Raw genomic sequence first — 63189 nt, 5'->3', positions numbered from 1 at the left:
AGAGAATATACAAATTACTAATATCAGGAATAAGAGAAGGAATATCATTATAGAATATATAGATAATAAAAGTTTACCAGTAATACTGTGGACAGTATTTACTAATAAATTTGAAAACTGACATGAAATGGACCAATTCCTTGAAAGATACAAACTAGCAAAGCTCACTCAAAAAAAATAAATATAAAAGCTACCTGAATAACCCTATATCTACTAAAGAAATTAAAATTTTGTTTAAAAAACCTTCCCTCACTGTAAACTCCAGGCCCAGATGGCTTAATTGGTGAATTCTACCAAACATTTAAAGGAGAAACGATACAAATTCTACACAAACACTTCCAGAAAAATGAAGAGACTAAAAGGTTTCTTCATTGTGAGATGTATGGATGGCATCACTGACTCAATGGACATGAGTTTGAATAAACTCCAGGAGCTGGTGATAGACAGGGAGGCCTGGCGTGCTGCAGTCCATGGGGTCTCAAAGAGTCAGACACAACTGAGCAACTGAACTGAACTGAAAAGGTTTCTCAACTCATTCTAGGCAGCTAGCATTACTCTCACACTAATACTAAAATCAGACAAACACTTCAAGAAAAGGTAACAATGGACTCCTATCTTCATGAACATAAACTAAAAATTGTTAAAGTTTTATTAAATCAATCCAACAATATTTATGGAAGTATGGTACATTCTTATCAAATGGGTTTATTCCAGGAATACAGGGTTGGTTTAACATACAAAAATCAATCAGTGTAATTCACTGTATTAAACTATATAAATAAAGTCCCATGATCATCTCAACAGGTTTGAAAAAAATTTATAGGAGTCCAGTATTCATTCCTGAAATAAATTTCCAGCTGCCTGGAAATAGAAGAGAATTTCTACAAACTGACAAAGGACATATATGAAAAACTACTGCTACCATCACACTTAATATAAAAGATAGAATGCTTCCCCTCGAAGATCAATGGAATGAGATAAGGATGTTAGCTCTCGCTACTGATATTTGACATCGTACTAGTGGTTCTAGCAAGTGCAATCAAGTAAGAAAAGGGAAAAATGGCCTCCAGATTGTAAAAGAAGAATTAAAGCTATCTTTATTTACAGACAATGTAAAGCACCTGATGGAATTTACAGACAACCTAGTAGAACTAAAAAAGTGAGTTGAGCAGGTTTTCAGGATATTATATACAAAAATCAATAGTATCTCTATAGACTAGCAACACTGACAAATCAAAATGAAAATAACATTTATAAATAACATCAAATATATAAACCCTAAGGATATGTCTAATGCTATATTTTAGCAATCCTTATGCTATATTTTAAAAATTAACCCAAAATGGGCCATAGACCTAAACATGAAATATAAAACTATGAACCTTCTAAAAGAAAACATTGTGACCTTGGGTTAGTCAAAGCATAACCCATAAAAGAACACAGTGATAAATTTAAAATTTCTCTTTACAAGATATTGTTAAAGGCAAGCCACAAAGTGGGAGAAAATATTTGCAAACATTTTAAATATAGGACTCGTATCAAGAATATATAAGAATTCCTGAAATTCAGTAAGGAAACAAATAACCCAACTTTAAAAATAGGCATAAGATTTGAATAGACAAATTATCAAAAAAGATACATGAATAGCAAATATGCACATTAACATACAGACACTACTATATATGGGCTTCCCAGGTGACTCAGTGGTAAAGAATCCACCTGCTAATACAGGAGATGCAGGTTTGATCCCTGGGTTGGGAAGATCCCCTGGAGAAGGAAATGGCAACCCACTCCAGTATTCTTGCCTGGGAAATCCCATGGAAAAAGGAGTCTGGCTGGTTACAGTCCATGGGGTCACAAAGAGTCAGACATGACTTAGCAACTATACAACAACTACTACTATATATAAGATAATCAACAAGGTACTACTGCATAGCACAGCGAACTCTATCCAATATTCTACATAAGAGTTCATAGGCATTTTATTTGTAATAATCAGAGAAAAACACCCCCAAAGTTCCTCAACAGGTGAATGGATAGCAAATTGTGGTACATCCATATAATGGAATATTATTCAACAATAAAAAGGAATATGCTGACATGATAACATGTATGAAGCTTAAAATAATTATGCTGAATGCAAAAATCCAAAAAAAGAATTCGTGCTTATGATTATAATCTGGAGCTTATAGAACTCTAAAAAATGCAAACCAGTCTGTAGAGAAAGAAATCTTGGTTGCCTGGGGGAAGGTGTTGTACAGGAAGAATGGGAGGAAGAAATGGGCTGATGGACATGTTCATTATCTTGAATGTGGTGATGGTTATGTGGCATGTACATACATAGGTGAAAACTTATCAGATCATAAGCTTATTTGTGTGTAGTTTCAGTTCAGTTCAGTCACTCAGTCGTGTCCGACTCTTTGTGACCCCATGAATCACAGCACGCCAGGCCTCCCTGTCTATCACCAACTCCTGGAGTTCACTCAAACTCATGTCCATTGAGTCAGTGATGCCATCCAGCCATCTCATCCTCTGTCATCCCCTTCTCCTCCTGCCCCCAATCCCTCCCAGCCTCAGGGTCTTTTCCAATGAGTCGACTCTTCACATGAAGTGGCCAAAGTATTGGAGTTTCAGCTTAAACATCAGTCCTTCCAATGAACACCCAGGACTGATCTCCTTTAGGATGGACTGATTGGATCTCCTTGCAGTCCAAGGGACTCTCAAGAGTCTTCTCCAACACCACAGTTCAAAAGCATCAATTCTTTGGTGCTCAGATTTCTTCAGAGTCCAACTCTCACATCCATACATGATCAATGGAAAAACCATAGCCTTGACTAGACGGACCTTTGTTGGCAAAGTAATATCTCTGCTTTTGAATATGCTATCTAGGTTGGTCATAACTTTCCTTCCAAGGAGTAAGCATCTTTTAATTTCATGGCTGCAATCACCATCTGCGGTGGTTTTGGAGCCCCCAAAAATAAAGTCTGACACTGTTTCCACTGTTTCCCCATCTATTTCCCATGAAGTGATGGGACCAGATGCCATGATCTTCGTTTTCTGAATGTTGAGCTTTAAGCCAACTTTTTCACTTTCCTCTTTCACTTTCATCAAGTGGCTTTTTAGTTCCTCTTCACTGTCTGCCATAAGTGTGGTGTCATCTGCATATCTGAAGTGATTGATATTTCTCCCAGAAATCTTGATTCCAGCTTGTGCTTCTTCCAACCCAGCCTTTCTCATGATGTACTCTGCATAGAAGTTAAATAAGCAGGGTGACAATATACAGCCTTGATGTACTCCTTTTCCTACTGGGAACCAGTCTGTTGTTTCATGTCCAGTTCTAACTGTTGCTTCCTGACCTGCATACAGGTTTCTCAAGAGGCAGGTCAGGTGGTCTGGTATTCCCATCTCTTTGAGAATTTTCCACAGTTTGTTGTGATCCACACAGTCAAAGGCTTTGGCATAGTCAATAAAGCAGAACTAGATGTTTTTCTGGAACTCTCTTGCTTTTTCCATGATCCAGCAGATGTTGGCAATTTGATCTCTGGTTTCTCTGCCTTTTCTAAAACCAGCTTGAACATCTGGAAGTTCATGGTTCAGGTACTGTTGAAGCCTGGCTTGGAGAATTTTGAGCATTACTTTACTAGCGTGTGAGATGACTGCAATTGTGTGGTAGTTTGAGCATTCTTTGGCATTGCCTTTCTTTGGGATTGGAATAAAAACTGACCTTTTCCAGTCCTGTGGCCACTGCTAAGTTTTTCAAATTTGCTGGCATATTGAGTGTAGCACTTTCACAGCATCATCTTTCAGGATTTGAAATAGCTCAACTGTGTGTAGTTTATTGTACACCAATTATTCCTGAATAAGCCTATTTAATTGTTTATTTTTTAAAAACAACAGGGCACGTGTATACCTGTGGCAGATTCATGTTGATATATGGCAAAACCAATACAATATTGTAAAGTTAAAAATAAAAAATAAAAACAAAACAAAGAAATTACAGAGATAATAATAAGGGGAATAGTGAAAAATAGCTACATTAATTTTTTAATTTATTATTATTTTTTTGGCCACACCATGTGGCTTGTGGAATGTTAGTTCCCTGACCAGGGATTGAACCCAGGTCCATGGCAATGAAAGCACCAAGTCCTAACCACTGGACTGCCAGGGAATCTCTATATTAAAAATTTTAATAATAATTTAAACAGTATTTGCATTGTCAAAGGTAATATTTTGAAAACTTTGACTTTTAATTTTATTGAATAGTGAATTGCTATCTTTTCTTCGTATTTACAAAACATTTAAAATTTTAGATTTATGAACACCAATTAGAATGACTGTTTGAGTGAATATTTTGGCTTATATATTATGTATTTTCTTCCAATTATCTTTGAGTACAGAGCTGCTCTAGTGTGTTCTTCATTTATGAATCATATCAAGTAAATTTTCATGCACAAACATTCCTAAAAACAAAACAAAACAACAGGGCAAGTCCACTGGAAATTGTTAAGGTCAAAGATATGTGTATTCTTTTCTCATATGTTCCATGGAACCCTATGCCAGGCCTGGGTGTGCAGAAAGCCGTTGACAATCACTTAATTACCTTCATCTCTGCAACATGTACCAGCACAGAAAAAAAAACTCATTGAATGGGGATTGTTACTTGTGCCACTTGGCTGAGTGGAAATTGTGATTTACTGACGTAGCCAAAGTCACGGTGGATGAGGGGAATTGGTGTGGTCACTCATTTCTCTGGACTTCTAGTTCAAGTCCGTTCATTTACATCTGAGATGTTTGCAGCCCTGGGTGGGTTTTAAAGAGACAAAACACATGCCACACAGCCAGGGAACAAAATGGCAAGAGGCAAGAATGATGATGATGGTGGAGGAGATGATAGTCATAGCAGTAATATTATCTACCACTTGCTGGGCACTGACTATGTGCCAGGGCTGTATTGTTCCATGGCTGTTAACCCTCTCCCTGGGCCTATGAGGAAGCTGTTCTCCTCCCAGCTTGGAGAGGAGGAAGCCAAGGTGGTGAATAGCAAGGGCTCATATAGCTAGTAAATTGTAGGGTTAGAATTTGAACCCATATCTGTCTGATTCCAAATCTCTAATCGTTAAACTGCCCCATTCCAGGCCAGCATAGGTGTTTGAACCCATGTATGAATTCCAGTTGAGCTGTTTAAAATCCTAAAAGATGATGCTGTGAAAGTGCTGCACTCAATATGCTAGCAAATTTGGAAAACTCAGCAGTGGCCGCAGGACTGGAAAAGGTCAGTTTTCATTCCAATCCCAAAGAAAGGCAATGCCAAAGAATGTTCAAACTACCACACCTTGCAGTCATCTCACATGCTAGCAAGGCAATGCTCAAAATTCTCCACGCCAGGCTTCAACAGTACGTGAACTTTCAGATGTTCAAGCTGGGTTTAGAAAAGCCAGAGGAACCAGAGATCAAATTGCCAACATCCATTGGATCATCAAAAAAGCAAGAGAGTTCCAGGAAAAAAACATCTACTTTTGCTTTATTAACTATTCCAAAGCCTTTCACTATGTGGATCACAACAAACTATGGAAAATTCTTAAAGAGATGGGAATACCAGACCAACTGACCTGACGCCTGAGAAATCTGTATGCAGGTCAAGAAGCAACAGTTACAACCAGACATGGAACAACAGACTGGTTCCAAACTGGGAAAGGAATACGTCACGGCTGTATATTGTCACCCTGCTTATTTGACTTATATGCAGAGTACGTCATGTGAAATGCTGGGCTGGATGAAGTACAAGCTGGAATCAAAATTTCCAGGAGAAATATCAATAACTTCAGATACACAGAGGACACCACCCTTATGGCAAAAAGTGAAGAGGAACTAAAGAGCCTCTTGATGAAAGAGAAAGAGGAGAGTGAAAAAGTTGGCTTAAAACACAACATTCAGAAAACTAAGATCATGGCATCCAGCCCCATCACTTCATGGCAAATAGATGGGAAAACAATGGAAACAGTGACAGACTTTACTGGGGGGGGGGAACCTCCAAAATCACTGCAGATGATGACTGCAGCCATGAAAGTAAAAGACACTTGCTCCTTGGAAGAAAAGCTATGACCAACCTAGATAGCGTATTAAAAAGCAGAGGCATTACTTTGCCAACAAAGGTCTGTCTAGTCAAAGCTATGGTTTTTCCAGTAGTCATGTATGGATGTGAGAGTTGTACTATAAAGAAAGCTGAGCGCCAAAAAAATGATGCTTTTGAACTGTGGTGTTGGAGAAGACTCTTGAGAGTCTCTTGGACTGCAAGGAGATCCAACCAGTCAATCCTAAAGGAAATCAGTTGTAAATATTCATTGGAAGGACTGATGCTGAAGTTGAAACTCCAATACTTTGTCCACCTGATGTGAAGAACTGATTCATTGGAAAAGACCCCGGTGCTGGGAAAGATTGAAGGCAGGAGAAGGGGATGACGGACGATGACGTGGTTGGATGGCATCACCGACTCGAGGGACATGAGTTTGAGTAAGCTCCAGGAGTTGGTGATGGACAGGGAAGCCTGGTGTGCTACAGTCAATGGGGTTGGAAAAAGTTGGACAGGGCTGAGCAACTGAACTGAACTGAACCGAATGTGCATCAGTGCATACACAAGACCACCCAAATGCACGCACGTTCAAAATAACATATACATACATGCATGTATACACATATTTGAACACGCACTTTCACACCAATTGGCCACCCTGACATACACATATGCACAAACACATGCCCCCTGAAGACAGACAAACATGCACATAAACATTTGTGTGACACATATAGCCAAACACACACACACACTGCATGTGCACATACACACAGGCACACACTAAGGCCGTCCTAAGACCATACATTCTGCCCTATCTGGCTTTCCATTAGTAGCAGCCAATGCTTCTCCCATTCTGGGCCCCAAGCATCTTGAGGACACTGCAGTCCTGAGCCTGAAGTGAAATAATGCTCAGGTCCTGATCTGGGAACTGCATGCAAGTCAGGACAATCAGATGCATCACATTTTCCCATGAAAGAAATCTCTGATGGGCTTATTAACCTTTGAAAATATCAGCTCTCAGTCCGAAAGACTTCCTGAGTCCAGATCGAACTGAAAAATAACCTTGTGACAGACCACCCGGTTCTGAGCTGATGGGAATTACTTTCAACCCAGGCCAGCATATCCCTCAGACAAAATGTTCCACATACCAAACCTGACAGCAGCCAGCTCTCGCGAGTAGGAGAGCCAAGTGTCTGCTATCATAGATCATATCCACTGTGGCTGTGACAGGCGGTGATCCTCTGGGCCTGCATCATGATGGGGCTCCAGAATGGCAGGAAGGAGCTGGCCTAAGTGCCTTTGATATCCATGTCCTTGTGCCATAGGACAGAGAGTCTGCCTGTCATCACAGACAGATGTAGCCTTGGCTTTGGGCAATCATTTTCTGTTTTGAGTGTTCAGTTTGGGGTATAATTGTAGTTCAGTAGGTGCTGTCGGAAGAAAAGAGACAGAGTGTCATGTGGAAAATTGAGGATCAACAGATAATTCCAGGGTTGGAAGAACTGACTCATCCACCCCATCATCTTGTGGGGGAGGACAGTCTCCCCGCCTGCTCTCTTTTGGGCCATGTCAGTCTTTATTATTTCTGCAACTATCAGTGTTTTTTCCTCACCCTACTAAACACACGTGAAGCAGAGCTTTTCTATTGTAACGGCTGCCAGGGACCACAAAGTTTATAGCCTTGTCTCTAAATCGGGTGGCCCTAGGCAAGACCCTTAACTCTGCAGAATCTCAGCTTATGTATAGAAGATGGGAATATCAGTATCTGCCTTGTCTACTTCATCAGTCTGCTATGAGGACACACAGGACTAATGAGAAATCTGTGCTCTGAGTGAGTGGGAAGGTGGTCTGAGTGAGTGCTCTGAGTGAGTGGGAAGGTGCTTTGTCAGGTCTGATAACATCCTTACCATTGCTTATGGTTCTTCTGCTCAGGTACAGCCTTGCACAGGCTTCCAGGCACATCTTAAGTATTTTCCGTTTTCCTCCGGAACTAGCAGAAATAGTTTCCTGGCTTCCAGATCTTGATTCCTTTCTAGCACTGCTTCAGACCCTCCCACTACTTGGTGGACTGGGTGGATTCAAGTTCTAGCATCAGAGCCTTGTGCACAGCCCCCACCAGCTCCTCAGACTTTTCACTCCTGCAGCTCCCAATACAACCCTGCCTTTTCTCAGCCAATGACTTTGCTTTCCACTGCTCAGAGAAGAGAGGCTGAGAATCAGGAAGGCCCTCTGATTCTCCACTCAAAACCTATCCACACTCCACCATCTTTACCTCCCTGCCTCCTGGTACAAAGGCCCCATCCCATCAATGGCCATTGTCCCCACTTAGACCTTATTTGCTGCAGCTTCTTTGGGAACCTCCCATCATCATGTACCTCTTCTCACTTTACTCTTTTCCTTGCTAATGGTTCCTTCTCAGTGCACAGAGGGGCTTTGGCCTTGGAATTTGTGTGTGGGGGAAACTTTTGGAGATTTGGACCTTGAACAGGAGCAGGGGAAAACATTCTGGGTGAGGATAAAAATGGGGGCACATGTGGCCCTTAGGGACAACTTCAAAGATAGGGTTTTGAAGATTATGTGTGAGTTGCAAGGGTGTTGCTGAAGATTGAAAGGGTTCTTGGATTGTCCAAACTGTTACCCTTCTCCCTCAGTCTCTGTCATCCATCTCTCTGACATCTATCCTCACACCCTTATCTTGAAGAATTCTAAAAGACCAGGGCAAAATCCTAGTCCCTTTAGAGAAATAATGAAAAGTTCAGACCTTGTAAAATCACAATTCAATAATTGAAACATCACTACATTTTTGCTTGACAAATAATAGGACTCATTCTTGCTCCACAGAGCTGGTGATCCCTCTCCCATATTTTACCTGATGAATCCTACTGCTAGATGCAGCCACGTTGTCTTGGAACTGTCAGAGGATCAACTTCCCGTTTCCAGGTAAACAGAGCCCCATCAGGGCAATCCACTTCTCTCACCAGGAACTTAAATTTGGTGGGAAGCATGTAGAGTCATCCCTCAAGATCCACAGAGGGCTGGTTCTGGGACTCTCTCAGACACCAAAATACAAGGATGCTCTAGTCTCTTACATAAAATGGCATACTGTTTGCTTATAATATACACACACTCTCACAGTTTAAATCATCTCTATATTACTTACAATACCCAATACAATGTAAATCCTATATTGTTGTTGTTGTGTATTGTGCTAAGTTGTGTCCAACTCTTTGTGACCCCATGGACTGCAGCACACCAGGCTTCCCTGTCCTTCACTATCTTCCAGAGTTTGCTCAAATTCATGTCCACTGAATTGGTAGTGCCATCCAACCGTCTCATCTTCTGTCACCCCCTTCTCCTTCTGCCCTCAATCTTTTCCAGCATCAGAGTCTTTTCCAATGAGTTGACTCTTCGCATCAGGTGGCCAAAGTATTGGGGTTTCAGCTTCAGCATCAGTCCTTCCAATGAATATTCAGGGTTGATTTCCTGTAGAATTGACTGGTTGGATCTCCTTGCTGTCCAAAGCTATATAAATAGTTGTAAATACAATGTAAATGATATGTAAATATTTGCTGACATATGGCAGATTCAAGCTTTGCTTTATGGAACTTTTAAAAACGTTGTTTCTTTTAATATTTTCGACATACAGTTGGTTGAACCTGTGGATTTGTAATTCAGAGGGCCAACTGAGTTGGAATCAAGTAATTCTGACATCCTGAAGCAGTTTCTCTTAAGTTCTTGCCTTTGGGGACGTTGGAGCCTCCATCCTTCAAGTCTTTCTTGAGGCTTGGCTGTTCGGCTTTCTCTTTAACTCTGTGAGATATTAAGCATCCTTCCCATCACTTCTGTCTCTGTTTTGTAAGAAAGATTTCTGTCACTTGTAACCAGAGAATCTTAACTGATAACCATATAATGCTGTAAAGCTTTCCCTGTGAAGATCTTCAGAAAGCCACCAACTTGCTGCCACATGACCTTCTTGCTTCTTGCGTCCCCTTTGGAAAAACTAGGCATTAGATCCTGAATGTACTTTGTCCTCAGAGTCTGTAAGAAAAGTACTATCATCATACCCAGTTTTCAGGTGAGAGACTGAGGCTCTGAAAGATGTGGGCATCTGCCCAAGGTTACAGCTGAAATTAAGAATCTTGGTAATCCATCAGTAATTTAGTGTAGCCCAAGAAAAGGAGGTTAATACAGGAAGGTGGGAGCATCTCTGGGCAAGATAGCACACCCCTCCCTTCCTCTCTTTCTCAAGCACCCTAGTTTGCCATTTATGTTCCTGATCCCTTTTCCTGCCTTTCTCTGTAGACTGGCATTCTCTCTGCTTGTTGATTAGTGAGCATATTGCTGGAAAAGTCTGCTCCAAACCTTTCTGAACAGTTACCCATTTTAAGCTTCTGCCATCAACTATGTTTCCGAGTTTGAAATATTGAGATAAAATCTGCTTGGTGCCTGCACAGCTGGGGTCAGCTGAAAATGTTCTTCCTCCTGAAAGGATATTTATTTCCCAGTTCCTGTAACCTATGAATGTTATATGGAAACAGGATCTTTGCAAAAATGATTAAGCATTTGAAGATGGAGAGATTATCCTGGATTATCTGGGTGGGCCCTAAATGCAATCATATGTATAACCTTACAGAGTGAGGTAAAATTCAGTTGGACACAGAACAGAAGGTGCAGTGAAGCAGAGATTATAGTGATGCAGCCATAAACCAAGGAGTGTTTGCAGTCACAAGAATCTGGGAGACAGGTTTTCCCTTGGAGCCTCTGAAAGGGGCACAGCTCTGCTAATACTTTGACCTAGCTGAGTGATACTGATTTTAGATGACTGGTATCCAGAACTGTGAGAGGATTTCTGTTGTTATAAGTAACCAAATTTGTCATAATTTGCTACAGAAGCTATAGGGAACTAATGCAACATCCAATGAGTCATTTCTCCTGCATTAGGTGTCCACTCATTGTCCAATCAGTTTTATCTAGGAGGATGTTAATAAGACAAACACAACCACAGAAGCCTATCTTCTGGGAAAGTAGGTGGTATATTCTCAGAGAAAGGACACGGCTGGGAGACACTTGTGTGCATCCCACTAGCACTCCCTGACACCTTTTATCTTGTAGGTGTGAGAGGAAGTGTTGGGACATATTGGGCAGCAGTCATGCCTGAATGCAGCACCAAGCCTAGGGCTCTCTCTTTCCCTGCCCAAATAGGGTATGAGTTCATAAACAGAGCTCTTAACTGGGCAATGATGAGGTCAGGTTAGAAGATGAGTTTATTTGTCTAGCGAATTCAAATAGTCGTTTACTTAATGCCTCTTTTTAGTCAGATGTTGGGAATAAGTTAGCACGGGCACCAGGCTAGGGGAGGATAAAACCTGCACATCCTGGACAACTGGGAAGAACATAACAGGATCCTCTAATCGTTCATTTAGTCATTTATTCAACAAATGTTTCCTGTGTGCATATGTACCAGGCTGGGTGATCTTATAACACAATATATAATGTCATTGATTTCATGGCATGAGAAAAATAAGCAAGCAGATAAATGAGCAAAATAATTGAGCACAAATTGAGAAAAGAGCTGCAAAAGAGACTTAAGATTCTGAGACAGAAAAAGGTGTGTGAGTTGAAGGGGAATGATAGGTGCCATGGCAATCGGGGTCTGGAATCAGGTGTTATTTGGCAACCCATTCCAGTGTTCTTGCCTGGAGAATCCCAGCGGCGGGGAAGTCTGGTGGGCTGCCGTCTATGGGGTCGCACAGAGTCGGACACGACTGAAGCGACTTAGCAGTAGCAGTAGCAGCAGTGGGGCGGGGTGGGGGCGGGGGTTGGGGGCGTGAGACTTTTGAATGGAAAAGTAGGATGCTGAGGCAGTTGGATTTAAACCTGGGGCTGGGAGAAAAGGTTTGGGCAGGAAGTGGGAATTTGTTATTTAGAGCCATGGAAACGAAGGCAAGGTCCAGAAAAAAGGTCATATAAACACCTTTTACGTGTGAACGAGCTGTTTACAAGAAACAATCTATTGTTTTATAAACAAGTTTATTGTTTTATAAATAGGAATTGCGTCGCTTCCTCCTTCTCCTTCATCCAGACTACATTTCCCAGGGTGCCGCGCGAACCGCGTGAGACCCAGAATCTTTCTCAGCCGTTTCCGGCGTAAGTGGCCCGGATAATGATGGCGACCCTCAGAGTGTCTTTATCGCTGTGGAATCTCCATGCAGGTTCTCGGGGTGCCGGGCGAGTCTATTTCCGGGCCCGCGCTCGGCCCCGGCCCGGCGACCTGTTCCAGCCTCTGCCCGGGGTCTGCGGGGCGGGAACGCCATGCCGTGGGCTCTGTTCCGAGGCCGGTGAGTGACCTGCTAGGCGTCCCCTGGAGCGTTCTTCTGGGAGATCTAGAGCCTTTCAGATGACGAGACCCACGCGGGGGCCCCAGTTCTTCCCTTGGCGCGCCCTTAGACCCAGGCGGCTGTATCCTGTCGGACGTCACCCGCGTTTGTTGATTCGTTCCCTTGCCTAAGCAGCACTGCTTGAGCTCCGCTCTTCGTAGAGCACCAAGCTAAGTTTAGGGGTTAAGGGGGACTAAGACTGACATCGGTTTTTGCTTGAGGGAAGTCGTGGTCCAGTGGGAAGAGGCAGTGCAGTGTGACCTGGACTGTGATTGGGGATGGAGAGGAGTGAGTGAATAATAGTCGCTCAGTCGTGTCCGACTATATCCGCCCGAATGGACTGTAGCCTGCCAGGCTCCTATGTCCGTGGAATTATCCAGGCAAGGATACTGGAGTGGGTTGCCATTTCCTTCTCCAATGGAGAGAAGAGTGGCGCTTAAACTAGGCTGGAAGGGCAGGGGAGGTTTCCTAGAAAATGTGACCACAGTTGAAACTTGGTTAATCGTGTTGAGAAAACCAAGAAACATTTCAAGTGCAGGAAACAGCGTAAGCAAAAGTCCAGAAATGAGACTGAACCCAGGTAGTTTGGGAACCCATTGTGGAGGCAGGAGAAATGAGATGGGAGAGGGAGTGGAATTAAATATCTGTTTTGGATGCATTACATTTGAAATTTGAAATGCCTTTGAAATTCCAGTGGAGTTGTCAGATATGCAGTTACATATAAGGTGAGAAACATTGGAGTAAAAATGTTAACAGAAGCTGGGGGGAATGGGTGAGGTGGTCTGAGGTGAGAGGTGGTGCTGAGCGCTATTGTGTGTCAGTCACTGTAAGAGACCTTGGGTGCCAGAGACCAGTACAAGACAGGGCTGTTGCCTTGGGAGAGCACAAAGTCTACTGGGGACACAGTTTCAATTATTAGTTGGCTGTATATACATGAGTTTATTTCTGCACTCTATTCTCTTGGTCTGTGTGTCTTTTTTTATGCCAGGACCATACTGTTTTGATTTCATGTTAATGGCTTGAAGTCTGGAAGTGTGATGCCTCCTGCTTTGTTCTTCTTAGGATTGGTTTGGCAATCACATGGTCTCTTGTGATTTCGATTCCATAAAGATTTGTCAATTGTTTTTTTCCACTTCTGTAAAAAATGCTGTTGAACTCTCAGTAGGGGTTGCATTGAATCTGTAGATAGCTTTGGGTAGTATGGACATTTTAATGATATTAATTCTCTAATCCATGAACACAGAGTACCTGCCCACTTATTATACGTTTGATTTCTTTCATCAACGTTTTGTGGTTTTCAGCAACGCAATCTTTCACCTCCTTGGTTAAATTTAGTACTAAATATTATAATGTTTTTGATACTTTATTACTTTTTCAGGTAATTTGTTGTTAGTGTATAGAAATGGTATTGGTTTTGGGATATTCATTTTGTATCTTGCAACTTTGCTGAATTTGTTGATCTCATAGTTTATTGATGGAGTCTTTAGGATTTTTATAGATAACATCATTTTGTCTGCAGAGAGAGACAATTTTACTCCATTTCAATTCTGATGCCTTTTATTTCTTTTTCTTGGCTGAGTACTCAGACTAGAACTTCCAGTACTGGGTTGTATAAGGAGTGGTGAGAGTGGGCAACCCTGTCTTGTTTCTGTTCTTAGAGAAAAGACTTTCAACCTTTCCTGACTGAGTATGTTAGCAGTGTGTTTGTCATTTATGGTCTTTATTGTGTTGAGGTGTGTTCCTTTTTACCTGATTTGTTAGAAATTTAAAATCATTAATTTTGTCACGTGCTTGTTTGCATCTATCAAAGAAATCTTTTTCCTTCTTTCTATGAATATGTTTCATAATGATTGGTTTGAGTATGTTGAGCCGTATTTGCATCCCAAATCTTCTTTGATCATGGTGAACGATCTTTTTAACGTTCTGCTGAATCAGTTTGCTAGTATTTTATTGAGAATTTTTGCATCTGTATTCATCAGGGATATTGGCCTGTAGATTTCTGTTAGTATCCTTTATTGATTTCAGTATCAGGATAATGCTGGCCTTATAAAATGAGTTTGGGAGTGCTTCCTGCTCTTCAGTTTTTTGGAAGAGTTTGAGAAGGATTGGCATTAATTTGTCTTTAAATGTTTGATAAGTCTCCTGTGAAACCATCTGGTCCTGAGCCTGTTTTCACTGGAGGATTTTTTATTATGGATTCAGTCTTCTTGGTAGTAATTGGTCTGCTTTGATTTTCTATTACTTCCTGATTTAGTCTTGGTAGATTCTATGTTTCTAAGAATTTTTCCACTTCTTCTAGGTTGTCCAATTTGCTGGCATATTGTTACTCATAGTAGCCCTTTATGATCCTTTGTAATTTTGTAGTATCAGTTGTAATGTCTTTTTTAGTTATAATTTTGTTAGTTTGGGTCCTCTTTTTCCCTTGGTCTAGCTAAAAGTTTGTCAGTTTTGTTTATGTTTTCAAAGAACCACCTCTTTATTTTGTTACTCTTTTCTGTTGTTTGGATTACATATTTAATAAATGACTGTGATTGATCTGTGGAGAATGGTCAGAATGGAGGCAAGGAGACAGGTTAGAAGGCTGAGGCAAGAGATAGGATGGCCTTGACTAGGGTAGTGGCAGTGGGAAATAGAGAGTTAAAGAATGATTTATAAGATGTAACAGGCAATTGATTTGTGTCAGTGTCCTCTTGTAAAAATGGGACTAATCATAGTATTTACGGGGTTGTTATGAGGATTAAATGTACCAAGTATGTAAAAGTATTAGTCAGTACTGGCACATAGTAAATATATAACAGATGTTAGCTGTTAACATTACCATTTTTATTATTGATGCTGTTGGCTAGATGTGGAGGGTAGTGGGGAAGTCAAGAATGACTGTAGGTTTCTGGCCCACGTGACCTATTGGATGGTGCTAAGGATAGGAGGAAAAGCAGGTTTGTGATAGAAGAGAAGTTACGAGTTCTGCTTTGGCAGTATGACGTACATGCGAGATGTCCGTTGGGTAGTTGGATGGAAGATGATCTGGCTGGAGATTCAGCTTTTAGAGTTTCTAGGTAGTTAATAGTTACAGAAGGTTAGGAGATAATCCATCAAGAATGTGAGAAGGGAGAGAAAAATGTAGTTCAGAATCCTGTGGGACACCAGCATTTATAGGGCCAGCAGAGGACGAGGTGGTTGGGACGAATGGCTTCCCCCACTCCAATGGCAGTGGAGGCTGGGCAAAGGGATAGGCATACTAGGGCGGGCAGAGCTGAGATCTGCGTCTCCGCTCCTGTCCAGCTTTCTTCCATAACATCACATGGCCTTTTCAGTATCGTGTCCAGTGATCCAGGCCTCTCTTTCCTATGGAACCCCTCAGCCTAGAATTTCCTTCCCTTTTTTTCTCTGCCCTATTCAGGGTCCCCGGGAAGCATTCTTTGACTCTACCATGCCTTTCTCTGCTCCCAGGCTAAGTTTAGTTTCAGTCTCTGTTATCATACAACCCCCTGTACCTCCCTTGTATGTAGCACTTACTCTGAGGAACATGATGGTAAATTGAAATTGATCTAGGTTCTAGAATCAGATAAACTTTGGTTTAAATCCTGGGTATATCATTTAATAGCTAATTGTCTTTGGCAAGCCTCCAGTATCCTCATATACAAAACTGGGATATCAGTACATACTTTGTGGCTTGGTGTAAGCCTTCCTGAAAATGTGTGTAACTCCTGTCAAGTAGGAAACAATTCTTTGGTTGGCAGTAACCGTTATTGTCATTAATATTGCATTAACTACTTTTATCCTGTTGCTTCCTTCACTAGACTTTGAGTGCCTTTTTGGCAGAAACTGTATCTTGATCATCGTGAATGCCCAGTAAATTTTAAATGAATGAATGAGTCTTGTAGGTATTAGCATTGTGCATACTGAGGTAGACATGGTGTTAATCATTTTTATCATTGACTTTTTCCATTTAGATGTCTTGTTGTCTTGTCATTTTTGCCATCTTATTTACTAAAATTTATTTAACAGAATCTGGTAGCCCAAAGATCAAGAAACCTACTTTTATGGATGAGGAAGTCCAAAGCATACTCATCAAGATGACAGGCTTGGATTTACTGAAGATTTTTAAGCCAGCAGTACAAGAAACGAAACCACCAACTTACAAGCTAATGACCCAGGCACAGTTGGAAGAGGTATGTGAATGTAGGAATATTGGTAGAATATCTTTCTTTAAAAGATTAAACAAAATTTTCAGGGTCCCTCCAGATTTGAGGGGGAGTTCCAGGCACAGAACTGAGAAAAGAAACTTGTGCAGTCTGGCAGAGAGGAGTAGGGAAGATTGCCACAATTAGACAGACTGCACATATGGGTCAGGTCTGGCTATCAGGCGGAACCACCTCTGCTCCAAAACCAGCCTAGCATCCTTCCTCTGTTCTCCTTGCTCCAGCCTCCTTCCTGCAGAAACATTGGTTGTGAGCTGCTTTAAGGCTGAGGCTTGGTGAGATTGTGAGATCCTTCTGAACAGTATTCTGTTCCAGGCAGGTGTCCTCCTGCAGTCATGGGTATTGAGTGCTTTGTGGAAAACCCTTTCATGTATGAATATGTGAAATATTGTTGCTTTTCTTTCAACTCAAAAATCATTGAGAGCCATAGCAGAGTTCAAATACCCCAAAGTATATAGCACATGAAGAGTGAAAGGCCCCTTTCATCTCTCAGAGAACCACTGTTAGCAGTATGGCATGGAGCACTGTGCTCAGTGGTTAAGGGCATGGGCTCTGGAGTTAAATTGCCTGGGTTCAAATTGTAGTGCTGCAGCTTGTTAGCAATTTACTTAACATTTGTGTGCCTCTATTTTCTTTCTCATAAAATGACCTCTATAAATAGTAACGCTTGGCTCATATGGGTAGTTGTGGCATTAAAGGAGCCAGATGCACTCAGAGTATTTGAGCAACATCTGGAACATAGTAAGCACCCAGTAAGTGAAATCCTCTGTCCTGTTTTGGGTGGCTCTTGTGGCCTGGCTCTGTCTCAGAGCTTCCCTTTTCTGTTTTTGAGAGTGGTTGAGCCTGTGACGGATGTTCTCATCACAGAGACAAAGGCCAGGGCCCAGGAGCCCAAGTTTGGCTTTTCACTCACTTATTTGTACCTACAGGTTCTGTCTGAAGTCTTTAGCACTTTTCTTTATTAGTATCTGCTTTTGTCAGATGATCCTTTTGGTCTGTAACTTTGTGGCTTTCCCTAAGATATATTTTATTTCATTAGGCTACAAGACAGGCGATTGAGGCAGCTAAAGTCAGATTAAAAATGCCACCAGTTCTGGAAGAGCGAACACCAATAAATGATGTGTTAGCTGAAGATAAGATTTTGGAAGGAACCGAAACAGCCAAATATGTGTTTACTGATATATCGTACAGCATACCACATCGGGTAAGTATATGTCTAATCACAAAATGATTCTGCCCAAGCTAGATTGACTTCAAAAAGCTCAAGCTTTTTGAGAAGATGGAATGCTTGCTGATGCTCCCAAAGCTCAGACTTCTCAAAGGATTTTCACTTTTCAGAATTTGCAGTAAAAATACCCCACTTGCCCAGATAATTTTTAGGTACCACTTCATCTGCTGTAGTTTTTATTGTCTAGCTCCTCTTCACTTGATTGGCAGTTCCAAAAGAACACTCTAGCACTTATAGAATAAAATACATTAGTTTTGTGTTTGAGCCTTTTCAAGTAATGAGTGAAAAGAGTAATTTGCATTTTAGCCCACAAACTGCAGTAGAATATTTAATAGTGATAGGGTTGAAAAAAGGGCCACCCCATGCTAATCTTTTTATCATATTGATTATGGTTAGAAGACGCGATGTGAGCAGTGTCCATGTCTGTATGTCAGTCACCTGTATATCTGACATAATGAATGGGATCAGAGTTTCATTTTATTAGAATTTTTGCTTTGAAGTATTTTAATATACGTTTGCAGTGCTGTAAAGGCTGGTTATGGGAGCATTCTATAACCTGAAAGGGAGAAAGGAACTTGGAATTCAAATTGCCAAAATCCGTTTGAGGAACAATTGTGTTACTTTACCATCTATTTTATTTTTTTCTGTTTGCAGTGCTTGATGAAAGGTTTAATTATATTATGCTTAAAACACATTCAGAGACTTATTAAAGTTCTGAAGAGTTGAGAGTCACTACCATCTGGTTAAACATTAATCAGATGTGTAGCATTTATCAGCTGTGTGCAAAACTCTGTGTAAGTCCTTCTGGGTTTTGTAAAGAATTATAATCCAGTTCCTGACCTTTTCTAGTTCTGAAACAAAGTTAACAGTATCTATGAGGTGTCAAGAATGCTGCCTGTGCTAAATTAGATTGCCAGTTGAGTGGTACAGACAGTGAGTGGAATTCACCCAGTAGGTGAAGGAAGCATCGTTTGGCCTGGGATGATCTTTAATTTTGCCCTCAACACCTTGGTTGCGGTCACCGTACTTGTTTATCCAAACATTCATCAGAGCAATAGTTCTTTAATTTTTCTTCTGAGATGAGCTCTCGGAGCTTATTTGTCGCAGAAATGCTACAGTTTAAAATTTTAGATGTTAAGTTGAAACTCTGTAGTTTGAAACCTATGCTTTAGCTGGATCATCTTGCTAGAGTAGCTGTAGAAATTCTCTCTGTGGGGTGGGGTGGGGTGGGCTCCCCTAGTTTTCCCTCGGCGTTGGAACTACCCGACAACCTGGATGAATCTTGAGTCCGAGACGTCTGTTGTACGTGCTGAGCCCCAGAGTCAAAGACTTTCCAATGCTTTTCTCTTCACTCCCTTTCTCTTTTGAACGTGTATAATCAAGTCAAAATTAGACAATGCTTTTCCCTGGCCATTCCAATTTATAGAAGAAACCCTTAGGAGAACAGGAATGTTATTTGTGTAAGGAGTCCATGTAAATACATAAATAAAACAAGAATTTCCTTAGGAAAAAAAAAAAAAGAGACCAGAGGCAGGTGCACCAGTCTCTCTGACACATTTGTCTCTTGCCAGAATGAGGACTCGCAGAGGTGTGGAAGTAAGATTCCACATTCTTGGGTTTGTTCCATTTATCCTTGTCACTTTAAATATGGACCATAAAATAGTCAAGTCTTATCTGGGTGAGACTTTAGGATAAGAAAACAATTTAAAAAGGTTTATAGCACTTCTTTTTTCTGAAATGGATTTAGATGAATCTCAAATCAACTTTTTTTAGTTGAATCATTTTATGCATTCAACTCACTTTACCACTGTAGTTCATATTTAGTAAATACTTTCATTAGATTTTTGATCGTCAGAGGCACTGCAGTGATAAGTGAACTGAACTGAACTGAAAGTTTCTTAGTTGTGTCTGACTCTTTGCGACCCCATGGACTATACAGTTCATGGAATTCTCTAGGACAGAATACTGGAGTGGGTAGCCTATCCCTTCTCCAGGGGATCTTCTCAACCCAGGAATCAAACCGGGGTCTCCTGCATTGCAGGCGGATTCTTTACCAACTGAGCTATCAGGGATGATTAGTGAAGGAAGTATCAAATCTCGCCAAATCTGAGGTTTAAAATTATTATTGAAATCATACACGATTGCATTTTGTTTGCCCGTTGCATTTTATATTGTTGATTGCAAACTATTCTTATAATGGTGCTTAGTGGGACACTGGAACTAAAAATCAGCCCTCACAAACTCATCCTTGTGTTTTCTATTTCAGGAGCGTTTTATTGTTGTCAGAGAACCAAGTGGCACGCTACGCAAAGCCTCTTGGGAAGAACGGGACCGCATGATTCAAATTTATTTCCCCAAAGAAGGCCGTAGAGTTTTAACACCAGTAATTTTTAGGGAAGAAAATCTTCAGGTAAGATGACTTTGGGGTCATAGAGGCGGTGGTGATTTCTTTGTTGAACCTGTTGGCTCTGGTGCTGCTGGGTATTTTGCTTTGATAAACACAGGCATTTCTAATGATAAGTAGGGTCATTGTCTTGTAGTTGGGTTAGCTGGGATTTGAATCCAGGTGTGACATGTGGTTTGTGTGTGGTTTCTGCCTCCCTCGTGCTGGGCACAGATGTGGCCTGTGTGTGGAGGGGCAGGGCTGTCATGGTGTCTGGACAGGTGTTGCACTTTCTTCTCATTTAATTCCAACTCTGCTATGTGGGTTTAGACCATGTACAGTCAGGACCGGCATGTTGATGTCCTCAATCTCTGCGTTGCCCAGTTTGAGCCAGATTCTGCTGACTATATCAAAGTGAGTATATTTTATAGTATCTAAAGTATGGGTGTCAGTATGGTTATGAGTAAGATTTTTTAGTCCAACACAATGAGTTAGGTTATAAGCTTCAATACAGGGGGAGGAAAAGGGAAATGCCTGAACACCTGTCCAGTGCTGGATGTACACAAAATAGATATTTTCATCCTTTCAACAACCCTTTAAGGATGAGAGAACTTAAGTTTAGAGAGTCAAGTAACTCGCTGAAAGTTGCACAGCTAATAAGTGATAGAGTTAGTACCCAAACTTGATGGCAGAGATTTTTTCTTCAGTTTATTGTACAGGAAAGTTATTTACTAAAGTTTGCCAAAATGCAGTGTATGTGCCTTATGTTGCAATTTAATAATCATATAGTACCTTCTGTGTGTAAGGTGTTACTGTGGAGGTGATGACATGAACTAGGATAGGGAACCTTGTCGAAGCTTGCAGTCCAGGAAAGATTGTGGGGAAGTATAATCACCACCATAGGTCTAAGATGTTGGGTGCTAAGAGAAGGCTGCAACATGCTCTCAGGGAAGGCCTAAGAGGGCTTTAGGAGGATAGGGAACATTGTGGCAAGTGGATGGAGAAGTATTTCAGGTAGAAAGGAAAGTACGAACAATAGGCAGGACACAAAAGTAGACTTGAGAAATGGCCAGTCATCTGTTTTGCTTGTACATGTGGTGAATACCTAGGGAAGTGGTTCAAGATTAAGCTAGAAAGGTAGATGGGGCCATATCACAGGTAACCTCAGATGCTAGGCTGACGAATCTGGACTTCAGTCAGCAGCCTTTTTAATATAGGAATGCCCTCATCAGAGTCCTCATTTAAGATCAGTCTGGAAGAACTAAAGGAACATTAATTAGTAAGATGGAGTGGGATAGTTGACTGGGTAGGGGAAAGGAGAAGTGGAAGTCCGTTATTTCCAGTGGTCCATATATATAATAGGTGCTTCATATATAGTGCATGGCTGCTGAAGAGTAATTGATCTGGTTATAAATGTCTGGCAGACTTGTTCCAGGTTCCACACACTGCCAGTGGCGAGCTGTCCTTAATCATACCTGCTAGTTAATGACTGATGGTGGATGCAGGATCAGGAGACCTGGTTTACTAATACTTTCTTAGACAGCTCGCATGCTAGTGGATGTATATCCAGTAATGTTGGCTCACTTTTACTTTTGTATTTCTGAAAAATTGCATTTTGTATGGATAGGTTCATCATCAGACCTATGAAGATATAGATAAATATGGAAAGTATGACCTTTTACGTTCAACAAGACACTTTGGTGGAATGGCCTGGTATTTTGTAAATAAGAAAAAGATTGATGGTTTATTGATTGACCAGATTCAGAGAGATTTGTAAGTATGATCTTAGTAAGTAAAGAAATTCTCACTATCATTACAGTAAACCTGTATTTCGGTTCAGTTCAGTCGCTCAGTTGTGTCCGACTCTTTGCAACCCCATGAACCGCAACATGTCAGGCCTCCCTGTCCATCACCAACTCCGAGTCCACCCAAGCCCACGTCCATTGAGTCGGTGATGCCATCCAACCATCTCATCCTCTTTCGTCTCCTTCTCCTCCTGCCCTCAATCTTTCCCAGCATCAGGGTCTTTTCCAATGAGTCAGCTCTTCACATCAGGTGGCCAAAGTATTGGAGTTTCAGCTTCAGCATCAGTCCTTCCAATGAACACCCAGGACTGATCTCCTTTAGGATGGAGTGGTTGGATCTCCTTGCAGTCCACATCCCACATAAGCAGGAGGCTGCTGGTGATCATGAGCATGTTCAAAAATTACTTGCCTTTAGGTGCATTAGCTGTGAATGAATTTAAAGCTGCTCAGCTGTAAATGTTCTGAAATTATTTAACATTTTTTGCAAGAAATTAGAGCAACACAGAATGTATTTCGCTGAAAATTATTTATCAAGGTGTACTCATAAGTTATTATAGAAATACTTATCACATGTAAGCTTTACATCTGAAGCAATTCATTTGCATGCTGCTGCTGCTGCTAAGTCGCTTCAGTTGTGTCTGACTGTGTGTGATCCCACAGACGGCAGCCCACTAGGCTCCTCTGTCCCTGGGATTCTCCAGGCAAGAACACTGGAGTGGGTTGCCATTTCCTTCTCCAATGCATGAAAGTGAAAAGTGAAAGTCAAATCGCTCAGTCGTGCCCGACTCTTAAGCGACCCCATGAACTGCAGCCCACCAGGCTCCTCTGTCCATGGGAGTTTCCAGGCAAGAGTACTGGAGTGGGTTGCCATATTTGCATACTGGGAGGGAATTTTGAGTACTTAACCTTTCCTGCTCTGTGTAAGTAAAACTTCCTGTGGGAATTCTCAGCAGGACAGTTTGCTGCAAATCCCAGGTTAAACAGTAGAGGGTGCATATCCTTGGCAAATGGAGCCCATGCCAGAATTCTGCACAGATTTCAAACTTAAGTTCCACTGTTGGTCTTGAATTGAGGTGCTTTAAAACATTTTTTTACATGAGGATTTACTTGCTTTTAATTTCAAATACAGGCTGGGTTTGAAGCTAAATCGTTCTGTGAAACAGGTATTATACAGTAGCATGAACATAAAGAAGCCCTGCTGTGACCAAGATATAGAAACCCAGTTAAGCTCTTTATGGACTCACATGCTTAGCTTTTAAGAGAATGACTGTTATCTTTTGTTGCCACATTTGTTGGACTATTAGAGTACAACAAACACAGTAGATAATGAACATTAAACAAATATTTTTCCTCTGGAAAGTTTGGTTTCTCAGCTCTGGTTTTCTCAGTTTCACCAAGAGGTGACCTTTAGGGTGAACAGGCTTTGGGATGAGCCCAGAGCATTTCTCTAAGGTCACCGTGGCTTAAGAAACTCTTTACCCCACTCTCACTCCACTCTAGAAGGGCTTTGAGGTGGCAAATGGTAGGAAGGTGTTGACTGTGTGAGAGGATAGAGGTTATTTAGTTTGGGGAAGGCAAAGTTTTAATGTTGATAAAAACAGCCTATAGATTTCTCAAAAGGTTAAGTACAAACTGGAAGAATTGAGCTCTTGTTCTGGCTTCATCATGGGTAGTTGTGTGACAAGAGACAGACAAGACAGATTGCTGAGGAAGAACCTGAATTCTCTTCTATCTAGAGTGCATAATTTCAAATTTGCTTCTCTAGGATGCTGGTTTTTAACTAATGGGATCCTGTGAATTGACAGGTGGCTTGGGAGTCTTTCCTTGGACTTCTAGATGCCTCTCAGAAGCATTTATCCACTAATTCAGAGTCTCAGTGAAAATTCCTCAGCAGATGTCACTGCTAGTTTGCACCTGAAGGCAAGTGGACTGAGCATCCCCATGTCCACCAGCCTCTGGCTTATGTGGGATGAGGGTACAGACCCACCCTCTCTATTACTATCTGCTGGTGATGTGGGCCAGCCTGGAAATCACCCACTGTTAGAACACTGTTTCTATGAGAAATGATGCTCTGCTTTCAGAAAGGATACAGCCACATTTTTAATATATTCACTTTCATTATCTGGGTACCTGTCTGTATTGACTCTTGTCCTGTGAAACCTAAACTAGCCAATATTCCTGAAAATGGTTTGAAAATATGAAACTGAAAGCTGTAAAAGTTTTTTTTCCCCCTGGCCCAAAGGAAGTTTGAAATGTCAAGTTCAGCATATACTTTTATAGGACTGTGAAGCCGAAGAAGAAAACTATAAAGTTAAATATGTAAAAAGAAAATGAAAACAACAAACCCTTTATAACAGTAAACCCTTTCCCTCCAGAGTTGATGATGCCGCCAGCTTGGTCCAGCTCTATCACATCCTCCATCCTGATGGCCAGTCAGCTCAAGAGGCCAAAGAGCAGGCTGCTGAGGGATTACAGTTAATTAAGGTAAAGGGACTTCTTTCACATTCATTATCATGTAGTGATTGAGTGAAGAAATCATAGGGTTCAATCCCTGGGTCAGGAAGATCCCCTGGAGAAGGGAATGGTAACCCGCTCCAGTATTCTTACTTGGAGAATCCCATGGACAGAGGAGACTAGAGGGCTACACCCCGTGGGGGTTGCAAAGAGTAGTACACAACTGAGTGACCAACACACACACAGATTCGTGGTCTTAAACCAGAGTGATTAGAGCCCCGTATTTCTTCAGCCTGGACAATAGAAACAGCTGCCACCGGAGTCCAAGGAGTTCAGATAGTGGGGCGGCAGCTCCTGTGCTCTTTAGAGCACATGTCGCCCAGTTTGGTCACATTCCTGTCCAGAAGCAGGGAGGATAGTGCGTTCTCATTTTGGAACTGTATCGCTCTCAAAACTATGGGATTACACAGATTTCTCTGTAAATGTTGAGATGGTTTTTTTTCAGGATGCGGGGAAACCATTGTATGATTTTCATCTTTTCTGATGCTCACAATAGACATGTATTTGTGGATCTGGCTTCTCTCCTAATATTACTTTATGCTACTGCAAAGCAGTTATAAGGCTTACTGAGGATAAAAACAACCAGTGATGACATTATAGGTGGAGTAGGAAAAGCCCATTCTTTAAAGTGAAAAATCATCTTGCTAACTTCCATCCTCTGGATTTCTCTTGAACCTAATGCTTCTTATTTTGATCCAGCAGTGTAGGTTTTCTTAATTTTTTTCTGGAAAATGACAATCATGTTTGGAAACTTCTGGTGTTTGGAATTAGGTTGCTTTAACTGTGATACTGTTTTTCTGTCCATGTAGTATGCTTATTGTTTGGTAATCAGAAAAATATTGTGAAATGTGGAGGGTTTTTAAACTGGGACTTCACTAGGAACTTTATCAATAGTATATTCTCTATTTTAAAACTTTTTTTTTTTAAACAGGTCTTTGCAAAAACAGAAGCACAGAAGGGAGCATATATAGAATTAACACTGCAAGCTTACCAAGAAGCATTCATTAGCAGTTCTGCAGCTTCCTAAAAATATTTTTTAAATAAACTTCATTTTACTAAATTCTAGCTGGTTTTCTGTCAATACTGAAAAAAAATGTCAAAATTAAGAGTTCCTTATAAAATTGTTTTTTAGACTCTAAATAGTGCCTCTATCAGAAATACAAAGAAAAAACTATTTACTCCACTCACTTTCCGAAGCTATGAGAGGATAACTGAAGTATATTTAAATGCCTGGTTATGAATTTCTCTAATCATGTCAGATGAGTACAGTGTAAAAAGAAAGAATAAAAGTACTATGTCTCTGTGTTACCAAATGGGTCAGTTGGTAATTTAAACAGAGCCCAGCTTAATGTGGTCAGGGGAGTTGACTCTAGCAATAGGTACTACCAGACAAAGTCAGAGGAAGGCATAAGAAAGTTATACAGAATGAGGGGAATAATGCAGTGAGGTCTAGCACCGATACTCAAGTCTAAGAAAAATATGAATGATGCTATTTGAAAATAGTTATTCAAAGAGAAGAGAACATGGGCTGATACCTAGAAGAGGTGTAGTTTTGGCTCAGCCAAACTGGAATCCTGTTTTCATTTTGCAAAAAGGAAACTCTGAAGTATCTTCATTATTTCAAAAGATTTTATGAGATACGGTCCAATGACAGTATGAAAAAAATCAAAGCCCACAGCTGTTTTAGTTAAGCGAACAGTGATTTAGATGCTGCACAGAAACTCCTCCGAAGATGAGGGCATTGTGCTCCTAGTGGGCAACAGCGTCTACATATAAAAAATGTAAGGAGTTTCTCAGAGTCCAAAGCATGGTGGTCAGGGTGACGATCGATACCTGTCCATAATGATCATCTGTTTAGTTGAGTAAACGGGAAATATTATTTAGTCGTCCAAAATATCTTCATCTAGGTTGATATCTGTTGTGTCAATATCTTCTATTTCCAAATTATCCAAATCTACTTCCAACTCAAGTAAACTCTGCAAACAAAAGGAAGAGGGTGAGTTCTGTAGTACTGTGTTAACGAAGAGTTACCTGTGATTCATGATCCAAAGAGAACTAAACCAACAGTCAGAAAGGGGTATCTTTCCATTTCAAAGCCTCTGCTCTGAAACTGATTACATCACTTAAAACACAGGCCTGCACAGCTAGCACACGTTCACGTGGAAAGAGGGTGAGGCTGGGGTCCAGCGGGAAGCTGGGTATGATGTCAATACCTTTTCTTCTTTGTTGGCTGTCTGGGAGGTCACGATAACAGGAGTAGGAGAAGCAGGTTTCCCATCAAGTTCCTGAAAATCCACAAAACAAAGGAATTTGTTCAGGAATTCGAAGTTTTTGCCAAAGGGAAGACTGATCGGGATTAGGAAGTGGGAGATGGTACTTAAAATCAACAAATCTCAACCAGACTATCTTGTGTAGCAGTCTACTGACCTGCTGAGCTGCAGATCTTGAGGGTTGAAAGCCTTTTGCCTCTTCCATAACATTTCTTTCTTCATTTGGCTATCAGGGAATGAAGCAATGATGGAATGAAATATTCTGAAAGCATAATTCATCTATGAACTTAGCCCAAATCCCAAATACTAGCTCTCAATCAAATCAGAACGTATGTAGTACAGTTTAAAACCTTAAGCTGTGAATGCCCTTCTACTTGCAGTTACGCAAAATCAGGCGCCCCAGGCACTCACGGTGACAAGTGGGTACTGTTTGGCCGGCCATAGGTCGGCATGCGTTTCCTTCACCCATTCTTCTACAACAAAGGCTTCCTTTAATCCAGGGAAAAGGTTTTCATATTCTGTTGGATCAGCAAGGGATTCTGCTGCTTTCTGATTGACTTTTGAGAGGTTTTCTCTCCAGAGTTTCACCACCCTGTTACAGATATGGAACCAAAGGGAGATTGGTAAGGACTCTGTTTTTATCTGAAATATTTCCTCCCAAAATGAAAAGTCTGTACCTTGAAACCTGACTGGGTAGGTAAGTCCGTGCCAGGAAGGCAGCTTCTGGCAGTCGTCCAGTTCTAATCAAAAGCTCCAGGCAAGCATCAAGCCTACAGATTAAAGACAGGCACTGTTACCATGAATAAACGCCGTAATAATGGCACTTAGCACATTAGAGAAATGTGAATTTAGTGCTGCAAAGTCAGCATTCCCTCTCCAGCTCCCACATGTATACCTCTTTTCTGTCACTGAGCCATTAACTTATCACCTGTGAGTTACATAATGGACTCCAGGAGTGTGAGAAATAAGATAGCTTTTGTGACCATTTTCAATCTGCTTAACTGTCCTAGGCAGACTAAAGGGGCTTTTTAAGACAAGGTAGCTGATACGAACACATTTAAGGGCTTCAGGAGATACAGAGGAGAAACTCGTTTCTCAAGTATATTACTGAGGGCAGCATCTCTAAGATGAACAGTGCTAGACAATGCAGTGGTGCCCAGTAGGAAAATATCCAAGTGTCCATTCTCTTTATTTCAGTTTTTTCCTGTGTAAGTTTGATAAAGTGGATACTGTGTTTTAGAATTAAGAATTTTTTTTTAATTTTAAAAAGGTAATACTTGGATATTACAAAGTAATATGCCATATATTACATAATATCCTCAGCACCAAAGACACAAACGTTAATATTCTGCAAAAAACACGTGACTACTAAATACAATAAAAACATACCAAGTGGCATAAAAACATTAAAAACAACTAACAACTTAAGAGTTTAGGTCTGATTATGCCACCAAATAACTCTCTTCAGAATTTTTGGGGTTTTTGAATAATTGATAAGAAAAGTAGAACCAGACTTCCCTGGTGGGCCAATGGTTAAGAATCTGCCTGCCAATGCAGGGGGGACGTGTTGCAGGGCAGCTGAGCCCATGTGCCACAACTATTGAAGCCCCCATGCTCTAGAGTCCCTGCTCCCCGGTGAGAGAAGCCATCACAGTGAGAAGCTAGTGCACCACAACTATAGTGGTCCTCACGCACTGCAGCTGGAGAAAGCCCCTGCTCAGCGACAGACCCAGTGCAGCCAAAAAACAGTGGACCTATTCTTGTTAAGTTGCTCGGTCGTGTCGGATTCTTTTGCGACCCCATGGGCTGAAGCCCACCAGGTTCCTCTGTCCATGGGATTTACCAGGCAAAAATACTGGAGTGGGTTGCCATTTCCTTCTCCAGGGGATCTTCCCAACCCAGGAATCTAACCCATGTCTCCAGCATTGGCAAGCAGATTGTTTACCACTGAGCCACCAGGGAAGCCCAGACCTTTTCTCACAGGTATATAAATGTATGCATGCTGCTGCTGCTACTGCTGCTAAGTCGTGTCAGTCGTGTCCGACTCTGCGACCCCAGAGACGGCAGCTCATCAGGCTCCCCCGTCCCTGGGATTCTCCAGGCAAGAACACTGGAGTGGGTTGCCATTTCCTTCTCCAATGCATGAAAGTGAAAAGTGAAAGTGAAGTCGCTCAGTTGTCCAACTCTTAGCGACCCCATGGACTGTAGCCCACCAGGCTCCTCCGTCCATGGGATTTTCCAGGCAAGAGTACTGGAGTAGGGTGTCATCAGATCTTTTCATTAGTTGACCATTATGAAATAAAATGCAAAAGTATTCATTAATTTTGCCTTACAGACTTTCTGAACCTCACAGTTCATCATAAAAACTTTGGTATAAAATACATACACATTCAAAGTTTTTATGATGAACTGTGAGGTTCAGAAAGTCTGTAAGGCAAAATTAATGAATACTTTTGCATTTTATTTCATAATGGTCAACTAATGAAAAGATCTGATATGTACTAACTGCTACACTTTTGAAAATATATGACATTTTAATGCTTTAAATGCAAATCTAAAAGTAACTAGCTAGTAACTAGTAACTAGCATCCTGATCCCCCTTTTGGATTTTTTGTTGTAAACAGATCAGAATTATTCAATTTGGGCAAAATCACCTGCCATTCAGGTACCAAATGACAGCCTCTTGCTGTCATTAAATAAAATACCTTAGCCAGGAAGTGGCAGGGCTATTGAGAAAGGGGTTTAACATTTCTCTTCTCTGAAGCTCAACTCTGCTCAAACATTTAGACAAACTGTGGTAAAAGCATCCTTTGCTGAAGCAGCCCTGTCCCCCTGCCTGCTCCTACCAGCAATACCCCCTGGCCAGGCATCAGTGCACTCTCCAGGGCTTCCTCTTCACGTTGCTCTCGAAAGACCACCCTCAAAAGTCAGTGCAGACAGTGCTTCTCATTACTCTGCCTGCCTTTAGACCGTGGGTTAATACTTACTTGCCCTGTAAAAAGTAGCTCATGAATGCCACATTATTCTTGCCGTCTCTCTCTGCGCCCTCTGCTAGCTTGTTCACCATACTAGCATTACCAGAGGCAGTGGCCAAAAGCAGCAGACCCCCATAGTCCTGTGCATGATGCAGGCACTCCTGGGCTAGGCCAAACTGGCATTTACTAATGGCAAGTTCAGCAAGCTGTTTCCACTTCTGTTCTGACTGTAAGAAAGAGTTTCCACATTAAAATATCTTTTAAATCAACATCTGAATTTCCAATACCAACATTATTCTGTTAATCTGAGCATTACTGTGCTGACAATTTTATATTTTCTATAATTATAAAATACATGTTTTATGTATACTGAGCTGTGCTTGTTAAGTTGGTTCTGTCAATCAAAATAAGAACGGAATGACAAAATATGTAATTAGGAAATGGAAATTATTCACATACACAAAATTAATTCAAACACAAATCAATTTTAATGCTGTATGAATAATTAGCCCATTATATTTTTATCTTGTAATTATATAGTGAAACTAAAACTAATAAGTTTTCAGGTGATTAGATTGTAATTTAAGGAATGATTTATAACCCTTTTTTAAAAAAGAATAGAAAAAAAGATTTTATGTCCTTAAATATTTAATAATAAATATTATTTCTGTCATTTGGTAGTGTCTCAGAAATCAAATAAAATGCTGCTCATTTGGATAATCTTAACATAGCTAAAATTTCTTTAGTACATCTGAAATGAATTCACCTGTAAAAGCTAGACTGAACCATAACTGGAGCCCTCAATATACGATCCATAAAAATGTCATTAAATTGTCTCAAAATGTCAGAACCCTTCTTTAAAACTAACATCTTCCTCACTAGTTTGGGATATTGACACATTACTGCTTGTCTGCATTATTTGCGAGTTCCAGATTCCTTTATCTACTATCTTCCAGCTATTCTTCTCTTCCAAAATAGATCCCATGTTAAGATTAAAAAAACAAAAAACTTTAGCTTAAATTAGAATGCTAAGAATATATTAATAAGAATATAGAATTAATCATTTTTAAAAAGACCAAAGAGAGGCAATAACCTCACCAAAATTAGTTACTAATTTGCATTTCAGAAAAGTTAAATAACACAACTTACACTAAACACATACAAATATCTCCTGACCTTTCTTTCCATCAGTTACAAAAAATGATAAATTAGTACATACCTCTGCTTCCACTGCTAACTGGTATGCAATTTTTAGTTCTCCAAGCTGAAGAGCAAGTTCAAAGCGATGCTCAGGGTCTGTGGAAACTGTAAGAGCTTGCTGCTTGAAGCCCTGAACAGATAAGATATGTGTGTGTGTTTATGTACAGCAAAACCTGTGTGTGTAGTCTACATATACAGTGCACACACATGGCAAATAATCCATTTTCCCCTCAAAACTAAATACGCTGCCGACATTGGAAGCCCTGTTACTTAAACAAAAGTAACAATAACAACAACTACTCTTCAATAAGAAGACAGAAAAATTAAGGAGCCATTAAATCAACTGGTAAGAACATACAGGAAAGACAAAATTCAGTTGCACGCCTGTTTTCTAAGCATGGAAGCTGACCAATGCTTGATAAACTCAAGTAAAACAACAACTAGTAAAATTTAGAAGTATAAAAGTAAATATCAAAAATGATTCTAGAAAGTTGACTGGACAAGAACCATTTAAAAAAGAAAAGGCACAGTAGTTTACACCTAGCTGTCTGTAATTGCCCAAGCTGGGCCTTAGAGATCTAGTCCTGGGCCTCAAAGAAAGGAAAATCAAATGTAAAACTTTACGATTTTCAATCATCCGCAGGTCATTTAGCAAACATTTTGCCTTCAGGTCCAGACACTGCCTGGGTGTTACCTATGCCTTTACTGTTGGTCTCATGTCCAGTTTACTCTTCAGCAAGTATTCCAGAGGGCAGAAGTCTAAAACCTCCTTCCCATGCTCCAGTCAGCCATCAGAAACAAGCTTTTAAGCCAACTACTATAATCACTATATTAGCTTCTCCCACAACACGGTGCTGATGGGGTCTGCCCTATGGGCAAGTTCTTCAGCTCCAGGGGATTGGTATAATGAGACAAAAAGTTCAAGCTGCAGAAGACTTCCTCAGACTGAAGGTGAATGCTGTTAAGTCAGGATGCAGAAATTGGACAGTTCTGTCTCACTAAATAGTCAGCATGGCTGTATCACTGTGTTCAAAATAAGTTCCCAGACTATACAAGCTGCCCCTCCCTCCACTCACCCCTGAGGTACAAGGTAACAAGAAATTCTGAATAATCTGCATTACTCCTTTTCTCCCCTAGCACTAATGCAGACAACATACAATCCAAGAGTGGAGGATAGATAATCCATAGTACTAGTCATATATAGGTGAGGGCGAAGCAAATGAAATGAGGTGGACTATATATGTTTACTTTTGTTTTCCACCAATCTCCACTGAAATGACACTAAAGGGATTCTTCTTTAAAGCACAAACTCCCAAGGACACATAAAAAGACAGAGGAGAAATCAGTCTTAATAACAACACTTTGTGAAGCTTGAAAGCTGGTGAAGGAGTTAAACTTACTGAAATAAACATTCAGTTAAAACACCAGAGAAGACTAAACCAGGAGTCAAGACAGCATAGAAATAACTCAATTCACACCTCAGCTGTGTCTCGTGAAGGGCAGTGTTAAAGCCAGCAAAGAAATCAAACTGCCTAGGTCTATATAAGAAGCAGTTAGACACCCCAGGTCCTCACGCCTCCCCACATCCTCTCAACACACATGGAAGACGAGGCTTGATGTCTACAGAAGGTAAACTAGAGGGTCTCCAGCCTGAGGGATACCTACACACCCAGAAGGAATACCGAGTGGCAAAAGGAAAACAGGAGATTATGAGAATGGATACTTAACTAAATGTTTGAAATACTAAATACTGAGACACCAAGCTGTACTCTACCCACCGCACCCCCACCCCCACCCCCAGAATGATGGTGACTGGGGAGCTTCTCTGTAAACTAACCAAAGGGGCTAGACTTAAAAATACTAAAATATCAATGAGGGTCATATGCCAGCCTGGGCAGTGCTTGGTACAATATTAAGTGCTCATTAAATTTACTAAATGAACAAATTCATTACATGAAGAAACTGACATTGAGGTTTCCCAATCAATTGGCCCAGCCACATCACATATTTTAAGTTCATACTCAATAAGTTCACCCATGAACTCAGATCTTTTGACCTGCTTCTTAGACCTCCACTCTTAAAGGAGTGCTCAAAGATCATCAGATACCTGAGGAAAATCTTTAAAAGGAAAGACAGAAATCAAACCAATAATAGCAGGACCAGTAACAGTAATCTGAAGAAAGCATACCAATAAGGGAAAAGGAAAACTCCAACTATCACTTATACCCTAACAGAGGGTATGAAGAGAAACTCTGATCAATAAACAAGATTTTAAAAGTCCAAGAATAACAAAATGAGAAAACCAGTGCCAAGAAGTCCAACATCTGAACAACAGTTCCACAGAGAGGATATGGAAAACATAGGAAGGAAATCAACAGAAACATGATTCAACAAAATCTCTCAAAAATGAAGGAATGCGCTTCCAATTAAGACAGCTCATCTAATACCTAGCAGAATGAATGATGACTGACTCCTAAGCCAGGGCCCACCATCATGATAACATTACAGAACAACAGGAGCAAGATCCAAAAAGCTTCCAAAGAGAAAAAACAGATCAGGCACCAAGACTCAGGAATATAAATGGTTTAGACTTCAACAATAACTAGAAACCAGAAGACAAAATAGAATTTTTTTTTTTATAATTCTGAGAGAAAACTATCTCCAACTTAGAATTCTATATCCAGTTAAGTGGCCAAATATGTTCTAGGGTAGAACAATGGCACTTTCAGATATTCAAGGTCACAAAAACATTTACTTCCTATCAATAAAAAACCCTTTTCTCAGAAAACTACTGAAGGACATACTCCAGCAAAATGAGGGAGTAAGCCAGGAAAGAAGATAGGGGATATAGGAAACAATGGCTCAAGACGAAGGGAGGCCCCAACATGATGGGGAGGGGATACTCATGATGAGTGAAAAAGTCAGCTGAGCCTGAAGGAGACTGAACACACTGAAAGGAGATAGCAAGGAAATCTGGAGAAGCAGCAGAGTAGGAAGAATAACCCTAAACACATAGAGAAATAAGCAACGTTAATAAAAGAATCAGTTATTAACTCAGGGAAAACAACTGAAAAAAGGGGAAGCTATAATATGGCTCAGCTGTCAACAGGGTTTAAATAGTCATAATAATATAAACAATGGATACTGATCTAATCAAAATTATGATGTAACGATTTAAGTGGCATGTAGGTTGTTGAAGCAGGGGGAGTGAAAGAAAGATAAATTCTTCATTTTCTACAGAGTGGGAGGTCCCAAAAAATACCTAAAACTGAGAAACAGCAATATAATAAGCATGTTGCTACTAAGTCATGTCAGTCGTGTCCGACTCTGTGCGACCCCATAGACGGCAGCCCACCAGGCTCCTCCGTCCCTGGGATTCTCCAGGCAAGAACACTGGAGTGGGTTGCCATTTCCTTCTCCAATGCATGAAAGTGAAAAGTCAAAGGGAAGTCGCTCAGTCGTGTCTGACTCTTAGCGACTCTGCAGCCTACCAGGCTCCTCCGTCCATGGGATTTTCCAGGCAAGAGTACTGGAGTGGGGTGCCATTGCCTTCTCCATAATAAGCATGTTAGACATGTGGAAATAAATGCCAACAGTCAGCTAAAAGAATTAAGTGATTACCACTAGGGAGCGTAAATGAGCGAAGGGAGAGGGCTGTGTTCTCCTAAGCCTTCCAAAGCTTTTGTGCACATAACTTGGATTTTAAAGCAGCACTTTTCACAAGAGTCAGAAACAACTGAAATGTCCACCGACAGAGGACTAGATAAAGATGTGGTACATAGATACAATGGTATACTACACAGCCATAAATAGAATGAAATAATGCCAGTGGATCTAGAGATTATCATACTAAGTGAAGTAAGTCAGAAAGACAAAGACAAATATCACATAGTATCACTTATATGTGGCATTTAAAATATGGCACAAAACCTATTTAAGAAACAGAAACAGATTCATAGACATAGAGAACAGATTTGTGGTTGCCAAGGAGGGGAGAGGGACAGAGATAGACTAGGAGGGGGTTGGCAGGTGCAAACCATTTTGTATAGAATGGATAGACAACACCCTACTGTACAGCACAGAGAACTATACTCAATATTCTGCGATAAGCCACAACGGAAAAGATTATAAAAAAAGAATGTATATTTGTGTATAACTGAGTCATATACAGCAGACAGGCACAACACTGTAAATCAACTATATTTCAAGAATAAACAAACTCTGATTATAAAAATGCTACTTTAAGGAAAACGCTCATCACTAATGATAAATTTTATGTGTATTTTACAGAAAGAGAGAAGCTAGCTAGGATAGAGAAAAATACAGCATAGAAATGAAAATACTCATAGAATGGAAAAGAAGTCTAGAGAAAGGGAAGACTAATAAATCACCTTCAACATATAAAGGGGATATGAAGGACAATGAGAAAGGAGAAGGAAGCATATTAATAAGTGACCTAAATTTATAAGAGAAAGTCCACTGCCATAAGGAAACAATTACAGTGACAATAAAGAAAGTTCAAACTCATACAAACATTCTTTCAAATTGCTGGCTTTAAAAACACACATAAATAAACAAACAACCCCCCTTACCTGCTTTTCCAAGAAGTGTGCAACTCTGGTCCTCTGCTCTTTCGGGATGGTTGGGAGGACCTTATCGGCCATGCTGAAGTCCCTCCGCATGACGGCTGTCTGGTACTCCAGCACTGAAACCAGCAGGGAGTAGCTAACGATGTTCAGTTCCTTATCCCCCAGATAAAGCCTGTTGTCTTTAGGAATATAGCCCAGGAGATACATTGTCCTGTAAGAGAAATGGAAACTAATTTAGAATTAAGCCCAGATCAGTACATACTCTCTCTCTCCCTTCTTCCCTCTGCTTCTTGCTCAAAATCTTTTCATTTGATTGACGCAGTTTTAGTTAGCAAATTGCCACCTATTAAAACCATAACACTGAAAAACCAGGCCTATCATTGTTACAAGCCAGCAACTGGTTTTATTTTTAAAGTATACTTTTAAATTTAGGATATTAAAAACAAAAGCAAAACGATAGTCAGCTACCTGTCCAAGTGGGCAATGGTGACTATTTCTCCTCCGACATAATAATTTAATCTGTTCACAGAACTTGTGTAAATGAAGCAATCGCCTACCCACAGCCCTGTTTTCACAATTTCCTGAATCTCACCAAGAACCTACAGAAAGAAAATGAAGCCTGTTATTATCTTATTCAACAACAAATAACAAACTTTCAATAACAAAAAACTGAATGTAATTAGGGGTGATGGATAGAAAAAGAGATGCAAAGAAAGAATCCTATTTCAAGAAAGAAAATCTTTCTTGGAATGTCTATCTTCTTTCTTCATTTAAGAACAGATTCCTGAATGAGCATCTATAAAGTCTTACCGTTGAGTTAAAGCTATAATCTAAGAAAGTGCTGATTGAAATTCCTAACATACATGAGACTGGCATAATAAGTATTTCACAAAATCTTCTAAGACACCTCTACCATGGATGATTTATCTTTATATTTGGAAGTTCATTTATTTTTTTAAAGATAATTACAGACTCTTAATTTATTTTTTAAATGGAGGAAAATTGCTTTACAATATTGTATTGGTTTTTGCAGTACAACAAAGTGAATCAGCCATAATTAATATATATATCTTCTCCCTCTTGAGCTTCCATCCCTTCCTCACCAAGTTCCACCCCTCTAAGTCATCAGAGAGTACCAGGATAGGCTCCCTCTGCTTGAAAACCCATTTTAAATAACTCTGACTAAACTGTCTTAGGACCGTAACAACTTCTAACTTCCTTACTGAAAAACTGTCAAAGCTGGTCTAAAGATTTCCTATAATCAAAGCACAAATCTCTTTTAACAAATACTTTCAGACCCTGATCTTTGAGCCAAGACTTTAATTTCCACATTTTACCATAACTCCTTAAGTGTTTATTAAGTTTTCCCAAACCTAATTTACAATAAAATGTTACACTGAGTGAAGTTCAGCTGTAAGTACATAATTCGTTTAAAAACAAAGCTAAAGTTTCACTGATGCAATTACCTCAAAACCATCTTCAATGCCATCTTCAGTAACTCCTTCATGTGTTTCCTGTGCAGCCAAGACTTTTTCTGACAGATATTTAAGGATAAAAAATGACTCCTCAGTTGCAATACAGACTAGCTCTCCAGAGTCAGACCAGAAAATCTGTGACATGACAAACAAAAACACAGATAAATGATTTTGGAGTCTATGTGAATGTGACAAAATGCATATGCTGTTTCCTACAAGATTTATCTTCTTACATTAGAATAAAAAGTAAGCACTTAATCTGATACACACACACACACACACACACACACACACACACACACTTGGGAGGTTGGACAGGGCGCTGCTATTTTATTTACAGAAATGGAAAGCCCTAGGGAGGCAGGAAGGAGTGCTGGCAGTAAGTGCTGGCAGTAAGTGAGATTCAGAGGAGTACAGACTATTTCTAGCTGCTCTACAACAATGTCTCTCCCTCCTCCCACCCCCATTATGACCCCCACACCAAACCTTTTTTAGGCATTTTTTTCCCACTTTCCTTTATGAAGTTTTAATATCACAGATACTACACATCTGAAAGTGAAAGTTGCTCAGTCGTGTCCGACTCTTTGCGGCCCCATGGACAGTAGCCTACCAGGCTCCTCTGTCCCTGGAATTCTCCAGGCAAGAATACTGAAGTGGGTAGCCATTCCCTTCTCCAGGGGATCTTTCCAACTCAGGGATCAAACTCAGGTCTCCTACGTTGCAGGCAGATTCTTTACCAACTGAGCCACCCAGGACGCCCACTATCCATCTATACATTATGTAATACATAAACATACACACAGTATACAAACACATAACATGTATGTACATATGAACATCTATGTTTTATAGATAAAATAGAGTACTTTTTCTCATCAATTGGTTTCAGGAACCGATGTCTGCCCCCTTGAGGATGATGCCTCCCTTGCTGAGACAATGCAGACACTAGCAATCAGAACCAGGACCCTGGGAGATATCTGTCTCCAGAGATAACTTCCTGACAATGAAAGCTCTCAAAGAAGCAGGCAGATCTAAAGGTAGAAAACCATCACTGGTGAACGGCCACCTAAAGTTTAAACAGCCGTTATCAGATAACATAGGCAAAGGCTTTCTGAACTGAGTGGGAGACTTGCAGGTCTTGCCACGTGAAGAACTCATTGACTTTTCCTCTATAAAGCATTAAAGCCATTTAAAATACGACTAGCACTTGGCATTTGTACAACTCTTTATACTTTTCAAAAAGCCCAACATCTACTACCTTATTCAAATACCCCAATCCTCCTTTTAAAAGCAATCCCGAGGTAAATGGCCCCATGTCCATCACAATGGGACAGGGACAGCAGGGTACCAGGGTATTTCTTGGCCTCAGGGACCCAGAGTTTGTCACAAAGAGGTACATTCCCAAAACAGCAAAGACGGAAGCTCACGTGTTTGGGTTGAATTTCAATTCTGCGTATGAGTTCCGTATTTTCCCAGTCATAGAAAGCTAAACCATTTACAGACCTGACTCCCAGTAAGAAGCCTCCATAGATACCTACAAAGAACAACAAAATATTTTCAGATCTTTAGATGTTTTTGAGGCATTACAAAGTTTCTAAAATTGTATCATATATAAATAGCACTTACTTTCAGCTCCAAAGTCTGGTTTAAATGATTTTTTTTCCTTAAAGTTCTTAAATATCTTTACAACACTGTTGCTCTCTCTTATTGCATACCTAGGGGGAAAAGGAAAGCAATTATAGCCTATTACATATATACTACACTGTAATTCCACCAAATATTACAAGTATCTTCAAATGTATTTAAGTAGTGAATTACACAAAAATATAAAATATCTGAAGATTCACTAATATATTTTTTTCCTAAGAGATCAGTGAACTGCTTACAGTTGGACAAATAATGAACAGGCTTCACAATGTCTATTACACAAATTACTAGGGCTTACAAACCATTTTAAAAGATCCAAATGTCCTTCAACAGGTGAATGAGTAAACCAACTGTGGTCTATCCATATAATGGAATACTACTCTGCCAAAAAGGGAACCAGTTATTGATCCATGCAACCGTAAGTTGCTGTTTAGTCGCTCAGTCGTGTTTGACTCTTTGCAACCCCAGACTGTAGCCTGCCAGGCTCCTCTGTCCATGGGATTCCACAGGCAAAAATACTGGAGTGGGTAGCCATTTCCTTCTCCAGGGGATATTCCCAGATAAGAGATCAAACCCGCACATATCCTGCATCGCAGGCAGATTCGTTATCACTGAGCAATCCGGGAAGCCCATGTAATAACATGGATGCAGCTCAAACACATTATGCTGAGCAAAACAAGCCAGACGACAAGTATATACCGCACAACTCCACTGATGAAATCCTAAAGAAGACAAATCTAATCTAGTGGGGAACAAGGGTGGGGTGCTGCCTATAAGAGAAACAAGGGGATTGTTTTTGAGGTGACAGAAATGTTGACTGTGCTGGTGGTTACAGGTTACATCCATGTGTCCAAATTCGCTGAAAGATACACTTAAAACAGTGCCTTTTACTTTGTATAAATTATTCCTCAATAAAAAGTAACTTAAAAAAACAAAAACTTTTATAAGTGGCTCACTAGGTCAGTCATGCTTAGCAACAACTTATAAATTGTGTATACTCTGGCTTCTCTCTTGAAAGGGGGCTATGGCTGGATATTCAAGAGTATTATGAGAAAGGGATGGAATAAGTACTTTGCTCCAATAGGAAAGATGCTGAACAGGGAGGGCCTGGGCTGGATAAACCTGAAAAGAGGGAATTATCAAAACAGAGGGAGACGTGTGCTGAGAGAGGTATGGCAAGTCACAAACCATAACCGTGCTCACGGTAACAAAGTACTTTTTAGTATATGGAACTGTGCATAAATGAGTTTATTTAGGAAACTGATGAAAAGATCTTACCTCTCAGGGACCTTTTCGTTAAAAACTAAAAAGCATGCATCTTACTGAGCAATGCTGAGGCCTAAGTTGCCCACTGTTGGCAGAAGAGGCAACACAAAATACGGAGAAAACAAAACCAAGAAAACTATGAAGATGTAACTCAGTGTGTAGTCTGAAAAAAACCAAAACCCCCATGTTTATTACATGCACCAAAAAGGAATCAAAAAGGAACCAGTCAGTAAATATCTAGTATAATATTGAGAGGTAGATTTTTTTCTGTTTTTAATGAGACAATTTTATGAACATTTTGAATTCAGACAGAATTTAAGAATGGGAGATAAGTAACATCATCATTTCTGTGATGTTTTATCACAGATTCATTAAGTTTTTATCATGATTACATTAGAATCTAGTATCTCTCCAAGTGGTTCAGATGAGGGCAGCAGCAGCAGCTCAGGATGCAGGTTCTGAGTGGGGAGGTGGGACCTGCCAAGGTCTTTATCTGAGGGACTACTCTGCCTTCAGCCCTGCCTTGGGCTCCACCAAGGAAAAATAGGTGTTGGGTCCCCAGTTTATTATTGGGTCAGACTGAGTGAGCCAGCTCAAAACCGAGTATAAAATGTTAAATGCAGCTCATGCTGCACATTTGCCCCTGACTAATCCTCCAACACAGGTCTGGTGAGAACTGGTCTTCAACATGGAGAAGCACAGCCTACTGAGCCTTGCAGACCTCTTCAATACAGCTGCATACAGAATGCCCACTGGTTATCAGGGGCAGCTGATACGACACAGACAAAACTTACTCTGAAGAGTCATGGGCCCACGCGAACTCCTGGGCAGACCCAAAGCTCTTGTTCCTCAGTGCCATTGCCGTGTAGATGATGTACTCGCCGTCACCACACACCACAACAAACCTACAAGTTAGAAAAGCCAGGGTGGGGAGAAGTACAGAGGACCAATGACATGCAGAAGTTAAGAAACAATGATTTATCTTGTTTCTAATATGGTGAAATATTTCTAATAACAAATGTTATTTCAGTTGACTGTTACAAATGAACCTAATATCTTTTAAAGTTATATATTTCTTGGAATACAGAGCTAGACAAAAATACTACACCCAACAAATCAAAAGCAGATTATGAAGATGGGGTTACTGCTGAAAATATTATTGCAATGGCCTCTCTTACAAACAAAGGGTCAGGAAGATAAGAAAGGCTGGAGACGTATAGGAGAGGACTCCAATAATTCAACTAGCATTTGTTGAGTACTCAGATACCTGGCATTTTGCTCATTACATCTACACAATAAGAAGGCATGACCTTCTTGCAAGGCTACCATCACTTTAAAGCTGATCATTCAAATAAATGAAAATATCTTACCCCACTTTTCAATGACTGTTAAATTTATGATATTTGTAATAAACAGGGTATTTTTAACATTTGATTGGAAAAAAAGAATGTTGCATGGTCAAAACTTTCTCAACAGACATATTGGCTGTTATTAGACTGCCAAAGGTGAAATGTAAAACTTAAGCAAAAATTGTTTTATGATATTAAGGGGAAAATATGTAATGTGTTCTTATTCTTCATAAGAAAACTTTATTGCAAGTAATTATGGAGACCATTTACTGAACAAGGCAGCATACTTGGTTTATATACTTGGTCTTTTTTAATACTCAGGACAGCATTATAAAATGCTCAGATCTACTTTAAAATAATTTTTAAAGCTTACACGTTTAAACTCATTGTATGAGAAACAAGATGTTCAGTGCTTTACAAATCTTAAGGGAGAAACAAAGCTGATGGTACAAATTACAGAGAAGAAGCAGAATTATTACCTTTCCCAAAACTTTTTCAAAAGACAAAGACCTCACAACTCTTCTTAAGAGCAATGAGTCAGCAAATATGTAGAGAGCACCTACTAAGTCTTGGGTAAAACAGGATTCTTGCCCTTGAAGGAGCATAAGGACATGTCATAAGGACGCATACCAACACATATGAAATAGAGTCAACACAAAACTATTCCACTGTTCAAAACTGTGTAGTGGGAAAGGCCAGGAAGGCAATTATGCTTCACTGTGCATGAAGACAAGATCAACAGGCCTGGCTGCCTGCCACTGTGTTGAGGACTGTGAGGTCAGGGCAAAAGCTCCATGAGGAATGCGCATCACAGGCAGGGCTGCGAGACAAGCTGTGGATATGCAAACACACACAGAGGTCCAGAGGGAGATTCTGGTGGTGGCTTACCGCCCGTTAGGATTGTGCTGAATAGTCTGAGGGTATATTTCACAACTGCCCATATCTTTTACTGCCAGTGGCAGTCTTTCTCCATCTTTAATTTCAGCATCTCCCATTGCTTTTAGGTTGGCCTGCTGGACTTCTGAATGTTTGGCCCAGATTATCTTTCCATTGGCATCCATGGACATGGCAGGTTCCTCCCGACCAAGCTGGAGGAATGACAAATGACTTTTAGCCACAAAAAGGAGAACAAATGAAACTACAACAAAATAAACATTTTCTATTTTCATTTAATGGAGGGCTCCTTTCTTCCACTTAACTCTCCTCGCCAGTACCTAATCTCTTTTAAGTACATAGCTCAATGACAGAGTGCCAGTTTAACAAAGCTGGTGACTTAGAAGAAAACTGCTCCCCCTGTATACCCTATTCAGAGACGGTGCAATGAGAGATTACCTTAACAATGATGCTCCCTTCATCATAGCCCAAAGCAACGTTATTGGACCCTCGCAGGCTGGCCACACACCATACTCTCTCCATTCCATAATTCAAAGTACTCTCAAGGCGATAGGTGCTTGAATGCCAAATACGCACAGTTCCTGAAAAAACAATGTGAATCAGCCATTTGACTTGAATACCCAAAAGTGAACTGTCAGGTGGACCAGCCACGTCAAGTCTTTATATTCAAACACAACACACTTCCTGGAAGCTTCATTTTTGATCTGTAGTCTGTGACTTTATAGAGCAACATAAACATATAATAGAAAGTACATAACAAGCTAAAACAAAGAAATGTCATTTTTATGTGTGAAATAATAACAGGATTCCTGGGTACAGTGCCTACTACATGCCAGATGCTTTCTATGTTATTTCTCCACATCCTTGCACTATGATCCTATGAGGCAGGTATATCTATTCCCATTTCATAATGTATCTAAACCACACATCTATGAAGTGGCAGAGCCTGAATCTGATCCCAGGATTTCAGACTCCAAAGCACAGGCTTTTTCCGTCTTCCCCTAGCACTTCTAGGTGTCCTCTTATGTACCTAACAGAGTCAAAACACATCAGAATCATGATGATGATAATGATAGTAACAATGTCCTTGTACTCTACTATAGCTTAAGTAATCTACTCTATTAAAAAATAGCAAAATCTTTTGAAACTTCCAATGAAAGTGTAGGGCACTAAGCTGGCTTACGTATCCACTCAGCAATGAATGATAAGCATAGGAATAAATATACATTTCTAACTTACCATCTTCTGAACCTGTGATGATAATGGGCAGCTCAGGATGAAAACTGGCACAAGACACATTTTGGGCATGTCCCTCCAGTGTCTGTACACAAGTTTTATTCTATAGTCAATACACAGAAAACACTCTTATTAGTGGAAAACAATAACTCATCCTTAATTTTCCCCGAGCACAGATACACAATCAATGATAATGGTCATAAAAATCTAAACAATATTCAATACAGAGATTTTTGAAAGAGAATCATCTTATTGTGTACATGTTTTCTCATTATTTGATAGTACAGGCAAAAGTAACTATCATATTTAAAGAAGAAAACATACACACACACACACCCTGAAAGAGCTGGTTTTCATCTAAGTATCAGTGCCCCCATTTCCTAAGATGTCTTTAATGTTTTTATCCTGCATTTAAACACAGATTTGAGTATCTCACGATAAGTGGTTTTCTAGGCCTCATTTTATTAACTATTCGTGGTTATTTTGATGTGCTGCTAAGTCGCTTCAGTCATGTCTGACTCTGTGCGACCCCATAGATGGCAGCCCACAAGGCTCCCCTGTCCCTGGGATTCTCCAGGCAAGAACACTGGAGTGGGTGAGAAACAAAAAAATTAAAATTTAAAATCTTGGAGATAAAAAGTGTAGAAACAAGAGTTCATAATCAGGTTTACAAGAGTTTATGTGGCAAAATGATAGCACTATTGTGATGTCTGACATTGGTCACTAGTGTGCTAGTTTTGAAATACAAATGGAAGTCTGCCAATGAGGATACTAAAGGATATAAGAATTCATTTTAATTAAAACCTTGAAATTTCTCATTTCTAGTAGTAAATGAAAAATGAACATGATGGCATTTTATTTTTAAACTCTTAATAAGCATTTGTTGTTATTTTCATGGGGAATTCTGAGACCACAGTTTAGGTGCAATTCCTGATGCCTTATTATTATGCTCAAAACAGAGTTCAACAACCCAAGTTTGAACTGTCCTGTAAGAAACAGTGAGACGTACATCTAACATAAGGCAAGTAAGCTATGAAAAAACTGTACCTGATAGTCCCATATTTTCACAAGACGGTCATCTGCTCCTGAGATGAGGTATGGCTTGTCACCACCACTGTAGTAATCAATGCAATTCACACCTTTCTCATGTCCCTCCAGAGTGAAGTTTGGGGACGATGAGCCCAGCTGCCACACCTTCAGAGAGCAACAGCATCTGCCAGTCAACATGGGGCCTTCATTTCAGAAGGCAGCTCCACCACACCCCTGACAGGTCACAGAAATGCCAAAGCCCAGCAGAGAAGCTGAAGAATGCTCAGTTTTTCACCCACGTGTTTGGGTTCTTTCTCACTTTACTTGAATTTCCAGAGGGCAGAATCACTATGGCATTCTCTGAAATGCCAAATTCCAGGCTTTATCCTTAGAGATTATGATTCAGTGGAACTACAATGAAATTCAGGAATCTAGATTTTCAACAGACACCCCAGGTGTCTTGACTTTGAGAAACACTACTGTAAGGGTAGGAAATGATGTTATGAGAGAGTTATTAGTAACACAAAGCTAATGAAAATGGACTTAGTGAGATGTATTAAAAGGAAAAAAATTACTGCTTTAATCAAAAAATTTCAAGTATGAAAAAGCAGTCAAATATTACTACAGCACTGCTATTGAGCTTTATCTTTACAAATATTTATTTTGTATGACCACTACATGCGAGGCCCCGTGGGGAATACAAAGATATGTAAACAAACTTTACTAGGGCCAAAGGTAAGACAATTTTGTCCTCAAGTTATATCGAATTTAGTGAAGAAAGTTTGAAACTAATTTCAAAGTTTTTAACCTATGTCAAAAACAAGGATAATTTAGTAAAAGAAAAATGATAATAAAGTAATTCAAAGCCCTAAGATATTCAACATGTACTATTTAATAATAAGTTGTCAAACAGAAGACAACAGTTATATAAGTTAAAGGAAAACTAATAAAAATGTTACATAGATGTAAGCCTGTTCATGTAAGCGAAGTTAAATCTATGCATATGGAAATATTTTAAATACTACAGTGGGAAAAGGAATATATGTGCACTCACTGCAACATGCATCTAATACAGACAGGGCACTGTGCTGCTTGCCAATGTGTGTCTGCTTGTGGGAGAAGGGTAACATACGGTTCCTGCCCCAAACATCAACATTTCAGGAATAAAGATTTCCCATTATTATTCAGCAGGAAGGCCATAAGAGGCCAAAAAGAATGGAAGGAATGGGATGAGAATGGCTCTGTCTAGGGGTGAAATGGATGTCTGAAGGGAGCTTCTCAGAGTAAATAACTGCTAAGCCTTGAAAGATGAGTAATTCTCCAGAGGAAAGAAATCAAAAAGGGAGAATAAAGAATACTGTAGGCAGAGGGACCAGCTGAATGACGTAAGGTTCCGTGAACATTCATGGCTTCTTGAGAAAATGGTGAGGAGACCAGGTTTACAGGACATGACTCCTAACATTAGCTAAGGTTGGTCTTGCAAACCCTTGTATTCCACACCAAGGCATCTGGACTTTACCCTTAGATTGGGAACTGACAAGACGGAACCCATGTTTTAGAAAGATAACTGGCAGTGGTATGGAGAAATAGAGTAAGAAAAAGAGAATGGAGGCAAATGAAATAGATTAATAATCAGCAGAAGGAAACAGCAAATACACTAACAAAGAGGAAAACAGTGACCTAGAGAAGACACAGGCATTTTCTTATTCTGGGTTTGCAGAGGTTTAAAACTCTTACAATATACTGCTTCCACATGGAGAAACACCCCTCCATTAAGAGCACTGAGTTGCCACACCATTTTTCTAAACAGAATATGCCCTTCTGAATCAAAATAAGAAGTCCTATTTTGCTTCAAAATGAGCTTTTGAGGGAAACTTCTAAGATAGGAATAACTTTCTGGGAAGACAGCAGTAAAATACCTAACACAATTATATCTCACCAACAAGCATAACTGACACAAACAATGGGCATCTTACCTTGATTGTCCTGTCCAAAGAAGCACTAGCAAACTGGTTGTTATCTTTAGGGTTGATCACAATCTGCATTACATAATGGGTGTGTCCTTCAAACACTTGTGAGCAAGACCATTTTTTATCCCAGTCCCAGAGTTTAATAAGCATGTCATCTAGACCAAAAGAAAGTCTCCACTTAGTTGCAATATCTATTTCTTTCATTCAGAACTAAGGTGCAGAATCTCTGTGCCTTTTTAAGGAAGAAAATCTAACACAAATCATATATTCCATGACTTACAGACACCGAATCAGAATTGAACAGATTTTTTCAAAATGCTTATTCTAAGAATAATTTTAACTTTCTGAAGAATGGAGATAAAAGAGATTACTAATAGCAAATATACAATTTTCATGGAAAAAATTTAAAATAGACTCAATGGGTTTTACAGAATGATAAAAGAGTAACAAGTTTAATTAGAGTCTAAGTATGACTGAATAATGATGACAATGACTATTTCAGAAACAAGCATTTCTCTTTTAATCAGTTCAGTTGCTTAGTCATGTCTGACTCTTTTCAACCCCATGGACTGCAGCACGCCAGGCTTCAACTGGTTAAAAAAAGTTCTGAAATACTTCTCAATTTCTAACTTAAAAATGTTTCAAAGAGCTATTACCAATTTAGTGCAACTTGTTTTACTGCTACTGCTAAATCACTTCAGTTGTGTCTGACTCTGTGTGACCCCATAGACAGCAGCCCACCAGGCTCCCCCGTCCCTGGGATTCTCCAGGCAAGAACACTGGAGTGGGTTGCCATTTCCTTCTCCAATGCATGAAAGTGAAAAGTGAAAGTGAAGTCGCTCAGTCGTGTCCGACTCTTAGCGACCCCATGGACTGCAGCCTACCAGGCTCCTCCATCCATGGGATTTTCCAGGCAAGAGTACTGGAGTGGGGTGCCATTGCCTTCTCCGGCAACTTGTTTTAACTGCCTTCCAAAAAGCTCCACTGCTTTATACATAATACCAAGGTGCAAACTAGTCTGAATATAAAGACAAAACTGACTAGAGTATATGGCAATCTGCCAAAAACTCACTTACTCAGCAGGTAAATTAGCTTTCTGTTCAGCAGATGTTCCACATCTAGACCTTCAGGTCTTCCCTGACAGGAATCAGAGCAACTGCTACACAAATCCTAAGTAGAGCTGACATTCATTAAAATACAAAAGCAAGCAGCACTGATAGCATGTTAATGGATTTAAATAGTTTAAAGGCTGCTTGAAATCAGAACTCTACTTGTAACAGCAGTAAATGAATTGCATGTCTCACTAAATGAAAATGAATTACTCAAAGAGACCTACATGACCAATAGGGGTCATCTCTTACCACTGCTGGTTAGAATGAAAGGCTGGGTTGGATGAACAGCAATACAGCGAATGTAGTCTGAATGTGCCTCAAACATATGAACTCTCTCCAGAGTGTTGTAATTGAATACTCTAATCTGCATGTCATCCTAGAAATGAAAATTTAAAAACCATCATTACTCTTATGAAGTAAACTGCACAAAAAAATATACTATAGGCTCAAGGTATAAAGTTCAGGCTTCAAAACACTGCACTAATTAACAAAAGAAAGCAAGAATCAAAATTCTGCAACTCATTTAGGTAATCACTGACCAATTCAGAAATGGGATTAGAAATTCATATGCTTACTTACCGCTCCTGTTACAACCCAATTCTTCCTTGCAACAAACTTTGCAGCTCGGACAGGAAGATCACATACTTCAAATGTTTTCACCAGTGTCTTAAAAATGTAACAAGAACATACCACTTTGAGTTATGAAAAAACAACTGAAAAATCTTTTCTGTTATATTTAAAACATCCAATTATTTAGATCACTTCTAATCTTAAAAATATTCTCTAGCTAAAATATAAAAGCAGTCGAATGGAAAACATTGACCAATCATCTTTTCTTAAACAGATTCAAACCTAAAATACTTACAAAAGAAAAAAGAAAGCAAATATCCACAAGATGAATTTCCCCATCCTCTGTGCTCCAGTCCTTCCCTACTTCTCTAGCCCCATCCTTAGCTACTCTCAGCCTTACCTTTGCTCCCATTCCCTCCACCTGAAAACCCACCCAAAGAACCTTATACTCCACTTTTACAACATAGCACTTTCATAATTACATGCTTAATGTCAGTCTTTCCTGCTAAGCCCCCTGAGGGTGGGAATCTTGTTCACCACTGTATACCTAGAGCCTAAGAACAGCGGATGAAAAACAACCCATGTGTAATAAGTATTTATTGAATGAATTAGCTCTTAGTTTTGTTCTTTTAAAAATTAAACCCATAAATTCATAAAATAAACTTATAAACAATATACAATTCTTTTGTATACTTCAGCAATATACTTCCATACAGAAGCTGTTTCTTTTTAGTGATGAACTAAGTGATTTCTAATTCCTCACAGTGATTAAGATGTCCTTTAAAGTTGCTCAGAATAGAATTATATACACAGAATAGAAAGCTGCTCAGAAAAGAATGATACACACAGGATAAAGGTGGAAAACTAGAAGACCGTGCCAGAAAGAACAACAACGAATGCATTTCTTTGTCCTCCCACTTTGATACTTTGTTCTCTAAAATTCTGAAAGTCAAACTATCCCTTTTAAAAAATTATTTCATTCTTTTTTTGTATATACAATTTATTTTTTGGCTGTTCTGGGTCTTCCTGCTGCACAAGTTTTTCTCTAGTTGTGGAGACTGGGGGCTCTTCTCTCGTTGTTGTGCATGGGCCTCTCATTGCAGTGGCCTTTCTTAAAGCACAGCACAGGCGCAAGGGTGCACAGGCTTCAGCAGTTGTGGCACATGGGCTCATGTAGCTGTTCCTAGGCTCTGAGGCACAGAATCAATAGCTGTGGTGCACGGGCTTAGCTGCTCTGCGGTATGTGGTACGCTTCTGGTTTGGGTATCGAATCCATGTCTCCTGCATTGACAGGTGGATTCTTTACCACTGAGCCACCAGGGAAGCCCCAAACTATCACTTTTCTGTATCTGTTTCTGTACTAGAGAATAGTGAAAAGAGCATATTATGATTGATTAACCAGGTGTACCAAATTTAAAAATAGGAATTGGTTCGTAAGAACTGTTGAGCCCAATCTGGCTTCTTGAGCAAGACCTCAAAGATTCTTCAGAAAAGACTGAATAAGTGGGGACATGAGCTGCAACCTGCACAATCATTACCAGCTGACTGTGATACAGACACACGTTGAGCAGGCAGAACATGCAACCTACAAGATGACATGGTAACGCACAAAAGCTCTTAGTTCAGTTCAGTTCAGTCGCTCAGTTGTGTCCGACTCTTTGCGACCCCATGAACCGGAGCACACCAGGCCTCTCTGTCCATCACCAACTCCCGGAGTTTACCCAAACTCATGTCCACTAAGTTGGTGATGCCATCCAACCATCTCATCCTCTGTCGTCCCCTTCTCCTCCTGCCCCTAATCCCTCCCAGCATCAGGGTCTTTTCAAATGAGTCAACTCTTCGCATCAGGTAGCCAAAGTACTGGAGTTTCAGCTTCAACATCAGTCCTTCCAGTGAACACCCAGGACTGATCTCCTTTAGGATGGACTGGTTGGATCTCCGTGCAGTCCACGGGACTCTCAAGAGTCTTCTCCAACACCACAGTTCAAAAGCATCAATTCTTCGGCGCTCAGCCTTCTTCACAGTCTGACTCTCACATCCATACATGACCACTGGAAAAACCATAGCCTTGACTAGACGGACCTTTGTTGGCAAAGTAATGTCTCTGCTTTTTAATATGCTGTCTAGGTTGGTCGTAACTTTCCTTCCAAGGAGTAAGCGTCTTTTAATTTCATGGCTGCAGTCACCATCTGCAGTGATTTTGGAGCCCCCCAAAATAAAGTCTGACACTGTTTCCCCATCTATTTCCCATGAAGTGATGGGACCGGATGCCATGATGTTAGTTTTGTGAATGTTGAGCTTTAAGCCAACTTTTTCACTCTCCTCTTTCACTTTCATCAAGAGGCTCTTTAGTTCTTCACTTTCTGCCATAGGGTGGTGTCATCTGCATATCTGAGGTTATTGATATTTCTCCCAGCAATCTTGATTCCAGCTTGTGCTTCTTCCAGCCCAGCGTTTCTCATGATGTACTCTGCATGGAAGTTAAATAAGCAGGGTGACAATATACAGCCTTGACGTACTCCTGTTCCTATTTGGAACCAGTCTGTTGTTCCATGTCCAATTCTAACTGTTGCTTCTGACCTGCATATAGGTTTCTCAAGAGGTAGGTCAGGTGGTCTGGTATTCCCATCTCTTTCAGAATTTTCCACAGTTTATTGTGATCCACACAGTCAAAGGCTGTGGTATAGTCAGTAAAGGCGAAATAGATGTTTTTCTGGAACTCTCTTGCTTTTTCGATGACCCAGAAGATGTTGGCAATTTGATCTCTGGTTCCTCTGCCTTTTCTAAAACCAGCTTGAACATCTGGAAGTTCATGGTTCACGTACTGCTGAAGCCTGGCTTGGAGAATTTTGAGCATTACTTTACTAGCGTGTGAGATGAGTGCAATTGTGCAATAATTTGAGCATTCTTTGGCATTGCCTTTCTTTGGGACTGGAATGAAAACTGACCTTTTCCAGTCCTGTGGCCACTGCTGAGTTTTCCAAATTTGCTGACATACTGAGTGCAGCACTTTCACAGCATCATCTTTTAGGAGTTGAAATAGCTCAACTGGAATTCCATCACCTCCACTAGCTTTGTCATATTGATGCTTCCTAAGGCCCACTTGACTTCACTTTCCAGGATGTCTGGCTCTAGTTAAGTGATCACACCATTGTGATTATCTGGGTTGTGAAGTTCTTTTTTTGTATAGTTCTTCTGTGTATTCTTGCCACCTCTTCTTAATATCCTCTGCTTCTGTTAGGTCTATACCATGTCTGTCCTTTATTGAGCCCATCTTTGCATGAATGTTCCCTTGATATCTCTAATTTTTTGAAGAGATTGGTAGTCTTTCCCATTCTGTTGTTTTTATTTCTTTGCATTGATCGCTGAGGAAGGCTTTCTTATCTCTCCTTGCTATTCTTTGGAACTCTGCATTCAGATACGTATATCTTTCCTATTCTCCTTTGCTTGTCACTTCTCTTCTTTTCACAGCTATTTGTAAGGCCTCTTAAGGAGGCAACAAACTCAGGGATCTGCTGAGCAGTAAAAAATAAAGCAGCCACAGCACTAACAGTCATGGTTCAGGTCTACATTAAAAGCTGTGGCTGATACAAATGACCTAAGGGATGGTCTTCCTACTCCAGAAACTAAACAAGATAAAAAGGATGAAATACTACACACTCAACATATAAATCACCAATGAGAAGTAAGTAAATAAAGAAATACTTGTATGGTGCCTGACAGGTTTCATACACAATTTAATCTAATTTGATTTAATCATTCTGACAATCCTGTGAAGTAAGAAAGGCAACATATCATTTTCATTTAGGTAAGTAAATCAAGCCTCAACATGGTTAAGTCTTCCCCACATCATTTAATTAGCAGGATGGCTTCAAATTCTAACATACTGATTTTTTAACTGCTGCACCCATCACCGCAAAGAGTATATAATTCCTCATTTGAAATTCAAGAACATTTGAATTTACTCCCTAAAACCTTTTCGGCTCTTTCAAGCATGTTGCTCTCCATATACATGAGTGCCAAGTAACTTCTGTTGGTGATAAAGGAAGAAAAGCAGGGACATCCAAAACAAATCAACCATTCAATAAGACTTACTGAGTATCTACTGCGAGCCTGACTGTCAGGTGCCCACTTGAAATAACAATGGGAATTAACACTAGGAAAAGCCCTGTCCTCACAGAACCTTATTTTCTTGAAGGAAAGAAGGAAATTTTAAAAATTACCAATGAGATGAATTATGAAGGGGGAAGCAGATGGTCCTGCAGAAGGGCACAGAAGGGTACAAACACAAAGATGAAGCAAAGTAGATGACCTGAATCAAGCAGTTACATTATAGTAAAAGTAAGGGAAGTACACCTGGGCTTTAGAGCATACCATAGTGAGAGGAAGGAGAGTGAGCGATGGTAAAATGGAGCTGACAGAGGGAACCCCTAAGAAGCATGGCGGGGGTGGGGGAGGCACCAATATATCTGTTAAGCACAAAATCAGAAAGATTTTAAACATTTGGATAGAATAGATCCCCTACCCCACCAAAAGCAGTTAGCAAGCATCCTTTCCACAGCAAGGCAAAAGGAATTCACAAGATTTGAAACTGCAGAGGACAGAAATTCTGAATTAGTGATATACTGATAGGAAAGTTTATTATTCAGTAGTTCAACACATAGTTACTGAGCACTTATTGTATGTCAGGTAACGTCATAGACACTGGGATACAGCAGAAAACAAAATGTTAATGTGAATAAAATATCACTGGTGGGGTCCTAGTTGAATGTGCAGTCCTTACTGTTTCATTAGAATGATATAAGCTGTTAAGTTTACTTTTGAACTTGGTTCCTCCTAAGGCCTATTTTTGCCATCTTAAACCCCTCAAATGTGAATTTTATCTGGATTTTAAAAACTTAACCTTGGATGTTGGGGATAATTACTGTATAAATAGACACAAAACTGTATAGTATAGTGCTGACTATATGTTCTATACGTTGAAAGAAAAAGATTAAGGATGGCCAAAAAAGACTGGAAAAGATAAACTAAGTTGAAAAATATATTACTTACTCAGAGGAAAGCATTTAAGACAGATAATCTGTAAAGACATATTTCCACATGTAATGAAAAGCTGACTGCAAACATCTCTGATATTGTCTATAATCTGTATGGCTGCCTGAAAGTTATCTGCACCATGCATTATATTAAGCATGTGGGGGAAAATTAGTAAAAGTAAAAATCCCATTTTTAAGATTTTTAGAATACTCACTGAATGGCAAATTAAGCACCATTAAATACTATTATCTAGAGCAAGTGATCTTATATTGGTCAGTTTCTTCAAAGAAGAGCTAATACTACCTACATGAGAACTTAATACTTCAATATTGGATACAATGAGCCCAGAACAGTTTCTACCACAAGCTCTATCTTCATAAATGTTAGCTTATCTTTATTAAAAATACTTTGTACCAATTTATTTGGAAAAGCAGTATATATATATATATATATATATATATACACACACATACACACACTACCATTATATTTATTTTCTTTCATTATAAACAGTCTAAGACAGTATTTCTAATAAAGTCCTTAAAAATTTCTACCTGTGTTTCATGATTCCAAACGCACACGCTACCATTGTAAAGACTGGCCAACATCCATGGCTCTGTAGGATGCAAATCCACACTCTTAACTCGATCGGATCGAGCAGTAAGTTTTCTCTTGATATCAAGTCGCAGAGGCTAAGGAGAAACATGAAAAACAAGCAAACAAAATGTTATATTGCCATGTCAAATGAAACATGTTTGCGATCTTGAGTAAAAACAGACCGTGAGTCTGGGTGAACTCCGGGAGTTGATGATGGACAGGGAGGCCTGGCGTGCTGCGATTCATGGGGTCACAGAGAGTCGGACACGACTGAGCGACTGAACTGAATTGAACTGAACATGCATACAAAACAATTCAGTTTTTACTTTGTGAAACTGTAGCCACAGTTTAAAGTCTAAAGCACCTACTTATTCACTCATACATACAAAAAATATGACTATTTAAAAAACTTTAACTCATAGCAGCACTTGTCAAACTTTTTGGTTTACAGACACCTTTACAGTATTAATTTTTGAGGACACTAAAAAGCTTGTTTATGTGAAGGGTGAAAGGTGAAAGGCTCAGTTGTGTCCAACTCTTTTACAACCCCGTGGACTGTAGCCCGCCAGGCTCCTCTGTCCATGGAATTCGCCAGGCAAGAATACTGGAGTGGGTTGCCATTCCCTTCTCCAAAGGTTCTTCCCAATTTAGGGATCGAACCCGAGTCTCCTGTATTGCAGGCAGATTCTTTACCGTTTGAGCCACCTTATTTATGTAGATTATATTTATTAATATTTATCATGTTAAAAATTAAAACTAAGACAACTTTAAAATATTCATGTATTAATTCATTTTCAAAAACAAACTAAACCTATTCACGTTAACTTAAACAAAATAACTACAGCTTTGAAAGAAATTCAGTGATAAGAGTAGCAATGTTTACAGTTCTGCAGAACTCTTTAAATTCTGACTTAACAAGACAGTTCATTTCTCGTATCTACTTTGGCCCTCAATATGTTGTGATATGTTGTTCTGGTTGATACATGAGAAAAAAAAAAAAAAAACTGGCTCATAGATACAGAGAACAACAGATTGGTAGCTGCCAGAGGTGGAGTGTAGAAGAGGGAGAAATAGGTAGAGGGGGTCAAAAGGTACAAACTTCCAGTTATAAAGTAAATCATGGAGATGTATTGTACAGCAAAGCAGTTAATACAGTGTTGTGTATTTGACAGGTGCTAAGAGAGTAGATCTTAAATGTTCTCATTACAAGAAAAAAACACAAAAACACACAATTTTATAACTATGTATGGTGACAAATGTTAACTGGACTTATTGTGGTGATTGTTTTACTATATATAAATATCAAATCATTGTATTAGACACCTAAAACTAACATAATAATATGTCAATTATACCTTTACTATTTTTTTAAATTGAGTTCTTCAGAGAATCGTAGATGTGTTTTGGCAATAGTGTTATTATAGTAAATGCTAGACAATGTAATGTGGGATCAATAAGGGCCATGTCCATGAAGGGCTCTGGAGTCAAATGGGAATGTTTATAATATTTTAATGGATTTAAGTTATAATAACCAAATGGAAATTAGAAGAATTTTGAACCAAAGCTAAAATACTCTCTGTCATAAATACTAAGAGTTTAAAACAGCATTTTTCAACCTGGATTTGTCATCCGAACCACAGAAAAAAAAATGATCTGAATAACTATTTTCTCAGTTCTTCCAAGGATGGCTTTTTAGGAGAAAAGTTAATTCATTATACACACTGATGGCTTATGGCAGTAGTCTCAGTTCTCTCTTGGAAGCAGATATGAGGAAGACTGATTTAAAACCTGTTTCTCCTTCAGCAGGTTTTAAACACAACCTAAGAGTTTACTTGGCAAGTTTAGTTACCATCAAATTTTTATTTTTGCTATCTTCTGTGATGTTCATGAATGGGAGAGAAATTTAACATTACTTTTCTACACAAATGAAGCCTGCTAAATGATTTCAGCAGAGGTAATTTCCTGAGACATAGCAAACACCTCACAAAGCTCTTATTTATTGTTTTGGACATCTATTAAATCTGGGTCACTGACTACTTCAAACCTGGTTCTCACTTCTATAAATGCCTCCCCTACTTCTGGCAACAACCTCCACCCCTTACTTTCCTTTAAAAGATCTAAGTTCTCTGGCTCTTCACAATCGCCACAAAAATGTCTTCTCCATCTCAAACTTTCTACTTTCAAACCATTATTTTCACATTCCTTCCTGAAGCAGGACTTTTTCACTTCATCTATTTCTGGATCTTGCCCCATTAATTACCTTCACAAATATTAACTTTTTTTCTGGTCTCTCCATAGTTAGCAAACATGATGTGTCTATTATATGCCAGGAATCATGGTGGGAGTTTAACATAAGCCAGCATATCTCATACTTTTTCTCCAGCCAATGAGGAAATTCTACACTTTAAAACTATGCACATTTTACCATTAAAAAATGTTTTAAATGATTGATTACTGAGTAAAAGTGAAGGTGGCCCAAGGTACAAAGCAATACCAGTATAACAACATGCCCCTAGTGCACAATCTCAAGAGCCAAGGGCTCTTGCTGCATTTCTCCCAATATTTTAGTGCCTACTTTGAATGAGACATCGTACTAGGGACTGTGGAATACCAAGACGAGTAAGGTACTCATAAAAGTGACTGAAAGTGGCTCAGTCATGTCTGACTCTTTGCGACCCCATGGACTATTCAGCCCATGGAACTCTCCAAGCCAGAATACTGGAGTGGGTAGCCTTTCCCTTCTCCAGAGAATCTTCCCAACCCAGGGATCAAACCCAGGTCTCCAGCATTGCAGGTGGCTTCTTTACCAACTGAACCACAAGGGAAGCCCAAGAATACTGGAGTGGGTGAAAATGAAAGTGAAGTTACTCGGTTGTGTCTGACTCTTTGCAACCCTAAGGACTGTAGCCCACCAGGCTTCTCCATCCATGGAATTTTCCACTGGAGTGGGTAGCCTTTCCCTTACTCCAGGGGATCTTCCCAATTGAGGAATCGAACCGGGGTCTCCTGCATTGCAGGCTGATTCTTTACCAACTGAGCTATCAGGAAAGATACTCATATTACAGCCTTAACTCTAAACATCTCCTTGTATCTCCCCAAGGCCGAAGGCATTTAGGACTTAGCTTAAACGTCACTGCCATCATATAATCTTTTGGATTACCCTACTAGAAGTATCCTTTCCTGCAGGATCCTACAGAATTTAACGTTTAATATTTGTGCACATGTCTCTTTTTGGTTTCTAGAGTAGATGCTCCTTAAGAGCTCATTCATGTGCAATATTCAGCACTTTATATATTTGGGTATGGGAGGCTTCTGTGGTGGCTCAGCACTTAAGAATCTGCCTGCCAATACAGGAGACATGGGTTCAGTCCCTGAACTGAGAAGATCCCGTGGAGAAGGAAATGGCAATTAACTCCAGAATTCTTGCCTGGAAAATCCCATGGACAGAGGAGCCTCGGTGTGTCCATGGGGTCACGTGACTGAGCGATTAAACAACAACAAAAGAGGTTTAAGAACAGATAGGATAATCAAGATCTAAAGAACCATGATGCACTCAAGCTTCAGTTCCACTGCTCATCTCAAATGCATGACAGTGGGCAAGTTTACTTAACTTCCCTCAGGTTTGATGTATATAAAACTATTGACTATTATCTATCCCTTAGTGTAATGAGAATTAAATTCAGTATTAAGCAGTAAGAACAGTGCCTTGCCTATTTTAACCACTCCATGAACATTTATAACTCACTCTCCCACCTGCTATGAGAATTAGGAAGCAAATGTTTAGCAAAATCCATGGCACACAGTAAACGCTCTATGGTAAATGAGTGAACAAATTTACATTTAAAATCTTTTGTAAAAGATTTTAAATGTGTTAAAGAATGAAATATTTAATTATAAAAATACTCTTAAAAATCGCAAAAGAAAACTAAATTAGGCAGATGCAAGGGGCTGTTTCCAAAAATGTCCATTTTGAAAACCACAGCACACTCCAGAGCAGGTCCTTGGTAATACAAGGTAGGAGGACTCAAGTTTTGTTCTGGGGCTCTTATCTGGGGACCCAAGAAGGCTCATGAATGAGTATTGGTGGGTGAGAGTATCTGTGAGTGAGCCCATTAAATTTTTATGCAATGCTGTGTTTATGCATTTTTATGGAAATATTCATAATGTTCACAAGTTTCCCCAGGGAATCAACTTCTGTTGCAGTTAAAACTCTGCAGCAATTAGCCTTAAACTTTTTTCCCCCCTTTTAACTGCAAGGTGAGGGACCTGGACTTATTAATCCCTAAGGTCTTCAAGCTCCAAAATCTCTGAACCTGTGTTGCCTAACAAGTTAAAAAAAAAAAAAAAAAGCAAGAAAATGTTTAAATACAAAATACACAATCTCTTGCATGCTTTTGGAAAGAAATTCTCACACTATCGCACTGTTTTTCTTACTATTATAACTTAAATGCAAAAATATTTTAGCGCATATTTGGGGGTGATAATAAAAAAACGGTGTGATGATCTGTCATTTGTCAAAAATGCTGTATGACTGTCATTCTTCAGTTCAGTCACTCAGTCGTGTCCGACTCTTTGCAACCCCATGGACTGCAGCACGCCAGGCCTCCCTGTTCATCGCCAACTCCCGTTTACTCAAACTCATGTCCATTGAGTTAGTGATGCCATCCAACCATCTCATCCTCTGTCGCTCTCTTCTCCTCCTGCCTTCAATCTTTCCCAGCATCAGGATCTTTTCAGGGTCATTCTTCAGTCACTATATTTGCAAATGCAGACAAGCAGGCCAACCAGTTTTATAAAATACGTCCCAACTCTTCGCTTCTCCCTTGACACTTAAGCTGGGATTCCAAAGCATCTGAAATTCCACTTTTGACTCTACAGGATCCATTCACATTTCGAAAGGTGGGGGGGATGGGGGCGCCTCCCTGTTTAAGTTCGTAGTTTGCGGCATACTATACCAAAATAAGCAGAAGAGTGCAAAATCAGCTGTCACCGTTTTAAAGGCACAATGAGGTAGTTTCATCAAAACCTACAGAATTCAACATTTTCGGCTTCCTATATTTCCCTACACTGCAGACCGCAGAAGCTCTAGCAAACGTCTTAAGCACCGAAATCAGGGACCGTCCAGGCACTGTCTTCCCAAACGACCTGCCGCCTCTTCCCTTCCAGAATTCAAACTGGACCAGGACCCCTCAAGGCCTGAGGCGGTGGCTGCAGCAGGAACCCAGGCCGCGGACAACTGCGGGTCCCAGGCCAGGAGCCCCAAGAATTGGCCTTGGCCACATGGGGCCCCACTGCCTCCTGCAAGGCCTGGACTTACCATGGCTCCGTCGGTCCGAGCCCGGGCGCCCTCACTCGCTACAGACCAAGAAGTCCTGGAGAAACCCACCGACCCGCTGACCAGGCGACTGACTGACGTGGAACTTCCGGGCGGAGTTCTCGCGATAGTAAAGACCAGAGCGAGCGCCTGGGCAAAGTCGGCGCAGGGCTGGTTTCCTAAGCCCCGCCCCAGTTTCCTAGGCAACAGGGCCTCCAGACTGCCCTAAGCGGACCTGGCGCCTCCGGAGAAAGCGGGGTGTGGCCTCTAGAATCCTTTGCAGTGCCTTGGGGCAGCTCATAGTGGAGTAGAAACAAACTGAGAGTTAAAAAAAAAAAAAAAAAAAAAAACAAGAAAAAGCGAAATGCTACTTTCGAGTGCTAACGGCCGGAGAAACTCCCCCACAGTGGAGTTGTGTCACAGGAGCTGAGAAGTTCTGTCAGAGGGAGAGGGCGGAGGAGAGAAGGGAAGATGAAGCGAGGCTCTCAGCCCACTTTTACCTTGGTCTGCCTGAGAATGCGGCCCATGTAGTCCTTTCCCGGCCCTGCTCGGGGCACCGATTTCTGTTGGAAAGATGTGGGCGGTTTTCAGGGCTGAGCTTCATACTTCTGAGATCGAAGGGCAGCGAAGAGTCTTCAGCTTTGGAGCTCCCCAGAGACCTGGCTGCGATTCATGGGGTCGCGAAGAGTCGGACACAACTGAGCGACTGAACTGACTGAGGAGATAGGAGTATCATCAGGGCCTGCAGGATCTCCTTTTGTCGAGCATCGACCTCATTGTTCATTCATTTATAATTATATATCAATCTTCGGCTATGTGCCAGAATACTTTCCTCTCATCTTCACATCAAATCTGAATTACCTCCATATTACTGATGAGGAAGTCAGTTCAGTCAGTTCAGTTGCCCTGTCCTGTCTCTGATCCCATGGATGGCAGCACACCAGGCTTACCTGTCCATCACCTACTCCCGGAGCTTGCTCAAACTCATGTCCATCAAGTCGGTGATGCCGTCCAACCGTCTCATCCTCTGTTGTCCCCTTCTCCTCCTGCCTTCTATCTTTTCCAGCATCAGGGTCTTTTCCAATGAGTCAGCTCTTCACATCAGGTGGCCAAAATATTGGAGTTTCAGCCTCAGCATTCGTCCTTCCAATGAATATTCAGGACTGATTTCTTTTAGGATTGACTGGTTTGATCTTACAGTCCAAGGGACTCTCAAGAGTCTTCTCCAATAGCACAGTTCAAAAGCATCAGTTTTTTGGTGCTCAGTTTTCTTTATGGTCCACCCTCCATCCATACATAACTACTAGAAAAACCATAGCTTTTACTCTATGGACCTTTGTTGGCAAAGTAATGTCTCTGCTTTTTAATCTAGGTTGGTCATAGCTTGTCTTCCAAGGAGCACGCGTCTTTGAATTTCAGGAAACCAATGAGGAAACTAAAGTTCAAAGAAGTGTCCCAGCCAAGGCCACACAGTAAATCGTAGAGTTAGGATTTGGTATGTCCTCAAAGTCCTGTGCTCTTTCTCCTCCACTGAAATACATCTTCATTAAGGTAGTTGAACTCTAGCATAAGGACCTGAGCCGTAGGGATTGCAAAATGAACTGCTAGAGCATTTGCCTACCACCACCTTCTGAGTTCCCACTTTTTAAAATAAATTTAGTTTTTAATTTTCTAAACACAGTGGGCCAAATAACTTTGACCTTTTGCTACATGTAAATGTGTAGCAAAGGCCTGAAAGTAGCCTTGAAGCTTTTGTAGACTTTTAAATTATCAGAAAGGAAAAGAGTTTGTGTGTGTGTGTGTGTGTGTGTGTGTAGAAAGTAATATTCAGAGGGAGACATATAGACTCTGCATCAAGTAATTTGGCTTTTAGCAGGAGCTTTATTGCTAATGTAATTTCTTTGTGGGTCTTAGTGTTCCTCACCTTAAAAAAAAAAATGTTTGTACATCACTAGGCACCCAAGAGTTTACCTAGTTGGTATTGATGAGAGGCTTAGCCCCAAGTATCATACTCACTTGGACTATATATTTTCCATTAAGTTCTGTAGTTGTGCATTATACATTATTTCATGTAATGTACATACTGAATTTGTACTATATCCAAAGCACTATACTAGATGCTGCCTGAAGATTATACCTCTTGGATTTGGGTTGAAAGAAATTTCATTTTTAAGGAATAAGATTCTCAAATATGAACCAATACATAAAATTACATTATGTGTGTGTGTATCCCTGTATGTTCAATTGTGGGTTTAAAAGTAAAGAGTAAAACCATTTACTCTTTGGTTTAGAGAAGACTAGAAGGTTAGAAAATAACTCTGGGGAAGAAAATAAATAGGAACAAGCTTAGCAAATTGATAAATGGTTTCCCAAAGATTGGACACAATTGGATTTCTGGGGTGACTTTTCAACTCTTCCTTTTTCCAAGTGGAAGCTCACTTGTGCTTCTATTAATACCCTACATACATCCTTTCCTCCCTTTTCTGTTCCCACCCCTTCATTAAAAGTTGAGGAAGTGAGAATAATTCCTTGAGGAAAAATCTAGTTGGTATTTTTAAAATATATACATGTCTCATCACTTAGCAAAGTGGTGAGTAGAAGAATAAGAGCCTAATTTCTCCCTTCAAAGGGAGTACAATTTAAGAAACTTCTGTGGAAGTCCAGCAGTTAAGACTCTGCACTTTCAATGCAGGGGTGAAGGGTTTGAATTCTGATCAGGGAACTGAGATATCCTGCATGCTGTGTGGCCAAACTAAAAGGGATTACAAATTTATAAGAAGTATGAGTGAAAATACTCAGCATAAAATATCCAACTGGGGAGATAATTTTTATAAAGGAGGCAGAATTTGAGCTGGACTTTTGGACCACAAAAAGTCTAGTTTGCTTGAAGAATGGTATTCTTTAGAAGTGCATGAAGCAGATGGCTAGAAAGAAAGGATGGTGCTAAAATCCGAAAATTTACTGAAATAGGAATTGGACTTTGATTCAGTAAGCAGTTGGTAACAATTAAGCCAGAAAATTAACATGTTTATGTATGTACTCTGTAAGATTTATCTTTCATTGTTGTGTATGAAGAAATGGATTGGAACAGTGAGACAAGTTTGGAGGAAGTGGGTATGGAAATAACAGTAATATTGAATAAATTTCATTGAGTGCTTACTTTTTTAATTGAAATATGCACTTTGCATGCTACAATTTATATAGTAATACTAACATATAGTCATTATTTTCTTCAATTTGTAGCTTCACAGGCAGATTCTTTACTGTCTGAGCCATCAGGGAAGCCCAATAGATGAGACTGAAGTGGGTTAGCATGCCCTCCAGAGGATCTTCCCGGCCCAGGGATTGAACCCATTCTCTTATGTCTGGCAGGCAGTTCTTTACCACTAATGCTACCTGGGTAGCCCCCAATACATGAGACGATGAAGCCCAAATGGGTTAAATAATAAGCTCTGTGCCACACTGCTCAAGAGCTGGTGACATACTTGAGATCTGAACCCAAGTTTATTTCCAAAATGACTGCTTTTTCTACTGGACTATGAGTTTTTTCTTTTTCACTAAGAAGTTAGAATCAACAAGATACACAAATGATTTGACTTTGTTTTGAAGTTAAGGGATTGGGAGATATTCTAATGCTAATATTTTGAATCTCGTGAACCAAGAGGAATATCTTTACTTAGAGGAAGAAGTGGAGCCAGAAAATGATACAGAAAAGGCACAATTAGAATAAGACAGCAAGAAAAACTGTATGCTACAGAAGGAAAGGGAGATAGAATATAATAGGGTGACTTATAATCATTCAATTCATTGACAGTAGTCTAGATGGCTTTAGAGAATTTAAGGAAACTTGGTTTTGGGGGGGAAAAACTATTGTCAGTATCCATGGGGTCGCTAAGAGTCAGACACAACTGAGCGACTTCACTTTCACTTTCATGCATTGGAGAAGGAAATGGCAACCCACTCCAGTGTTCTTGCCTGGAGAATCACAGGGACGGGGGAGCCTGGTGGGCTGCCGTCTATGGGGTCGCACAGAGTCGGACACGACTGAAGCGACTTAGCAGCAGCAGCAGTAGCAGC

General features: G+C 40.1%; 2 protein-coding genes and 1 non-coding gene across 4 annotated transcripts; 1 reads left to right on the top strand and 2 right to left on the bottom strand.

Annotated features, from left to right (window-relative positions):
- Nucleotides 1-4095: 4095 nt before the first annotated feature.
- On the bottom strand, nucleotides 4096-4168 carry TRNAE-UUC (transfer RNA glutamic acid (anticodon UUC)). Its single transcript has one exon. It is a non-coding gene; the product is annotated as a tRNA-Glu (tRNA).
- Nucleotides 4169-8920: 4752 nt separating this feature from the next.
- Nucleotides 8921-25642, top strand: MRPS22 (mitochondrial ribosomal protein S22). Of its 2 annotated transcripts, none has more exons than XM_059885051.1 (8): nucleotides 8921-9013; nucleotides 16459-16622; nucleotides 17692-17856; nucleotides 20147-20290; nucleotides 20594-20677; nucleotides 21891-22036; nucleotides 24444-24552; nucleotides 25514-25642. In XM_059885051.1, the coding sequence occupies exons 2-8, from the start codon at nucleotides 16494-16496 to the stop codon at nucleotides 25607-25609; spliced, it is 873 nt and encodes a 290-aa protein (XP_059741034.1). In that variant the 5' UTR covers nucleotides 8921-9013; nucleotides 16459-16493; the 3' UTR covers nucleotides 25610-25642.
- Nucleotides 25643-26197: 555 nt separating this feature from the next.
- COPB2 (COPI coat complex subunit beta 2) lies at nucleotides 26198-59199 on the bottom strand. Its single transcript, NM_174281.3, has 22 exons — nucleotides 59116-59199; nucleotides 53756-53893; nucleotides 48174-48260; nucleotides 47844-47970; nucleotides 46489-46637; nucleotides 44531-44677; nucleotides 43487-43586; nucleotides 42686-42828; nucleotides 42242-42441; nucleotides 40799-40909; nucleotides 38718-38806; nucleotides 38519-38625; nucleotides 37083-37226; nucleotides 36085-36215; nucleotides 35620-35827; nucleotides 31047-31157; nucleotides 29840-30054; nucleotides 27530-27622; nucleotides 27264-27444; nucleotides 27010-27078; nucleotides 26796-26867; nucleotides 26198-26558 (listed from the first exon to the last, which is right to left on the bottom strand). The coding sequence occupies exons 1-22, from the start codon at nucleotides 59116-59118 to the stop codon at nucleotides 26463-26465; spliced, it is 2721 nt and encodes a 906-aa protein (NP_776706.2). The 5' UTR covers nucleotides 59119-59199; the 3' UTR covers nucleotides 26198-26462.
- Between the last annotated feature and the right edge of the window lie 3990 nt (nucleotides 59200-63189).

This window comes from Bos taurus, chromosome 1, assembly GCF_002263795.3.
Source record: "Bos taurus isolate L1 Dominette 01449 registration number 42190680 breed Hereford chromosome 1, ARS-UCD2.0, whole genome shotgun sequence".
NCBI lineage: Eukaryota > Metazoa > Chordata > Mammalia > Artiodactyla > Bovidae > Bos > Bos taurus.
Note: the sequence above shows the minus strand (reverse complement) of the source record. Positions and strands in the feature narration are given on the sequence as shown.

Bases quoted from the DNA above. Each gene is read 5' to 3' on its own strand.
- COPB2 (NM_174281.3), bottom strand. The intron at 35,828-36,084 runs GTAGCTGACTAT...TTTCTCTTACAG, and splicing joins ACCATTGCCCACTTGGACAG to GACAATGTATCTCCTGGGCT. The intron at 27,623-29,839 runs GTAAGTATTAAC...TTTAATCTGTAG, and splicing joins AGCTACTTTTTACAGGGCAA to GCTTGATGCTTGCCTGGAGC.
- MRPS22 (XM_059885051.1), top strand. From the start codon at position 16,494: ATGGATGAGGAAGTCCAAAGCATACTCATCAAGATGACAGGCTTGGAT. The intron at 20,678-21,890 runs GTGAGTATATTT...TTGTATGGATAG, and splicing joins ATTCTGCTGACTATATCAAA to GTTCATCATCAGACCTATGA. The intron at 24,553-25,513 runs GTAAAGGGACTT...TTTTTTAAACAG, and splicing joins AGGGATTACAGTTAATTAAG to GTCTTTGCAAAAACAGAAGC.